Genomic DNA, 72089 nt, shown 5'->3' with positions numbered 1-72089 from the left:
ATGTGGCAGCTACATGCCTTTGAACTGTCTTACAATGAGGCTCGAAGGCCTATTTATTGTTGAGAAATAATGGAAAACCCTAAACATCCAAAAACCTAACTCTAGAAGATGAGACGTCATTATGTGTTGATGCATGTCTTGTGATGTACATTATGTACATATATGTGTTGTGCTATGTTGCACACTGGGTACAGGTGTATGTATTGTGTTGTGTTGCACACTGGGTGTAGGTGTGTGTGTTGTATGTTAGGTGTAGATGCATGTATTGCATGGTGTGGTATGTCGTGTGTGATTAGATGTGTGGGATGTACACTATGTGTGTGTGCACACGGTTGAGGAGAAGGCACTAGATGTTTGTTGGGTGTGAAAACCAATCCAGAGTGCGTACAAAATAAGGACAAAGGTGGAAGCCTAGGATTGATTAAAGGATAAGTATCAATATTTTATTTTAGTTTTATTATGCATGTGATTTATGATTCTGGTCTATGATGATTATATGTGATATATGATTCTAGTTTATGATGGTTACATGTGATTTATGATTTTGATATATGATGGTTCTATTTCGAGCTAACCTGATGTCATATGTTATACATGATGATTTGGTCAAAGATGTTAGTTTGACTTGTTGTGACAGGAAGTGAACATAATTGCTAATGTACCTTATTGACGAGCTACCAATGAGGTATGATTTGAATTTATTTCAATTTATTTTGAATCTAATGGAAATTATGTGCTTGGTACTGGAATGCATGAACATGCCCAGTTGGGTGGTTGAAACCAATTGCAAGTATTAGCAGCAACAACAAAGGAATTGGAAAATGTAGCAGTATGTTGGTAAGGAACTTCAGGAGCATGGCCATTGTGGGACACTAGTACCCAATAGTGTCCGTTGATTTCCATGAGCATGCTATGACCGTATGATGGTTTTGAGGCAATGATATGCCTTGGTTTTTGTATCTTCCGATGCTAGGAAGCCTTGTCAAGGGATGGACTGCCCGAGATGGGGGTGCCAACGGAACTTGGAGGGTGAGTAACCGCACGGAAGGGGTGATCAGATTGCCCGAGGGACTGCGTAGTAGAGAAGGGAAGGTCGAGGATGGATTTGTTTTGGTCATTAGCGTTGCCATATGGAATCATATGCACATTGGGAGTGTTCCCTGGAACAATGAGCCCGCAATTGTTCACTAAGAGGACAAGTGGCGTTGGATTGTAGCGTTGGACATTAGATGCAGATTTGACTTTGTAGTGGATCTTGGACTTCTTGGGAAGGAGTTGAATCATGGTATTAATTTGAGGGTGGAGGTGTGAGCCTCTGGATTCCCTTGTTGTGTATGCAGGCATCATATCCTTTTATTTTCTAGTTGAGAAAATATGCATATGTGTATATGTGTGTATTATTGTAAATAATGTATCCAACTAGATTTATAAAGCTCCATAGATAGTATGGTTATTTTCTGGTTGAAGGAAATGTGTATGTGTATATGTGGTTATTGTAAATACCGTAATGAGCTATGTTATAAAACTCTAGTAAATGGTATGTTTGTCATGTTTCAGGAGTGGTCATTGTAAATATTACAACAAATTGTGTTATAAAGCTCCCTGGGTAGTATGTTTTGTTTTTAGCAATATTTTTGGTTATAGGTGTCATTGAACACCGATGACGGTGTTCCCCTAAGGGGGAGGGCTCTCTAACAACCCTGGTTAAAAATCTATGTAAATATATATATATATATATATATATATATATATATAGGCCACAATGATGAGACATGTATTCCAAGCTGAATGGTGGGGGAAACATCCTAGTGGGTGTTGATTCAGTTTATTATGGCTAAGGAAATTGGCAAAGGCAATGGAAAAGGCTTTGGAAAGGCATGAGGCATTTATTGGCATTTTATTTATGAAAATAATGGAAATTAGGAGATAAGGAAGGGGAAAGGTCACAGGTTGCATGTGAGGAGGAAAATGAAGAAAAAAGATGCCTCATTAATAAAAAGGCTGCTGAGGGTCAATTGGTAAGATTTTGATAGGTTTTGGTGGAGCTCTCTTCTATTCTACTCTCTCTCTAATACTCTTGGATACTTAGATTTTTCTTGGAGAACTCTCGAAGGGAGCCATACTTGGATTCTTGGAGAAAGAAGGCAAAGGAAGAGTAGGAAAGCGCAAGAGGGCATCGAGATCAACAACTACATCAGATTTTCTTGCAGGTACCGAGTTGCATGTATGATTTCCTCACTAGTTTTGGCATGTATGTTGTTTCTTGGTTATGATCTATCACTGGCATGGAGGATTGCCTGGATTGATAGTGGATTTGCCTAGCCTTGCCATTTCCTGGGTAGCCATGGAGTTTGTGGGTTTATTTCCTTGTTTTTTTTTGTTGGTTTTCATGTTTTCTTAGCTTGGGTTGAGATATTAGTTCTCGGAGCCTTGGTTGGACAAACGCTCTAGAAGCCCTATAACGACTTGGGTTGAGTTACTAGTCTTGGAGCCTTGGTTGGACAAATGATATAGAAGCCATGTAACAACTTGCTTTGAGTTACTAGTCCGTAGCCTTAGTTGGAAAAATGCTTTGGAGCCCTTGGTGGGTTGAGTTACTAGTCCTAGAGCCTTGGTTGGACAAATGCGCTCGAGCCCGGTAACAGTTGTGGGTTGAGTTACTAGTCCTAGAGCCTTGGTTGGACAAACTCTCTGGAGCCTAGCAACAGTCGTGGGCTGAGTTACTAGTCTTGGAAGCCAAGTTGAAACAAATGCTTTGGAACCCTAGATGGTTGGGATAGAGATTGATCTGATGTTGGTTTTATGATGTATGGCCGTGAGGTGGAATCATTGTTTGATGGGTTGAGGTGGATTGCCTCTAGAATCCTTGTATGGGTTTTGATTGATGTGTTTTATGAGATCCCACATTCATGCTTCGAATATGGCATCGGGGTGAATGGTTGAAGAGAGATTTGGCTCAGCCATTCTACGGTCAGGTGGGACATGGAAGTCCCATCTCGAGTATGGATTTTGAATCATTAATGAAATGTTATTTATCCTCGTATTTCTATGAGTATTATGGTGGATTCTATGTGGTGTATATGATTATGGTTTCATTAATATTTCTGTCCCTATTATGTTGGTTATGTATATGTTTTATGACAATAGCCATGTGTGGCTCTCATCATGCTTTTACTTGTAATTGAATGATCAATGTATCTATGACCTAATGGATGCAATGGCAATTGATGTGTTGAGGCATCAATGGTTCTTAGCGATTTGCAGCTAAGTATGATACCCCTATGCTCAAAACCATTAATTACGCCTAAGATTACACATTTGCAATATGTTTGATGAAATGCTTGTCTTGGCTAGTAGGGGTCCAATCAAAGTCTTGAACAAGTATTTGCTTTAGTACTACCATTTCCATGTTATTTTATTGATATGAAGAGATGGTTCAACTCTGGGTAGTGATCTAGGCTTTGGGCCTGAAAAAGTGGCTTAAATCCCGGAGTCGTTGGCATAACACTGGAAATTTTGGTCTTTGGTCGTTGGAAGGCAAGTCTGTGAGAGCAACTTTGGGTTTCTAGTCACCCTCATGCCTATAGCATGGGAGCGATTGAGGCTTAAGTTGTCCAAACGTTCAGTGGGACCCCAAGGTAAGCTACCTAAAGTATTGGATTGGTTCATGAGGGTCTTGTAGTTGATTATGAATGTCTATATGGTGTGCTTCCATCTCCACTTCCTTAACATGGCTTAGGAGGTCGAATCATATCATAGTGGCCTCTTGTCGCATGCTTACCCTGGCTGGTCAGTTGCTTGGGTAGATGTGGGAGGAGGGTGTTACAACAACCATAGTTAGATTACGATTAATTTTCCCTGGATTCACTCCCACGTAAGAAGAAATGATCTAAGGCAAATAGAGCCTATAAACTCGTCAGGGATTAGTATTCCAAATGGCTTGGGATATTAAGGAGCCTTGGTCCAGGTTACTTCCTCTTCGTTGACTTAGGTGTACAATGCCTACATCAACAAAATGGAACTAGAAGGAGGGCCCATCTTACTATAAACGGAAATAGGCAGTCACAATTGCCAAAATCTTAGGTCACTTATTGTCACCTAGAGTCGCACCAACCCTCCCTTTATTGATACTTCAGCTAGCTCTCATCCAAAACCCGAGAAAAATAATAGTGACCCTACTGCTCCAACTCGACCATATATATAAGTTGAAATTGACATGGTTCTTCAATGATCTCAAGAAATTATTCTCGAACTCAAGAGAGATTTGAAATGACTTCTCCCCTTCAAATAGTATTATCTAAACACATAGTAACTCCTCTGTTGGCATTATGATTCTGGTTTGGCTCTATGGTACAGGTGTTGTACTTGATGGCAACTCACTCAAGTGGCAAAACTCTATTCAGGCTCTTAAAATAATGGAAAATAAGAGGTTCGCAGGTGCATCGTTCAAAAGGTGCGGACCCGCAGGTTCGTTGTCCAGGGAGTGCGGACATACTCGCAGGTTCACCGTTCATAAGGTGCGGTCCCCCAGTTCACTCACTCCAATGCAGAGAAGCGCGCTCACATGGGGTATCCTATGTTTGGCCCTTGGTATTTAGCCCGTCGTTTACGATCCTATGGTTTTGACTCGTGCTATAGGATCTAATTTATTGAACCCTGGTTTGGATCCCTTGTATTGGTTTTTGATGGTTTTGTCCCATGGTGTGGATAAGGGTTTGACTATAAAAAGGGGAAGGAGATCACTTGGCTAGACACTTGTGAAATTTTGAATATCTTAAGATCTGAAATTTTGGGTGATTGGTTTTACAAAGCTGGATCTAAATCAAGGAGAAAACTTAAGGCAAATCTATTGATAAGTCGTGATCTCTCAGGTGCATGATCAGATATGTGGATCTGACTGTCTTTGACACATTGGAGGACTGTTAATTTGGCCCTAATCAAAGGTTCGCAGGCGATCCACGGCGTAAGTGCGGGGGTTCGCAGCGCAGGAGAAGACGAAGTGCGGGGATACATAGCGCAGCAGAAGGCGCAGTGCGGGGTACGCAGTGCAGAAGAAAACACATTGCGGAGGTACGCAGAGGCACAGAAGGACTAGTGTGGAGGTACATTGTTAGACCGTCAGTGAAGGTGCGGATCTGAGCTGAAGTACGCAATTCAGCAGAAGGAGTAAGTGCGGTGGTACGCAGATCAGCAGAAGGATCCAGTGCGGATCTGCGCAGTTCAGGCACAGAAAGACTGCGGATACCCGCAGGTTTATATTGGTGAAGTTGCGGACCTGTCTTGAAACATTTGTTGGCTGTCTTTTATCTGTTGCTACAGAGTTCTGGGTTTAGATTTCTGGTATTACTTTTCTGTTTATAGCATTCTGAGAAGTTGGGTGATTCATTGGTTGATTGAATAAGGAGATTGGGTGATTTGCATGTACTTGATGATTATTTGATCTTCTTGGATCCAGTCTGAAAATTAATGAAACGTGGTCCTTAAAGAAGTAAAAGAGCAAAGGGGGTTGTAGCTCCCTTCCAGGAGAGACTAGAAAACGAGAGAGAGTTGTAGCTCTCTGCAGGTTGCTGCCTGCGTACTGGTAAAGGACTGCACCAGTACAAAATCCTTGTAAAAGAAGTTTCTAATTGAAAGAAGATAGAGAGATATTGCAGCAGCTGGTTTTCACCCACATTAGGTTTCCACCTTATATATGGTGTTCTTTGGTGTGCTTATCTATTTTTCTTGTTCTTGTTCATTATTATATGGCACTGACATACAAATTATTGATCAATATCTGAAGAATAAATTAAAGTATAAATCTGGAAGGCATATTGAAAATAATTGATAATACTGATTCACCCCCCCCCCCCCCCCTTAGTATTATTTCCAACAATTGGTATCAGAGCAGGTTCTTCAGAAGAAGCTTGATAGCTTGAAGAAAGATCTTTCATGATGAGCAACTATGAGAGGGAAGCATCAATCAGGCCACCGATTTTTGATGGGACAAACTTCGTTTATTGGAAGGTAAGAGTTACTTCCTATCTTCAATCTCTTGGTACAGAAGTCTGGGATATCATAGATACAAGGTATACTTTTCCATCAGCAACTCCTATAGATCCAGCTGAGAAGAAGAAATATGAAACAAATGCAAAGGCGGTTAATACCCTATTAGGATGCCTATCTCAATCAAAATTTGTTAAGGTAATGCAGTTTAAATCCGCAAAAGAGATATGGGACAAAATTGTTCTGAGCTATGAAGGATATGATCAGGTAAAACGAGCAAAACTTCAAACCCTCAGAATTCAGTATGAAAATCTCAGGATGTATAATGATGAAAGTGTGGCTAACTATTTTCTTCGTGTAGATGAGATTGTTAATTGTATGAAAAATTTGGGTGAAGAAATAAAAGAGGCTGTTGTGGTTGAAAAGGTTATAAGATCTTTGTCCCCTAGGTTTGAATCTAAAGTTTCTGCAATAGAAGAAAAGGAGAATCTACAAAGCCTTAAAATGTCACAGCTACACGGAATTCTAACTGCTTATGAAATGAGGAAAGGAGGTCCATCAGACAGGAGAGAAGTTGCCTTCAAGGCTTCAGGCAAAGGAGAGTACTATGAATCAGGACACGTGTCAGAAGAAGAAGAAGAATCAAATTTTGTCAGAAATCTTCAACGGGGTACTGGTCGTTTCTGAGGTAAGTTACCTTTCAAATGCTTTGCTTGTGGAAGAGTCGGTCACTATGCTGCCAAATGTCCTCACAAGGATAAGATTGACAAAGGAAAGGAACCTGTTAGATGGAACAAGAAACAAAATGCAACTAAGAAAAGTTACTACACTCATGAAGATAGTGATGGCCTATCAAATAGTGACGAAGATGAACGAGGTAATGATTATAAACTTTTAATGGCCTTTGAAGATGATGATTACATGGATGCTATAAATGTGGATGACTTTTATGAAGAGATTTCTAGACTCAAGACATGTTTAGAAGAAAAGAATGTGATCATTGATACTCTGCAATTTCAACTTGATGAAAAGGAAAAATCTCTTGAGAAGTTAGAATGTGAAATTGTTGGCCTTAGAAAAGAAATTGAGAAAACAAAGGTTCTTAATCTTAAGTTTGTTAAAGGATCTGAAACTTTGGATGAGATTATCAATGTATAGCGTTCTCCACTAATCAAGACAGGTCTAGGTTATAATGGAGAAACATCTCAAGCATCCACCTCAAAGAGTTGTCTTGATGCAGCAAAGAGGAATGACAAAAAGCCCAATGGAGATCATCAGGTAAAGCAGGGATGAATTACATCAAGAACGAACAGAGACTACCAGGTAAACCAGGGACAATCCATCTTAAGGGTGAACAAAAGCTACAACGAGCCACAGGTAAAAACTTCTCAATTTGCTTCAAGAATGGATGACAATAGAAATTACAATCATTTGGCTAGTAGATTTGATAATCGCAGAAGTTTCTTCAATGGCCAATGTTTCTCTTGCCATAACTTTGGTCACAAAGCAGCTCAATGTGTTGCCTATAAGACAATCATGACTAGGGAAGCTCAAAAACAAAGAAGTATGACCGGGATTACGAAAAGGACCTATAACAATTTTTCGGTCCTTGAAAATGAAATTGAATGTTCTATTTGTAATAACTTCGGTCATGAAGATTCTGAATGCAGGAGCAGGTTTCGGCAGACAAAGGAACAAGCCTCAAGCACCGGAACATGGAGAATAAAGGAACCATAACCAGAAAGATGTGGGATAGCTTTTTATGTAGAAGGATAGGAAAATCTATGGTACATCGACAGTGGATGTTCGAAGCATATGACAGGTGATAAAGAAAAACTTGAATCATATACTGCTTTAGAAAAGGGTAAGAAAGTTTCTTTTGGAAATGATACCCCTGCAGCCATAAAAGGAAAAGGCACTGCTCATTTGAAAGAAAAGGTCAAAGCTGGAAATGTTTTGTATGTTGATGGCTTGAAGCATAATCTACTGAGTGTCGGTCAGATGTGCGATCAAGGAACCGAGGTAATATTTCGATCAAATGGATGTAGCGTTCGTGATCTTGATACAGGAAAAACAACGATCAAAGGTAGAAGAACTCCAAATAATCTATACATATTTGAAGAAGGACAAAAACAATGCTATTTGAGCAAAGATGATGAACATTGGTTATGGCACCGGAGGTTGGGGCATCTAAGATTTTCACAAATAAGGAAAGCATGCAAATACCAGGCAGTTCGTGGTCTTCCAGACATCAAAATTCCAGACAACACCATATGCAAATCATGTCAGTTTGGTAAGAAAACCAGAACTAACTTCCCTGAGAAGGAAGGATCATCTAGCAGGCCTCTTGAACTAGTCCATACAGATGTATGTGGTCCATTTAGGACAAGGTCACCTCGAGGAGAAGAATACTTTATATTATTCATTGACGACTTCTCTAGGATGGTTTGGTTGGGACTTATGAAACACAAGGACGAAGCATTCGAAAAATTCAAATCTTTCAAAGCCTTGGCAGAAAACGAATCAGATCACAAAATTAAGTGCCTCAGGTCCAACAGAGGTGGGGAGTTTACCTCAAATGAATTTTTCGATTTCTGTGAAGAACATGGAATAAGAAGGGAATTTTCTACAGCTAGGACACCTCAGCAAAATGGAGTGGTGGAAAGGATGAATAGAATGGTCCAACAAATGGCTCGTGCTATGCTTGATGAGTCTGGGACTCCCGCAACTTTCTGGGGTGAAGCTGCTTTTGTTGCGGTTGTTATTCTCAACAAAACAAATGTCCGAGTGAACAGCACTCAAACTCCTCATGAGCTCTGGTATGGTGAGACTCCTTCGGTAAAGCATTTCAAAATTTTCGGGAGCAGATGCTATATTAAGAATACTGATGAACAGCTTGGCAAACTTGAACCTAGAGTAGATGAATGCATTCTCCTTGGTTATTCTCCCCACAGCAAAGCATATAAGTGTTACAATAAAAGGATTGGAAGAATTGTTGACATCATTGATGTAGTGGTTGATGAAAAAGGATACATCCCTAGGCAAGTAAATCATGAAAATATCGAAGAGAATGTAGACTACGCTCCAAATCAGACAGATGATGAAAAAGAACCTCAAGAGGCACCAGAGGAACAGATAAGGATAGAAGAGAAAACTCCATCCAGGTACGTTCAGAAGAATCATCCAGAATCTCAGATTTTGGGGCGGAAAGAAGCAGGTGTACAAACAAGAAGAACAATTGCAGAAGCCTCAAGCTATTTAGCATTGCTATCCTCCACTGAACCACAAAATGTAAGAGAGGCATGCAAAGATGAGTGTTGGGTCAAGGCAATGGATGAAGAACTTGAACAGATCGAAAAGAACAACACTTGGGAGTTGGTTCCTAGACCAAAAGATAAGAATGTCATAGGGACAAAATGGATTTTCAAAAATAAGTTGAATGAAAATGGGGAAGTAATTAGAAACAAGGCCAGACTTGTGTGTAAAGGGCATGCTCAACAAGAAGGAATAGACTTTGAAGAAACATTTGCTCCCATTGTTAGACTTGAGGCCATCCGAATGTTTCTTTCTCTCTCAAGCTTTCAGAAGTTCAAAGTATTTCAAATGGACGTAAAATCAGCTTTTTTGAATGGAGACTTAGAAGAAGAAGTGTACATTGAGCAACCAGATGGTTTCGTCCTTGGCAATGATCCAAATCTTGTATGCAGACTAAAAAAGGCTCTCTATGGTCTTAAACAGGCTCCAAGGGCTTGGTACTACCGTTTGGACAAATATCTTCATCAACAAGGTTTCTCAAAGGGATCAACAGATAGCAATCTTTATATAAAAATTGACAATGACAAATTACTAATACTTGTTGTGTATGTAGATGATATTATCTTTGGCAGCAATGAAGAAGCTATGAGTCAAAGCTTTGCCTTGGTGATGCAGAAAGAATTTGAAATGTCTTTTCTTAGAGAACTGACATATTTTCTTGGATTGCAAATCCAACAAAATGAAGGCGGGATCTTCTTGTCTCAAACCAAGTATCTCAAGCAGATTTTGAAGAAATATGGCATGGAAGATGCAAAACCAGTATGTACCCCCATGGTCACAGGATGTAGTCTCAGTGCAAATGATGAATCACCAGCAGTGCATCAAACAACCTACAGATCTATGATTGGAAGTCTACTTTGTTTTACAGGTACCCGACCAGACATCATGCATGCAGTGGGAATAGTTGGAAGATTTCAGGCAAATCCAAAGGAAACTCATCTTCAGGCAGTAAAGAGAATTTTCAAGTACCTTCAAGGAACTCAAAACTATGGCTTATGGTATCCTAGAGATACAAATCTCACACTTCATGCTTATACCGATGTAGATTGGGCCGGAAGCGTGGATGACAGGAAGAGCACAAGTGGTGGTGCATTCTTTATGGGTTCCAGATTAGTATCTTGGTTCAGCAAGAAATAGAGTTCGATTGCTTTATCTACAGCTGAAGCGGAATATGTGGTTGCTGCATCTTGTTGCACTCAACTCCTTTGGATGATGCAAACCTTGCAGGATTTTCAGATCACTTGTACTCCACCTATCTCCATCTTATGTGATAATACAAGTGCAATCAACATTTCAAAGAACCCAGTCATGCATTCAAAGACCAAGCACATACCGATCAAGTATCACTTTCTCAGGGAACAAGTGCTTGAACAAAAGGTCAAGTTGGAGTATGTTCCTTCTAAGGAACAAGTTGCGGATATACTCACCAAACCATTGCCCAGGGAGAACTTTGAATACCTCAGGCAAAAGCTGGGGGTTGTTGATGTATCATCTTGTTGTTGAATCTCATCTGTTTCAGAGATTGTTGGTTGTACGCGAGGTTCATATGGAGTATACGCGTACATTTGCTGGCTTATGGATTGGTCGAAGATCGAATGGCACAGGTTCAGGGGGAGCACATATAATGCATTGTTGGCATTATGGTAGCACAAAAGGAGAACATGGATGCTGATCTAAATATTGCTGCAATATGTCTCTATCTCTTTCTCTTATGGTGTATGGTGGATTATGGTTTGTAGATCTGGTTTACCATCAGGGGGAGCATGATCAAAGATTTAAGCATGGTCTCAGGGGGAGCATAACCCTTTGCCCTTGATGTCAAAGGGGGAGAATGACGATGAGGATCTTGAGGTTGCCATCAAGTCCAAAGGGGGAGATTGTTGACATTATGATTCTGGTTTGGCTCTATGGTACAGGTGTTGTACTTGATGGCAACTCACTCAAGTGGCAAAACTCTATTCAGGCTCTTAAAATAATGGAAAATAAGAGGTTCGCAAGTGCATCGTTCAAAAGGTGTGGACCCGCAGGTTCGCTGTCCAGGGAGTGCGGACATACCCGCAGGTTCACCGTTCATAAGGTGCGGTCCCCCAGTTCACTCACTCCAATGCAGAGAAGCGCGCTCACGTGGGGTATCCTATGTTTGGCCCTTGGTATTTAGCCCGTCTTTTACGATCCTATGGTTTTGACCCGTGGTATAGGATCTAATTTATTGAACCCCGATTTGGATCCCTTGTATTGGTTTTTGATGGTTTTGTCCCATGGTGTGGATAAGGGTTTGACTATAAAAAGGGGAAGGAGATCACTTGGCTAGACACTTGTGAAATTTTGAATATCTTAAGATCTGAAATTTTGGGTGATTGGTTTTACAAAGCTGGATCTAAATCAAGGAGAAAACTTAAGGCAAATCTATTGATAAGTCGTGATCTCTCAGGTGCATGATCAGATATGTGGATCTGACTGTCTTTGACACATTGGAGGACTGTTAATTTGGCCCTAATCAAAGGTTCGCAGGCGATCCACGGCGTAAGTGCGGGGGTTCGCAGCGCAGGAGAAGACGAAGTGTGGGGGTACGCAGTGCAGCAGAAGGCGCAGTGTGGGGTACGCAGCGCAGAAGAAAGCACATTGCGGAGGTACGCAGAGACACAGAAGGACTAGTGCGGAGGTACGCTGTTAGACCGTCAGTGAAGGTGCGGATCTGAGCTGAGGTACGCAGTTCAGCAGAAGGAGTAAGTGCGATGGTACGCAGATCAGCGGAAGGATCCAGTGCGGATCTGCGCAGTTCAGGCACAGAAAGACTGCGGATATCCGCAGGTTTATATTGGTGAAGTTGCGGACCTGTCTTGAAACATTTGTTGACTGTCTTTTATCTGTTGCTACAGAGTTCTGGGTTTAGATTTCTGGTATTACTTTTCTGTTTATAGCATTCTGAGAAGTTGGGTGATTCATTGGTTGATTGAATAAGGAGATTGGGTGATTTGCATGTACTTGATGATTATTTGATCTTCTTGGATCCAGTTTGAAAATTAATGAAACGTGGTCCTTAAAGAAGTAAAAGAGCAAAGGGGGTTGTATCTCCCTTCCAGGAGAGACTGGAAAACGAGAGAGAGTTGTAGCTCTTTGCAGGTTGCTGCCTGCGTACTGGTAAAGGACTACACCAGTACAAAATCCTTGTAAAAGAAGTTTCTAATTGAAAGAAGATAGAGACCTATTGTAGTAGGTGGTTTTCACCCACATTGGGTTTCCACCTTATATCTGGTGTTCTTTGGTCTGCTTATCTATTTTTCTTGTTCTTGTTCATTATTATATGGCACTGACATACAAATTAATGATCAATATCTGAAGAATAAATTAAAGTATAAATCTGGAAGGCATATTGAAAAGAATTTGATAATACTGATTCACCCCCCCCCCCCCCCCTCAGTATTATTTCCAACATCCTCTTGACCTTCACTTACAAGAACCCATGGTACTCAACATACCTTAGAATACTGTTACAATAAACAACAAGTTGCGTGATATTCTTACTGGTACAATTATTGACCTCAACCAACCTACATCTGAGATATTCGTTGGTGAGTCCAGTCAACTGACTTTTCTTGGAGGTTTTAATTCTTTTCCTTCCCCACCTGGTTCACCCTCTTCCTTAGTAAACTCCTCCAGTGAACATGGATCTTCTAAGTCATAATAATATTAATGATCCCTAAGATGGAAGACAGCCAAAGAAATCCAGGAAACAATCAAGACAACCCACAAAATGATCCTACAACTCCTTGGATTAATCAAGATGTTGTTTCCATTTCTAGTGTGCAGCATCCTATCCCAAGGAACACTCACAAGTTACTTTGAAAGATTGACCCAGATTCAAAGCAACCTACTAAAGATCACATCAAAGCATTTGTGTTGATATATCAGGAAAAAGAGAATCCGACTTGAGGGTGTAGTATGCAGACTATTCCCTTATACATTTGAGGGAAAGTCCACTACATGGTATTTCACTGAGCATCCTCGTAGTATTATTTCATGGGTGCAGTTTGAATCTATGTTTCTTGAAAAATTAGAGATGACAAGGCACCAAAGGTTTTAATCAACAAATTGTCAAACATGAAAATACAAAATAAAGAGAAGGTGAAAGACTTCAATGTTAGATATCTTTCATTAAAGAAAAAAATCCATGTTGAATATTTGCTAGCTCAAAATATGATTATCACATATTATGTGAAGGCTTTACCTCATGACATAACCATGTGGGTAAAGAGGACTCAAAAACCTACTTTACAAGCATCCTTTGAAAAATCCTTGTTATTTGAAAAGGAAATTCTTAATCGAAAACCCAACACTGACAAACAATCTGATTCGGCCCCTTCTTTTGGTAAAAAACCAGAAACGTCAAACTAGCCTACAGTCAAGAAAGACCAACCAACTTTAGGTCTAAAGAGCCTTGAAAAGGTTATAAATAAATTAAAGTTTTTTTTGACATTTTCATACAAAAAGAAAAAATAACACTACTAGATGTTACATTGAAGCCAAATTTAGTAACTCCAGAATACATACAAGATATCTCAAAATTATTTTTTTAAGAAGGCAAAAAAATACTACAAAATATGCAAAGAGAAGTTGACAAAATCACCGCCAACAAAAATAAAGAAGTTTCTTGACTTAAAGACCATAGTGAAAAATTACTAACGTAAATTAAAAAGTATAGGAAGGACAAGAAGTCGTTGGAGAACAAGGTACAACAACTTATTGAGAAGGAGGCGTCGAAATCTTCGAATATAGAAATTCAAATTGAAGAAAAAAGATTGAATATCGATCCATTGAATATCACAAATCAAGAAGAAGACAAGCCAGTTTAAGAAAAACACACTCAGATGTTACAATTCAGACGTTGAACATTGCAAGTGAAGGTTTTGTAACTAACTCAACAACATCGACACCTAAAGTAAATAAGGAAATTGTCATACACATGCTAACAAAAAATCAAATCACCAAAACTCCTTTTCGACATCTGAATCACAATAGAAGGCATGTTAATCAATCTACGTATTTGTATCACTCAGAACATAAACAACAAACTTATGTTATGAAGAATACTGAAGTTTGCACAATTCAATCTAGTGATAACAATTAATCACAAGTTTCTAGTAACCAAAAGATTCCACAAAAGATTGATTTATGATGGTCAGATCTCTTCTCAATATGACAATTTTGTTTATCACTCAAAGGATCCTATCATCATGTATCAACGAAGATAACAACTCAAAGAACTCCGAAAGATGCGAAAAGATTAAAAGACAAAGAAACATATGGCACGTCTTGTTAGCAATAAGCTCTGAAGACAAAGCTCTTTGAAGAGAAAGACTTACGAATAAAATATATATAAAAATAATAGAAATGATATAAGTATTAATAATGATGAATAATGATTAATTAACTAATAATTAGTATTGAAGAGACATGTCTCCAAGGACATGGTCATTCACGAAAGGGCACTTACCTAAATATATAAATGGTCCCTTATTTGTAACATTTTCATATCATCATCCCATATCTTCTATATATTTCTTACATAATATATTATTATCCTATCATTTATATTTATATATTTCAGATGTTTTGAATATTCTACTACATTTATAAACTTTGTTTATAACATTAAGATTTTATAATTTTAAGATTTCTTTTCTTACAATTTACTATTTATTAATAAAAATAAATAATTTTACTTTATTCATTGTTAAATAATTTTTATAAAATAGTTAAATTAAATATTAAAAATATATAAATTCTAAGAAAAACTCTTATGTAATATGAAAATGGTGTAATTCAAAATTTAAAATAATCATACATCCTATGGAGTTAAAAAGGCAGGGTTAAACGTGTAATGTGGTATATGTACTCAATTTGAATATGAAGTTGAAAAGAGATTTTTCAAAATTGAGCAATAAAATCAATCAACTTATATGTATAATTAAGTGAGGTACATTTTGATGTGTAAAAATAGAATATAAGAGCTTTATGCATGGAAAAGGAATATATTTTATTTTATTTTAAATATGGCTATGTTGAAAGATATGGTTTATTTTGAATTCAGTTTTTAAAAATTTCATTTATAAAAAATAAAAAATTATCAATGATATAGATTTAACAATGTGAATATATATATGATATATACAAATCAAGTAATAAAATTAAGATATTTCTAAATAATTTACACAATTCAATTAATAAAATTAAAAAGTTTCCAAATAACTTTTAGTTTTTATCTCCACTTTTATAATAGCATTATAAATTTTTAACATTACCAATGATAAATATTTGATAACTATCAATATTTGTCATCTATTTAATTTATATAATCATATTAATTTTAATAATATTCAAAATTATTTTAATTTAAATATAATAAAATTTTATAAATTTAATTGGGAGATAAAGTAAAAAAGGTTTATATACTTATGAAAATCAAAGTTAAAAAGTTTAAATTCACAACCAACTCTATTATGCTAAAAGCTTGTGAGGCTTCTTCATATGAAGTTAAAAATGAACTATCACAATGACAAGAGAGCCCGTTATATCTTATTCATTAAAATATTTAATGAATAAAACACATTTTAGTTTTCAAATCAACCTTCCTCCCATCTTATTTGTGCATGTCCTCTCGAAAGGTATAGTGTCTTTCATTTTAGTAAAATCGATATAAAATTGCAATGTAATAAATTTAGCTATGATTGATTAAACTCAATATATTCTTTGTCTTTTTGCAAAGTGGGCTGTTTCTAAAAGCTCAATATCCTTTCTTTTTTGGGCTGCGTGCACTGCAGTATTTTAGCGTGGCACTATTTAGGTACGGCCATAAAGTTGACAGGTAGAGAGAGGCTCCAATGGCTATTGTATCTTTTTTTTATCTATACGATGTGCGATGATCATGGGAGAGACGAATTGCCATTTTCTTGGGAATTTGAGACAACCTTATCTCTTTACCAAAGGTGGACAAATTGAATTTCCACACAGTTTATAAACATGTTTATCGATTGTACGTTTTTTCAGACTCAACAGTTCTTCTTGGGAATTTGAGACAACCTTATCTCTTTACCAAGGTGGACAAATTGAATTTCCACACAATTTATAAACATGTTTATCGATTGTACGTTTTATCAGACTCAACAGTTCTTCATGTTTATGTTTGAGTATGGGATCTGAGACATGATTCATGTTCTGGAAAGGGAATCAAATGATTAGGCTTGAAATATTGGGTTGATTAAACATACCGGAAAGCGAATGTAATGACTAGGCATCAAATAATTGGACTGATTAAAAATACGGGAATGCTACATTAATTTTCATGGTTATGTTATGGTGGAGGAATTATATCGTTTAGTCTGAGGGAGAGGCAAGAGCCAAGTAGGCAGTTTGAAAGCAGCATGATTGCATGCATATGGGACAATATGAAATGAAGGAGCCACAACAAATTTGAGATGCTTGTGGATTTGCAGGCCCGGTCCAAGCCTCAGCCTTGGAGTTATCCTTACATCAATACGAGTTTTCCATATCCATTTCGGAGTATGGAGGCTCAACAGTGAGCGAGGAAGAAGGATAACCCAAAACTCCATCCTGGAAGTCAGCCTGCGCCAGCTATATCGTCTCCAGGTATGAGTGGAGAGTTAAATCCTCATACTTTTCAGTCTGGTGGGCGTGATATGCCTAAGTTTCAGTTTGTCTAAGTAGAAAAGGCAGGGGCAGAGTGTGGATATTTGATTGCCAAGCTGAAGAGGATCCAGGACAAGTCTTGACTGAAAGTTGGCTAAGAGGATTACCTTTCATGCTGCAGGGCACTACCATAAGGGAATTTGCTGTTGTGGGTCATTGCCAGAATTGCAGTTAGCCTGTTGCGTACATCTGTTCGAGCCTTTTCTTTATTTTGTTTCCTTTGAATTTCGGCATTATGGAAGGAGCCTGTGCTGGAGGGTTATCTTGTCTACCTTCAATCAATAAAATGGCCAGAACCCACATGGCCAGTGGAATAAGAAGTTTGCCATATTTACATGCAATTCCTGGAGTTAGAAATTCCTCAAAAACTGTATTTTGTTGCGCAAGACAGAAGTCGAAAGAACCTTTGTTGCATCATCCGGCTGGTTTGGGTTTTAGCGGGGGGTTTCGTGTTGGGGGTTTAAGGAAGGCAGCTATGGAAACTTCACAGTTCTTGACAACTATGAGAATTCTGAGGCAGAGGAATTTGAAGTGCTCAGAGCGTTTGTCTATCAGAGGGGAAGCAGCTGCAGCAGCAGCCCCTTCCAGTGGGGCAGGAGACCTTACCTCAGTGCCTGTAGCTCCTTCAAAGCAATTCTTAGGTGCAGATGTTAGAACACTGAAGAAAGTGATACCTCTAGGATTTATGTTCTTTTGCATATTATTTAACTACACCATTCTAAGAGATACAAAGGATGTACTGGTTGTGACAGCTGAGGGCAGTAGTGCAGAGATTATACCATTTTTGAAGACTTGGGTTAACCTGCCAATGGCTATTGGCTTCATGATTGTCTACACTAAGCTTTCTAATGTTCTATCCAAAGAAGCGCTTTTCTATTCCTGCATATTCCCCTTCATCGGCTTCTTCGGCGCATTTGGGTTTTTTCTGTATCCTCTCAAAAATGTTTTGCACCCCACAGGGTTGGCAGATAAGCTTCTTCAGATGTTAGGTCCGAGCTTTTTGGGACCGATTGCTATTCTTCGTATATGGACGTTTTGTGTGTTTTATGTCATGGCAGAATTATGGGGAAGTGTGGTTGTTTCGGTGCTGTTTTGGGGTTTTGCCAATCAGGTATGTTTGCTGTCTGAGTTTATTATCATGTGTAACGTCAACAATGCACGTAATCAATTTCAACCATTTTTTGCTGTGGCAAAATTTTGATTTTCTCCATTACAATGAATATTTGGCCATTTGCAATTTTCGATAAAATTGTTCTTCAAATAGAATTCGAGTCGATAGATACCTGAAAACTTTCACCGTTTCATAGAATATTGAGAATAAATGAAATAGATACCTGAAAACTTTCACCGTTTCATAGAATATTGAGAATAAATGGATTATTTCCTTCTCTAACTGTTTCTTTTGCAATCTTTATTGTCGATTCTGATAAGGAATGAGTTCCAGCTTCTTTCTGATTGCTAATAGTTTTTGCCAACAAGCAAATTTTCAAACAGACAAGAAATGGGTTGGTCTTATTCCCATCGGTTTTTGAATGTCGTCTAGAGAGGGGAAGGTTTACCCCCATTATTTGGGTCAGCAATTATGGTCAATCTATCGCGCTTCCACAATTTATGGATCCAGTTCTACAGAATTGGGTTTATCATGGTTGTTTTCATATTTTTTCCAAATAGAGAAGTAATGAGTTTGGTCTTGGGTTCGATAATGCCAGTCCTTAAATGCTTCTAAGAATTCAGCAAGTGGGCTAGCTGTTTAGGCAGTATATTTCAAGACAGATGGGAATTACCATAGTGACATCTTCGCTACACAGTGCTGTATTGATCTGAATTCCATGGGCAATTGTGCATTGTTTGGGCCACCATTATTTCATCATCTTGGGATTTTTTCTTGATAATTTGTTGGGCTTACTCTAAGTAAGTCTATAATAACAGGAACTAGTTAAATTCATCTCAGATAATATGATTAAGACATTTTATCAAAGACAGACAGAACTCAAACGCCATCAGATACACTAGAACTACACAGTAGCTTTGTTACCTATAAAGGAAACATACATTCTTCCAGCTTATACAATATTCAGTTCACGGCATCATCAGTTCTAACTTCTACCTCCATAACTTACTCTGATACCAGAAAGTGTGAGAGACCTTTCCAAGTCCCCACATCACGTTTCACCTATGTTACGAGAAACGAGAAACGAGACGAAAACGACAACGGTACGAGAAACGGAGTTTGGAGGTTTCGCACTCAAGAAACGAGGAGAGAGAAAATGAAAATAAAAGTGAAAAATACAGAGTTAGTTTCAATTTTCAATATAGTTTCAACTAAATTTCCAGCCCAAATTTTATTAAAAAACTAAATAATTTGAATACCAAACTGATGCTTAGCAAATTGACTATTAAATATATACATTCTTATGCTTCCTAGTCAATTAAGTGTATACATTCTTATGCATTTTGGGCCTTCGGCTAATTATTGTTTCCTTAAAAAAAATCCAAATTATATATATATATATATATATATATAACAATAAATAGAATTTGCAATGTGAATTTCTTGATCTTGAGCCAAATATAGAATAGTATTTAAACTATGAATTTGAGCCACATATAGAATAATGTTTAAACTATGAATTTTAACAATATACATGTTAAAGGAAAACAAATCAACTAAAAAAGGGACAATAGTACAAAAATATCAACTTTCTGTATACTTGGCATAGGCCTCTAAGTTATTGAATGAACACATGCATGAAATCTACTATAAAGAGTGAAAATATAGCGCTAAGAACGACCTGCAAAAGAGCCAACTACTACCTGTAAAAGATTTCTCATAAAATATATGCACCTATTAACTCAAACCACCGTAGAAAACGATGTTTCCGTCTGGTCTCGTTTCTTATACGTTTTTTTACGGGGAACGGTGGCAACCGTCCCGTTTCTGGTAACATAGTGTTTCACCACTTCACTTGGTTGTCATGAGCACTTGGTTGTCCTGAGCTCTATATAAGGTCAAGGGGACCTTTTATGCATCTTTGCTCTGAGAGGTGCTTTCTACAGCCCAATATGAAGGAGATATGTAATTCTTTCCATGCGCGACATGGAGTTGAGACATGGCGCGTTCACGCACACACACATATTTTAAAAACCAGCAATGATCAATCTTAACTCCGGATCTATCATATGCAGAGAGGGTTCAAGTCTGTTGAGGTGATTTTTTTCTAATGGAAAAAACTTTGAGAAAAGGTTTGTACCTCAGCGCATGATAGATCTGTGTTTTTTTACCTTTAGCCATACCTTGGACCAAGTTAGCAGAGATTCCTTTGCCACTAAGTTTTCAACTCTTCAAACTTTTTAAGTCCTGCTTCGTGCCATCTCCACTCAACTTGATCAAGTTCACGATTCTCCAGAGATGTCCAAATTCACTGGCAATAAGGAGTTTGGCTAGCTATGTTTTCTTTTTTCTTTTTCGGTTTCCTCTTTTCAGATTTATCATTTAATAAACATTACCTCCTGAGAACATGGTCATGAGTAGTAACAGTGGCAATTATGGACTTATCTTTTTGTTAGTTGAATTTTGCCTAAATAGAACTAATAATATCTATCATTGTCATGACAGATTACAACTGTTGATGAAGCTAAACAGTTTTATCCTCTTTTTGGATTGGGGGCAAATGTAGCCTTGGTCTTCTCTGGCCGTACTGTGAAATATTTTTCACATCTTAGGACAAACCTGGGACCAGGTGTGGATGGCTGGGCTGTATCACTCAGAGGTATGATGAGCCTGGTAGTTGGTTTGGGACTTATAATAGCTGGAATTTACTGGTGGACAAACAAATATGTGGTGAATGATCCAACACTACCAAAGGCAGAAGCAAGGAAAAAGGTATAATTCCCTGCCCTGTAAATTAGTTGGTTGATGAATTGTAGTTAAGTTTTTCCCTCAAATGAAGTGTGTTGTCAACTAATGGTGTTAATATGCACGCAGAAAGAAAAACCCAAGCTGGGGATGGTTGAGAGTGCAAAGTTTTTGCTGAATTCGAGGTATGTGCGAGACCTGGCTACTCTTGTTGTAGCCTACGGAATAAGTATAAATCTGGTTGAAGTGACATGGAAGTCCAAACTGAAGGCTCAGGTATTTCTGGGGTTCATTTCTTATCATATTTAAATTGTACAAGCTGGATTTGTTAAGAAACCATAAGTTAGGCATTTTGTGTTGGATCTGACGTGAACACATCATTTATTTTGAATGTTCCTCTTATGTTAGTTCTAATTGTATTAGGAGGATTATTGTCATTGTCAACACGATAGCGTTCTGTTCTTTGTCTTATTACTTCGTTTTGTTTGCTCTGAGACTTTCCTATTTTAAAATGTTATGGGGAGGATATGCATGCTGTTTTTATGTTTTGCAGATTGAGGTTCTTGTATGCCTTATCATTTTGGTTATTCCTATGCCCTTTCAGATTCTAAGTTTCTAACTATTTTTAATGTGTCTTCTGATACAGTTTCCAAGTCCTAATGAGTACTCGGCATTTATGGGGGATTTCTCTACTTACACTGGAATTGTGACTTTCAGTATGATGCTTCTAAGCAGATATATATTCAGAAAATATGGATGGGGCGTTGCAGCTACCATCACTCCAACCGTGTTGCTTGTGACAGGAGCGGCATTCTTTGCATTGGTGCTAGGTAGTGATTCATTAACTCCATTGATGGCTAAGTTTGGAGTAACGCCATTGTTAGCGGCAGTCTACGTTGGAGCCATGCAGAATATCTTCAGCAAGAGTGCAAAGTACAGTTTGTTTGATCCTTGCAAAGAAATGGCTTACATTCCTCTTGATGAAGATACCAAGGTCCATTTAATTTTCCACTTGTCGAAATCCCTCTGTCCTTGAGATATTCTGTTAGACATATATCATAGTGGGTTATGACATTTAATTTCATCAATCCTGGATTCTTTCCTTTGTCATTGCAAATGCCACGTGCAATACATATCACACACACACAAACTCATTGAACTGTAAAGGGTAACTCTGGGTGATGTTTGAACAGGTAAAGGGTAAAGCTGCAATAGATGTGGTCTGCAATCCACTCGGGAAATCAGGAGGTGCACTCATTCAGCAGGTACTCATATTGGGATTTGGATCGCTTGCCAATTCAACACCATATCTTGGAGTTATCCTACTGGCCACAGTCATATCTTGGTTGTATGCAGCACGCTCTCTTGATCGGCAGTTCACTCCCCTTGTAAAGAAGGATTTGAAGAGCAAGCTCTTGGAAGGAAAATTATCTGCTATGTCCAGAGCTGTGTCAGTAAATTTAAAGAAGAGACCGGAGGTATGGCTTGTTTATGAAGTCCAGTGAGAACTTGTCCCTTCCAATTCATGCCAGCTATTAGAGCTGATTTTTTATTAAAGTTGAAACAGATTTGTTATCTTTTGTATTATGCATTATCAAATTACTGACTTTTTAGTGTACTCAAATTGCAGGTAACATATAGATTCACAAGTAAACTCAATGAACAAGGTTTTATTGAAGGATGTTATGTCCCTGTGATGGTTGGTGGTACTTCCACGACACAATCAGATGGGAACTCTGTTGTGCTTTCAAGCCTTCCAACTGAGAAAATTGAGACTGCTAATCCTAATATACCAGGTAAAGCAGTGGTTCCACGTACTGAATCATCAAATGATGCTGGGTTATATCCATCTGAACCTGATGCTGAGTTACTTTCATCTGAGTCTGCACCAGCAAATTGATCAAACATATTCTTACTTTCTTTCAATAACTTCAAGCTGTCTACTTGACAATGAAAGGTTCACACTGCATTTGTTCTTTGCAATACATTCTCATCCAAATCTGGAGAGCCAATTACCACAACCGCTGGTCGTAAGTGTCCATCATCCTCCATTTGCATGGTAACCATATCAGTCAACTTATTAGGTTTTTGGTTCACAGTATGCTTGATAGGAAGGGAATACTTTTGCTGCTCAAGTTTCCAATGCCCTTACAAATTGCAGATGTTGACGAAAGCAGTAGCTCAAATTATTTTGTTTTCTGGTGCACTTTATCTTGATGTACACTAGGCTTGATGAAGACAGGTTTATTCAAAGCAACTGCAAATATAACTAAGAGTTTTAAGGAGGTACCTATAAAGCCATGCTACGACTTCCTAAGTATATGAGACAATTATTTGCAGAGTTTCGCATAGTTTGCATGTTTATATGCAAATCTCCTTTCCTTTATGTTGCAGAATACTTGATGGCACAAGCAATGGTTTGATGCACCCATTATAAGGTATATAGCATAGCAAAAGGATATGCATTTAGTTTCATATACTTTGCCCATCTTGACGAAAATCCACGTTCTTTTGAAAGCACTTCCATCATAGTCATTCATGAAAATATTGACAATGAAAAACAGCCAAGTAGCTGAATCAGCAGCTAAGGTTTGGCTTAACTCAGCCAAATGTGGATCAGTATTTTGGCTTAAACAAAGATGTTAGTGAGACAAAGCCTATACGCCCCACCTAATTATGACGAGAACATGAATTGTGCTGTTTGAAGATTCTTTCTAACCTTGAAGTGGAAATAGAACAGGGCGAGTAAGCACCTTTTTTTATCCAAATCAGGAAATTTATGCTGCTCATTCATATTTTTTTTTGTAGTTTTGGCATTGCCATGCACGATTTGATATTTTTGTCTTGTGTTCATTTAGCCTTTGAAGATAACTTGCAGTTGGTTGGTGAATAGTTGGAGTGTGAAGAAGAGGCTTAAAAATCAAATTTTAGGTGATCTTAAGGATGACTGAGCATGGTTATATGAAAACAACAAAATTGAATATGGGAGTCGATCTTTCCCCTACGTGGAGCTGGATAGTTTCCTTTTATGTTTTCCAGGGATCAGAATAACAAAGATAAGGAAATGTTACACAAATGTGTCCATGTTAATCACATTTGTGTGTATTAGTATGGACTCCTTCACATTTTATAATTAGTATAGATCCATCTTAAATCTTAATTCTGAAATATTAAGCATTAAGATGAATTAAAAAGAAACTAATACTTCAATTTTTAGGCGCTCAAAAAACTTGAGTTGAAGAGGATCTCTGAATGGGTTGCAATATTTTTCTTTTGCATTATGGACTTGAACTTTTTTAATGACAGTTCCCACACCATATTGATCTGTGTAATGCACTTCCCTTTTCGAGGTGCAATGATACAAAGTCAATATTATATAAATATTACCACATTTATAAAATTGTAAATTTCCCTTAAAATATATTCATATCTCGGGAATGACTATATTCACGTCTATATATACTTGTTCTAACTGGTTTCCCATGTGGATCTTTTATGAGATTAACCTCTATTACATACATATTTACCCTATTAAATATACATTTAACCCCTCATGTTCCTCTCTTGGGATCATATCACTTTTGTTACTCGAACTTTCTACTTTTCACTGCCTTCACTCATCTTGAGACTTTTTCTTGTATTTGAAATAGTTCTATGGTCGAGATGTGATTCAACTTCTCTCCATCAAAACCAATCTTGGATTTTTTTTATTTGTATATGAAAATTTAGAATGGAAAAAGACCATGCATGGTCTGTACATAGATTGATTTTGTTGTTTGTTTAGCTTCACTATTAAATGACAACTCATCCTAGCTTATATTGCACTTGCAACTGCTTGGGTTATTGCACTTTGGGTCGACTTCTTTGTTCATTTGGTAGCTCAACTTCTATATTGCTTTTGGGTATGACGTTTATGGTCACAGGGCTATCATTCAGTTGTGTTTTAGTTCAAACCCTTTTTCGGCAGTTGTGTTTTAGTTCAAACCCTTTTTCGGCTGCCATTCAGTCGTGTTTTAGTTCAAAGCTTTTTTCTTTGGTTTTGAGAAAAATAATAATGGTTGTGGGCCTCTTAGTTTTCTGGTGTGCAAACCTGATTTTTCTCATTTATTTTACCTCCTTGACCCCCCCTCTGCACATGTATTGGCCATGTGGCCTCAAAACCATGGGTTAGCATGTTAATGTGTTACCTCTTGTTGCTGGATTTGAATGGATCTCGTTCCCTATAATTTTTAGCAACAAATTCATGGGCTTAAATAATTTTTTTAATGGCTTTCACTTGTTACAAGGCATAACAAATTTTGGTATGTTCGAAGCCTTCGACAAACCTAAGTATGCAATGTTTGACTCAAGCATTTGTTACCTCTTTACATCTGATATGATTTTGAATATAAATACTTGCTTGAACATAAAAAGCCTACCATGGGCCATGTCTGGGCCTTGCTTTACTTTACTTTGTACAGGGTGGCTTTACCTTGTACATGTTGACAAACATCTTTTTAGTTATGTTCCCATGTTAGTCATATATTAATGATTGTTTGTTGTTGTGGGCACAATACTTCATTTGTTTAAGTTCATGACTCAAATATGTTTGGTTGCATTCATGGATGTTATGTTGCACATTGTGTATGTTTGAGACAACAACAATATCATTCATAATGCATAAGGAAGTAGTAGTACCCTCTATGAAGTAGTCTGATAGCTAAGTTTCTTATAGGATCACATCCAGTGAAGTTAATAAAAACTTGAAGTTATTTGAGTTTTTAATGCAGTTATGGTGCCCTAATGATCCTATAAACAACATGATCATGTAGGTCTTGCTGAGACATTTCCAACGATACATCCTTCTCTTAAAAACTCTTCTTGAATAAGAAGTTATGACCATTTGAAAATCATCATTAGTTGGAGTCTCAAACTATAGGAAAAAACCCAAAATATTAATGTGTTAAAAAGTGTGCACATTTTGGGTGCATCCATGGTCCCTCGACTCTTTCAACAATGGATCTTAGTAGAACATACATGACATTTAACTCTGTTAAAAGTCAAACAACTTTTGTAGATTAGATGAATTTGATAACTAGATGAAAAGATTAAATGATGGATTATGTCAAAGTTGCATGACAGTTAATCAATCCCGTTGAGCCAATAGACAATTGACACATGGCACACATTGGTTGGGAATGTACGTGGTAGATACATGACACATGGCATACGATGATTGGTCAAAAATGATGATGTGGACTCTTACGTGCATGACACGTGGATCTCTTTCCCCCTCAGCACTGACATGGCAACTTGGACATGTGACAATGTTAAAATTGGAAACTAGGGTCAAACTCCATGTGGGCCTCCTTATTTATGGCAGTGGATATTTTTCTTGGATTCCTCTTGTGGAGAGGTGTAAGTTTGATCTAAAGATCATCTGATTCCGACATGGATTCATGGAGATATGAATTTATTTGTGTTATGTGACAATTCGTCAAAGTCGGCCTGCAACCAAATTACCCCCACTTGTCTTCATGGTGAAGATCTCTGATGTTTGATCTCCTAACTTGGCAAGTCAAGTGTTGACTTCAAATGTATATGTACTATCTCTCTCTCACTACTGAACTATTAAAGAATATAAGAAGAATTGATCAAGGGTTCCCCACATTGGGGTTTGTCCCTTGCCTGCGCCGCATCTTGTGTCCTCGTCTTGGCTTGTTTTATGATGTTTATGTTTATATTCTATCTGCACTTTACTATCATGCTGATGTGATTGCTAATTTGGGATTGATATTGAGCTAAAATGAAAAATTGAAGTAAATTACTCTCAGCATAAAACATACCTAAAAATAACATACAACAAAGTACAGGTCGTATGTGTGATGTGGCAACAACGTGGCATGACACGTCAACAAATAATATCAACAAGTTGATGTGGTGCCACTAGGGATTTCCATGTGGCAAGGAGTTTTGGCAGGTTATGATTGGTGGAAAGTCTGAATTTGGGTGGCATGTGGCACCCCTCATGAGCTACCATGTCGCATGAGGGCATCATCATGCGGATGACCAGGGACCCCTAGGGACCTAGTCTTGAGGGATGGTAGTGTGGTCATTGTCATATGGAAAAGAGACAGGTTGAGTATGGGTGGCGTCGTTTGCAAGCTCTAGATCGTATGGATTCCATTGATCAATCGTTAGAGCACGGTCATATGATAAACCTGTTAGCCTTGTTTAAGCCCCGAGTTTCTAGGCATGAATATTGGAGTATAGTTCCCCCTCCCGGCTCTGGATCACATAGTGGGCCCCTCTCTTTCTCTCCCCCCTCTCTCTCTGTGTGTATATATATATATATACACCCATGTTTCTCATCATACATATTGAGAAATCTAGGGGGCACAAGTGTAGGTGATTTCTCTTTGATAATTTCTTGTGATGTATTTTTACTTTACTTGATTAACTTCTTCTTTCCTTTATTATTATTAGTGTTTTCTATCATCAAACAACTACCAAATTATAAAGAACAATGAGACAATAGGACACAAGATATAGGCTATCAACCAGGGCCAAAACCTCTCCAACTGAGAGGAAAACACACCCAAATCATTCTCTTCTTATAGAATTTCAATTGACGAATTCCAAGACCTATATTCCTTGACCAAGACCCTCCAAGACCAAGTCATCCTTCCTTCTTGATGAGCTTTCTTTTTAGCAATAAACTTGACCTTCCAACAAATTCTCCAGTAATTTTGACCCCAACAACAATTTTTACAACTTTGACCTAACAACTTAAACAAATTTGACCTAGAAGCTTCACAACTTCGACCTTGATGCTGCTTCAACAATTTCTACCTACTAGTTTCACAACTTCGTCCTTGTAGCTTCGATGTAGCTTCACAACGTTGATGTAGCTTCACAGCTTCGACCTTGTAGCTTCACAACTTTGATGCAAATTCTGAATTTCATAGCCCAGAAACTGTAGAAACCCTAAAGAAAGAGAGAGAAAGAGAGAGGCCCAAAAAATTCGATCTTGATCTTCTTCATCCTTTTCCAGCTTCTATTTTGAGGAGATCGAGACTTGCTTGAGTGAGTGAGCAAATGAAGTCGAATTCCTTATTTATAGGCTTGGGAGGGGCACAGATTGCTATCTTGAGTCTAACTAGTTCCTTCATGTAGGCTGATTTGATCTTTGTCCCACGACAAGCTCTTGGAGGGTCTTTTGACTCTATTTTGACTCAATAAATTTTTCTTTGCAATATGTAGCATGCCCAAATCGGTCTTCAATATATGATAATGACTCAATTGACTTTATGACAAACCTAGAAGCACTCAATTGGTGCTTGACCTAAAAATAAATTTTCCTTGAGCATGAAACCCATGCCTCAATAACACAAATAATAAATTTATTTTCCTCTTTTCATTAAATACATAAAATCACGGTTACATATACCATTCTGAACACTGAACCTAGTTACATATTTCAACAATACACACATTCGAAAACAAGAATATATGGACTGAGTTCAGAGATGATGCGAAGTATATAATTTTGGTTTTGTTTGGCTTGTTTTGGTTACATTTGCATATTGATGTGAAGCACATAATTTTGATTATGTTCTGATCACATTTGCATATTGATACAATGTATAAGGTTATGGTTTCATTTGCTTTGTTTTGGTTATATTTGTGAACAGTGTGGTTTTGGTTCTGCCTGGCTTAATGGTTCCATTACAATGAAAATCCTCCATATCTAGCGTAGTTTTGGCGGACGTTTGTGTGTGGTATTTTCCATATAAGTAGAGTTTGTAGCTAAGCTTGTTGTCAATCTTCTTGTGGCCAATTGGAACACACCCACTAGCGACACATCGAGTGCTTGGTTAAATGATTGATTGTCCATTAAATTGGCACGTCAGATTGGTAAGGTGGTCCGAAGAACCCATGTGATGTGGATTGACATGGGTGACAATGATTGGTCAGTTTGACTACATGGACAAAATATAAGCCTTGAACTCTATGTTCATGACATGTATGTTGTATAATATGGTAATTTGGGCTTTACACCTTATTCATTTGAACTTTTGTCATTAGACTTTCAACAATTATATACCAAAGGAATTACCCCACAAGCAATATCGAGTAATGCAATTGGTATTGAGTCCCAGTGAGAAACCCGAGGTCATAAGTTCGATCTTTTCCCGGTGACAAGTTGGGTTTGTATTTTTTATTTTTATATATTTTTTATTTTGTTGCACTATTAGCAAGTAAAACGTGTGCATTCTATAGCATTGATGCCAAAAAGTGTTCAATTTGTAGAAGCACATCCAAAAAGAGGCAAATTGTAGATCTCTTTATTAACATATAACTATATATGATGATGGTGGATCTAGTTTGAAAATGATATGAAATAGAGGTCCACAAGTAGTTGAAGGAGGAGGTGTGTGCCTCCACTGAGGTTGGAGCTTAGAGCAACACAGAGCCCTCTCATCATTGAGGTTGGTGCGTCAATCAAGCTGTAGCTTACAATGAGCAACTGCTTACATACTTTCGAGGTTGGTGTCTCAATCTTGTTGTATCCTATGATGAGCATCTGCATGCATACTTTTGAGGTTGGTGCCTCAATTAGGTTACACCTTACCATAAGTGGCATCTTGCATTTCTTGGGGGTGGTTGCCTCAAGCAAGTCAGAGCTTGCAAATATATGTAATGAATTAAAGCATATGAAGAAGAATTTGTGGTTTTCTCTCGTATGGGGTTTCACATAAAAGCTCGCGTCTCTTTGTGATGTGTTGACTTCTTAATGTGTTATTGATGTGATGGTAGATTTATGATGCATTGTTCTATTTGATGATATGATGCTTATGGTTATGATTCATTATTATATGATTGTTTGATTATGAAAAGTTATGAAATGGTAAAATTTATCTCACACTGATTCACCCCCCCTCTCCATGTTGTTGATTTTTAATACGTCTGATAAACTGATAATTACTTACGATTTATTAATTTAATGTTATTTTCATTCGCATTCATCATAAAGTAGTTACATAGAAGACATCAATAGTAGAAACAAAATTCCAGTAGGATCATAAAGAGACAACAAAACAAGAAACATAAGAATTTTACCTTGGGAAATCCCATATGGGGGAAAAACCCAACAACCTTTTCCTTAGAGAAATTAGTCAATTCAACAAGAGATACAACCTTATCTTTCCAATGAAAATGGAAGTCAAATTGAACATAAAAAGACCTAGGTCAAACCTAGTTAAGAAAAATAAGTAGCCTCGTAAGCTTGGTCTGTTGTGCCTCTGTGATTAGGTCTTCTACCCAAGAAATATCTCTAATTATAATTCGACCTTTTGCCTAGTTCAGAAATTGGGTCTTCTGTTGACGGTGTTGGACCCGCCAACATGCCAGGGGATCTCCCCGGTAAGAAGTCCCAACTAAACCTCAGATCATTTGGTGTAGGAGTCCCAACAATGGGTCGTACGGTATCACCTTAACCGTGGTTGCGCGCAGAGGCAAGTAAGATGTCCTTGTTGGTAGCAAGGGTGTGACATATGCAACAAGTCAAGGAAGGTGCATGAACGGTTCTAACACACGGAGGGTGAGGTGAGTGCACCCCTTGGAAACCTGTGAAAGCACGGAGTTAAGAAGGGAACACACGAGCAAAGATGCATCACAAACTGGAAGGCAAGTAAGCTAGCAATCCAAAGTGATGGTTAAACCAACAACACATTTCAGTAAGATTCATACATACTTATATAGGAAAGCCATACATGCATAAGCAAATAGATACATATGTCATTTAGAGTAAACAAGATAACTGAAATATAATACGACATATGCATGAAACATGCTGGCTCTGTTATATTAAGAAGTGAAAGTTCCACTCATACAATACAACTATGACCAACGACTAGTTCCGACAGTGGAACGTTACAGTCATTGCCGCTTGCTCCTCCAAAAAGATATACTAGCTATGCACAGTGGAGAAGCCAAGGCTTGTTACAATACTATCGAAACTTTCTCTAAGATACTCCTATCAGAAGCTTTGCTAACCAAAAGCCTTTACAACGCGTTATGAGGGACTATATATAGCAAAGGGTGGGGTGACCCTTGACATTCCCCTTTGCGATTATTTATCTACCCTTATGACTCTTCATCTACTCTATCACTGTTACAGCCCACTATTGACACTTGAACTTCCACTTGACAAGATGTTACATACAATCTGAACATGTACCCATGTGAGACAAAATATGCTTGAGCAAGCCATGCACGACATCACTATGATTCAGACAACTGTAGGAAGACCAGCTCTTCGACATCCTCACAATGGTCGATGGTGGCGAACTGATGCCAAGCTTGGTAGTTCGTGATGGTGTTCGTGTACTATGTGTTGACATCTTTCTGGGAACGAACTCTTGCTTCCATTGCATCTAGGTATATTGCTCTAGCTCCTCTGCCTAACTCCTCTAATAACATGCACATCATTGTCTTCAGTGTGGCTGGACCAGTGACATATTAATGCATGGTGTCTGCACTGATCACCAAGTCTGCGTTGGTGGCTATGCGCATCAACTCATCAAAGTACGAGTCAAGCTCCAGTTGGACTTGTGCCTTCATCTTTGCCTCGACGAGTGTCCCAATAGATGGAATCACATGTGCGCACACAACAACATCCATACTCCTAAATATCCGTGCATGGGAACCCTGCAAACTACTAATGAGCTATGGGAGATCTTCATAGTTCTGGATCTAACTCCGAATGCGTGCCTTCAACTCGACTGCTCTAGGCTTCATCATCTTGGGCAAGTGTAACGGGGCTCCCTTGTATCTCATTGTCCATGTTTGCATGTAGTCAACAACAGTATGCATGTTTGACAAGATACGTGCTCTCCTAGCACATCGTTGTTGCCAACTGTTGAGATGGACAACTGCCTTATGCATGGTACCAAACTTGGAATACAACGCCCACATGACTGTCTCAAGGGACGATACTTCATCTAGTATCACCTTCTTCAACTCTGCTCAGGTGGATGTTGTAACCATTTCTCCTCCCTGCTTGGCCATCTGTAACTCCTTAGACATTCGCTCGTTCTCTGCTATCAAGAAGCGAACACTTGAGCTAGTGGCTTCGACATATGCTTTGGTAGCATCGACCGAATCTGTTGGATGCTTGCGCACGCCAGACATGATCACTCGTTCTTCAAACTGCGTAGGAGACGTGTTGTCCTCCGGAGTAAATTCTATACATGATCGCACAACTCTATGTTGTGACTCATCGAATGATATGTTGTGCATATCTTCTTTCAGATTGTCTCCAAGGATCTCAGTGTCTCCTTGGTCGCTTGGGACTTGCTCTGCTTCTGGATCTAGTGAAGCTCGTGGGTCGACCTCTTGGTGGTAAGCCACGAGGTCGATGTCTTGCTTTAACTCTTGCTGTGCCATATGTGTATCCATCTCCTCAAGTGCTCGTTCAATCTCTTGAGCGAAGCTCTGCTCCTGCCACTGCTCACCCATCCTTCTTTGTGCCAGTTGTTCAGATGAGTCTACTACTTGTACAAGCACAGTTTCATCTGTGTGTACATGTTGTGCCCCCTATTGTACGTGTTCTTGCTGCGCTTCCTTCTCCTGCTTGCGCAGTGCCTATTCCTTCTGGATTTTTTTTTTCAACTCATGCAACTCCTTCACTATTTCCTCCATCCTCTGTTTTTATCTCTGCCTTTGCATGGTCCTCCTGTCGCGTTTTTGCCTCTTCACCTCTATTGCCAAAGCTTCCTTTTGCACAAGTGGGTCTGCTCTGAACTTGCAACTTTGTTCTGCCTCTGTGCTGTCGACATTCTTCCTCTTGCCTTTGTCATGCGCCAGTATGTTTACCTCTATTGCTGCTGTCGCTGGTGCTCTCCTAGATGCTGCTTCACGCTACTTTGCTAACCATTTCACAATGATGCACACTGGTTCATTGAGCCTGGAGAAGTTGTAACAATATCTCCATGGGTATTCCTCCGCCCAAGGACATGCCCCGTGGATCCATTTCAACTGTACTCTCGTGCAGTGGTCTTTCACAATACAATGCGGGTCATACAGATTGAAGCTTCGGATGTCGAAATGATATTTCTTGATTTCCTCTATTTCGACATCTACATGCTTGAGGTTCCATATCTTGTATAACCCGATCCGCAATGGAAGAGTGGGCCAAGGTGCATTCTTCTTCTAGTACAGTCTAGCTAATAGACCTGCCGAGATGTGGTATGATACTTCTTACATGATGAACTTGTCCATGGCAAACTTCGGGAAAACAATGCGGAGGCTTCTCCGCACTGTACATCTGTATAAAGGTGCCAGGTGGTGAGACACACCAATCCGCTATGTCGATCAGTGCTTCCGTTGCTTCTTTCGACATGAAAGATGGATCCTACTCAAATATCATCTTGTACATCGGGGTGACAAAATGATTTGACAGTTGTGTGATAAATCCTCTGACGCTGCATTCGGACAACATTTTACAATAAGTATTCATAGAGGTCTTCGTTGTTGTCCATTCCCACTTCAAGCCGTGGAACTCCTGATGGGCACAGATTGCATCCAAGATGTAAGGGGACATGTATATTCTGCTCGTTGACCTTTGGGCCGCTGCCGAACTTCTATTACCTGTTCTTTCAGCTTGTGAGCCAACATGTCAGACCAATTGCATGCTTTTCCTTTACTGGCTAGTTGGTCTAACACGGTCACCCAACTCTGCGGGAAGGTCTCCGTGCTTGCTTGGCCATACAAGCGACATGCAAAGATGACCAAGTATTGATATGCCTTCCGCAGTATCTTCGTCTTGTAAATCTGGTTGGGTGTCATCCTGAATTTGGCCGGCTCCTTCCCTCGCTCTTCAAGATATCCTTGGAGTTGGCATTATTGCTGGTCATGCTGAAGGGCGTCTCCATGGTGATCACTGGCTTCGACAAATGGTATATCTACTGAAAATCCTGTTCCCTCAAGGTAGCAATCTCCGTCTTGTTGACACTACTCAATGTCATTGTCTCGGGATCAATGTGTGAGATGATCCAATGTATCATGTCTGGGCATGGGAATGCAAGATACCTGCATGCAATCTGGTACAAGCTGGACTTGTGAATGTTCACATAGACTTGATAGTCTTCGAGATCTTCCCCAAATGTGTCTGAGAATGCGTCATTGACCTCTTTCCATTTCATCTTGATGTCCTTGTTTACGACCAACTTGATGTTTTCATAGATCGGAAAATCCATAGACACTCGCTCAATTGCTGCTCTAGTCGCACTTTTGTTGTTGTCCTTTGATCCTGAATTGCTGAGAGATGGATGAACACCTACTATATCTAGAGACATGGCGACATGCATGGCAAGAAATTTGTCAGCTAAAACCAAAGAAAACTTGGGGAATGACATGCAACATACCTAGGGACTGAATGGCAAGGATTGCACAATTTTCACTAGGATGCCGGGAGACTGACTGTCGGCATTACGAAAAAGGCAACGCGGACTGTCGGGAGGCTGGTTGACTACTAGAATTGTGCAGTGCACAATCCAGACTTGCCCACTGGGTGCTAGAATTGCACAATGCGCAATTTCAGTTGGCAAGTGATGTAGGCTCAGGGATTGCATTGCACAATTTTCTAGGCCAGTAGTCACTGCCTCTCATAATTGTGCAAGGCAAGACTGGAGAACAGTCACTGGCCATAATTGCGCATTTTCTGGGAGGAAGGCAAAGCCTTCCCTCTCATAATTGCGCAATGGTTTCTTGGTGAGGCAGAGTCCAGGCCAAGATTTCCCAGACCCATCGACGGGTAACTGAAAACAAATGAAGATGTGAATGCATGGCGATACTGACTGTAAGCAAGAGTGAATGATCATGCATGCAAACAATGAATGCAAGATTCAGAAAACAAAACAACATGCATGTGTGTGAAATGAGTCGCCGAATCGGTGACTGTTCGTGTAAAACAATGTCATGCATGTGACAACAGTGAGATGCTAACGAAAACTGAAACAATACTTGTACAAGCTAACATGCATGCAAACAACAGCAAGCATTCACCAAAATCAAGCAGACAACACTCACACAAGCCAAAACACAAAAAGCGATATAAATGCTGCAAAAGACAAATAAAGCGGACTTACCCGGAAATACCTAAGCTGGATGTGTCAAAGACTCCTAGATGTGTTGTGGGATGTTAGAGCTCCAAGGTCAATGTGAAGAATGAACTCTAAAGTGTCGAATAAATAAGTTTGAGTCTCATGACGCGCATGCCACAAATCTAAGAAAAACGACACTTGGAGGAAAGCTTCTAAAACAATCTTTGCATGTAACCTCCAACTGCTAAAAATCGCTCCCTAAAATCTAGGGATTCTTTTTGCTATTTCGAGAAAAAACAGTCCATGCATGCAAGTTAATATTTCTCAGCCCCAGGTGGAACCGGTCAACCTGAGGGCACATGCAACAACCTGCTTGACTGAGGGGAATTTTTTTGCAATTTATGGGAGGATATTGCACTGGTTGTCTAGAGGGATTACACAATTTCTGGGAGGAGCAGTTGACTAGTGCCCAGAATTGTGCAATTTCTAGGCTGAGCTGCATTGTTGGGCCAAATTGCACAGTTTTCACTACAAAGCCTGTCTGACTGGATTGCGCAGTTTCTAAGTCCAGCACACTGCTAGTCAGATTTGCACAATTTCTAGAGGGAAGACTTGTTCCCCTCCAAAATTGCGTGATTTCTTGAGGGAGCTGCTTAGCCAGCGACTAGACCAAGTCCAGAGTAGTAGCTTGTGAGGGGAGTGAAACAAGCTACATGCACAGGCTGACAAGCTGTTAGAAAACCAATGAAGCTCATGTATTTGATAGTGCAAGACATGCTGCTGAGGATGGTTGGTAGGAAGGCTCGAAAATAAAGCTAAAACAAAATTTTGGAGGGTGGTTGTAGCCACTACGACACTTGGCAACACACTGGTATAATTCCAGCTCTCTTAATGGGCTTTGTTCATGAAAAGAAAGTCTAACACCTCCGGAAGTATTGTTCAGTTCGCTGTTCGTCTTGGTTTCCACACTTGCTTGATTGTAAGATGTAGCATCTACCAAGCTTTTGGTCAGTTGACACACATTCCAAGCCATGTCAACACATTTGTTTCGAATGGGATGAGGGGTATATTTGTGCATAAGTAGTATAGTCGTTAGAGTTTTAGTTTCATCTCTGGTGTTGCTCCGCTGCTAGCAGACCTGGACAGTACCCCAACGGAGTCATGCAGGGACCGAAGCATCGCTCAGTTGCCAGTGAGCCTGGTCAATACCCTGGCAAAGTCACTTGCATCACCTCTCTGTGCAGGAAGCCTTTCTCTTCTTTCGCCTTATTCATTTTTCATTTTTTTCGAAAATTTTCACTTTTTTAATTTTCATAATTGTGCATAGAACTTATTCATTTTAGAGGCAGAAAAATTTGTTCTTTTAGAGAAGTACTTTATATATACCTCTGACGTGCTTGTTGAGGTTTCCCCCTCAGCTTACTTGTTATATACCTAGGGGGGATAATATGGGGTACCAAGGGAGGTACCCAAGGTAATAATGTAATAATGAGATGGGCCATAGTAATAAATAAGGTGGTTAACCCATGTCATGTAAGGGACCACAAGTAGTTAATAATAATGTAATGGGCCCATGGTATTAGTTGATGGTATGAGGGAACCATGGTAATGATGCATGGTATTGTATGTATGAGGCCTATATAAAGGCTAGAGACTCCACATGGAGAGATATGAAGATGAAGAGAAGTATTCTTGTATGAACAGGGATATGGCTTGTGGAGTGTTCTCCTTCCTTAAGGAGTGAATGTATGGTGTTGCCCTACATTAAGGGTTTGATCAATAAAGAAGCATTTCATCTTATTCTTGGGTTTCTTTGCATTATCTTATATTTTCATATCTGATCTATAATATTTTGGGTTAGATCTACAACAATTGGTATCAGAGCTACAACAATTGGTATCAGAGCACTTTCTTGGGCAAACCGTGGAGAATTTTTTTTATTTTTTTTGCAGGGATTTTTGGGTGGCGAAATTGAAGGAGTGAATGTATGGTGTTGCCCTACCTTAAGGGTTTGATCAATAAAGAAGCATTTCAACTTATTCTTGGGTTTCTTTGCATTATCTTATATTTTCATATCTGATCTATAATATTTTGGGTTAGATCTACAACAATTGGTATCAGAGCTACAACAATTGGTATCAGAGCACTTTCTTGGGCAAACCGTGGAGAATTTTTTTTTATTTTTTTTGCAGGGATTTTTGGGTGGCGAAATTGAAGGAGTGAATGTATGGTGTTGCCCTACCTTAAGGGTTTGATCAATAAAGAAGCATTTCATCTTATTCTTGGGTTTTTTTGCATTATCTTATATTTTCATATCTGATCTATAATATTTTGGTTAGATATACAACAATTGGTATCAGAGCTACAACAATTGGTATCGGAGCACTTTCTTGGGCAAACCGTGGAGAATTTTTTTTTATTTTTTTTGCAGGGATTTTTGGGTGGCGAAATTGCAGATCAGATCTGTACGTTTTGGTACAAGATCTGCAGAATCTAATTATAGATCTGTATTCCTTGTGAAGAAATACCCAAATTCAAAAAAAAAATCAGTTGAATCGGAGTCCGGATGAAGGAGATATCGCTGATTTAAAAAATCAGTGGGGTTGCAGACAATTTTTAGGGCAGCGAGTTTGCGGCGCAGATATAGAAGTCTTGGTGCCAGATCTGCAAGATCTAATTGTAGATCTGGAATCCTTGTGAAAAAACACCTAATTTCAAAAAAAAAATCAGTCGAATCGGAGTCCGGATGAGGGAGATATCGCTGATTTAAAATCAGCTCTTTTTGTAGAAATTTTGGGTGACGGCGGAAGAGTAGCAGCGCAGATCTGGAATTTCAAGTACCTGGATCAAGATTTCTATCACATGGGCAGATGTAGAGTGGTTGTTCCATTTCTAAAAACAGGTTATAATAGAGATTCTGAGCAATATTGACGGATTTGTGACCATTTCAATTTTTTTGTGATGGCGGACCTAGATCGGAGTTCGAGGAACTTGTATAAATTTGACGGTTCTCACACGTCAACATGGCTAGCACAAATGGAGTAGTATTTCAGATTGAATCATATCCTAGATGATTGGACTAAGCTCAGTGTGGTGACCAAGTACCTGGACAATCAACGATGGATATGGGCGGAATGGCATCAGCGTTGCAATGGACCTTTTCAGAATTGGGATGCCTTCAAAAAAGCTCTTATAGAGCGCTTTGGCCGTAAATCTAATCTTGTGGATAAGCTCACACAGACAGACACACAGCCTAGCAAAGATTTTATTTTTACAGAAAAGAAGGAAACTATGGAACCTAAAGGGTTATTTCCTACTGGTATATCCTTATTGCAGATTCATGGATTGATTCAGAAAGAGAAGATCATTGTTTCTATCAATCCTAGTTGTCAACATAATTTTATCAGTGTTAATTTGGCAAAAAAATTGCAAGTCCCAGTAAAACAAATTGAACATACACAGGTTGATAATAAGGATGTTCAAATCTATAAGGATTTGAAGCTTTCTATGGATAAGTATGTGTTTCATGGTGATTTTTATGCTTCAGATATGAATAACATGGATGTTGTTTTAGGATACCCTTGGATGGAATTAGTGGGTACTACCAATATTAATGTGCAGAAGAAATTCCTGAAGCTCTGGTATAAAAAGAAGAAAATTACATTACAGGATATTTCCATTAAGAAGCAGGTAGAGTCCAAGGAGGCTGAAGCAGAAGATGTTCAAGGGACTGACATATCAGATGATGAGCCTTTGATGATCGACAATCAAACACAAACAGAGGCTGCAGAAGCAAAGGTTACAGGTGATGATACATCAGAGGAGGGCTCAGTGGTTGAAGTCATATTGACAAAGAAGACACCACAACAGGCACCACAGCAGGGTGAAGTAAAGAAAAAGCCATCGTGGGTTAAAACTTCAACATATCATCACCCACATCACCCAGCAAGACAACAATCAAGATGGCAACCAATTAGCCACATGGACAACAAACCCCGCAGGACAGATCGAGAGGAACAAAGATCCACCTACTACACATCCACACAGAAGAGCTACCGCAGTCAACTTCCATCGCAAGCGAGCGAGGCACCAGCAAGATCGAGGGTTCACCTTTCTCTTGGATGGCTAGATGCACGTGCATGGTATCAGTGGACTACTCTTTTGAGTAGATCTTATTATTTATGTTCTTCCCATGTTTCGGGGACGAAACATGCTTAGGGGGGTGGAATGTTATATACCTAGGGGGGATAATATGGGGTACCAAGGGAGGTACCCAAGGTAATAATGTAATAATGAGATGGGCCATAGTAATAAATAAGGTGGTTAACCCATGTCATGTAAGGGACCACAAGTAGTTAATAATAATGTAATGGGCCCATGGTATTAGTTGATGGTATGAGGGAACCATGGTAATGATGCATGGTATTGTATGTATGAGGCCTATATAAAGGCTAGAGACTCCACATGGAGAGATATGAAGATGAAGTGAAGGATTATTGTATGAACATGCATATGGCTTGTGGAGTGTTCTCCTTCCTTAAGGAGTGAATGTATGGTGTTGTCCTACCTTAAGGGTTTGATCAATAAAGAAGCATTTCATCTTATTCTTGGGTTTCTTTGCATTATCTTATATTTTCATATCCGATCTATAATATTTTGGGTTAGATCTACAACAATTGGTATTAGAGCTACAACATTACTCTACTTGACTAAGCTGACAAGGATTAACCCAAAAAAAACCGACTAGAGTAGGTGACACTAGTTAGCGCGCAAGCGTTGTGTTTTCACCAAGGTTCATTTTGAACAGTACGTATTTTCCATTGACGTATCATGGACTAAAGATAAAAAGTTCTTCATACAGAGGTAGGATGAAAGATAACCAAGTATTGATAACTGCACAAGTCCTCTTGTACTTCACCCAGCTCGTTTCAAGAGTCGCACACGGTTTCATGCGAAACTAACCTACGAACGTAAACAAGCAAACAAACAAAAAACAAAGTGAAAGCAGAAGTAAATGAAAAAATCAAAGAAAGTAAGAAAACATGAATGCAAGCAAATAGACATGCAAGGTAAGAAGCAAACATACATGCAAGGTAAGAAGCAAACAAACATGCAAGCAAAAAAACAAAAAAAAAACACTACTCCTACTCCTAAGCTAACGGTGCATGGGCCTGATCATGTGAAGTGATACTTCCAATGCAACCACCAACGCATTGGTTGACCCATGTTAGCGAAGGCATGGTTCGCGAACAATGCAATTGTGTGAACCAACGAACATGAAAGATATAACAATGAAGACAAACACACTCCAAGTTTAAATGTGTCCACAGAACATAATTGAGTGCAAGTACATGACATGCATTCCATGGACTTGTCACGGTGTTGTGCGACACTACGTGCAATTGTTAAGCATACACATACTCTTGACTGTGACAGGCAAGAAAATGAAAGAAACAAAGACAACTTGCGTCGCGCACATGTGCTTGCCATGTAAGATTCCTCCAATGCATGAGCGATGGGATCGTGTAGTTCGAGTGGAGGAAGCATGATCTGTGTGTGAAATTGATCTTCATTGTATACAAATGAGTGATGAGGAGCCTTGGGTGTTTCAACAATTCCCTAATCGGAAGTGAAACCAACCTCAGGACAGCGAGGGCCTGACATAACCATCAACTTGGGTTGAAGTGCCTCAACAGTCTATGGGGTTTCGACTTCATCGACATATAGATCATCATAAACAAGTGGCTTTGAAAAATCAACTGCGATAGAATCATCATCGTGATCAAATACGAGAGTAAATAGATCATGACATCTACGATTAACGAAATCAATGATTTCATTGGCATTCTCATGATCTGATGAATCAAACAGAGGGGTAGATGAGAAATGGAAAAATTCACCCTCTGTGTTTCTGAAAAAGGTAGATGAAAAATCAAGTGGATTTTCAATGAATAATTTGTCCTCTGTGTTGTCGAATGCTGGAGTAAAATCTGGTGTGTTTTGCGAATGATCAACAATGGGTGCATTCGTAGACAAAGATACACATGTGAAATCATGGATGGCAGAATAACCGAAGATGTCCGGAAAAAATGGAGGCGGCTCAGAGATAAGGGAGTCATCCTTCGCCGAGGATTGATGTTCAAGTTCCCAGTAATACTCTTCATGAATGACAACACAGGTTGGTTGTGCAACACCAACTCCGTCGATGGCTTGATCCTCGTTCACAACAAGTGTAGAGTTCGGAATGGAAGAACGCAAGACAATGTCATCCAGAGGATCATTCGAGTATGAAGATGGAGGTTGAGGTACAAAATACATGTGATAACCCAATGGACTTGCAACCAAGCTTGCATGAAAATCGGAAGGAGAGATGTCGGGAGGATGTGATGGTTGAAAAGATGTGTGCACATGCTCTCCCACATCACTCTGTGATGGTGGAGCTGTTTGATGAGGGGACGACGAACAGTCACTTGTGATAGTGACTGTGCTCGTTTGTGATTACGCAGCTCCAACACTGAAGTATGCTGAGCAGGCTTGATCTCAAACTCCTCCTTGGGATTGATTGATTTGTCAAGGCAATATTCAAATTTATCCACAATATATGGGAATTTCATCTAACTTTTCGGAGCTTGAAACTGCAACACACGGAAGAATTCCTAAAATTCCATAGGCGATTCATGTGGGGCCTTCCGTTGTATCAGTTTTTGGTCAAGAGGTTCTGGATCAAAATAATGGAAAGTAGATTCAATGAGATCACATAACTACTCAAGTGAGTGCACGCTGCTGGGAGGCAAACTACAACACCACTGTTGTGGGGATTCACGAAGTGTGTATGAAAGAAACATGCTGACCTCTTCTGCATAGAACTCCTCTGCATTATCAAGGAATGCATAGAAGTCTTCTAAGTACTTAGGCTAGGCTACTACACCTTCACCATCATACATGATTTTGGACAAGAGATCAAAAAACTCCCTCGTGATATTGAGAGGTTCGGCATGCGAAGGACATCATGGAGGGATGAGTGTAATGGTATCCATGATAGATGTGCAAAGGTTCAAAACCGGATGAGAGGAAACAATTTGTCATCTAGCCCTCCTTCTAGTGCCAAAAATGTTGACGGTGCTGGACCCACCAACATGTCAGAGGATCTCCTTGGTAAGAAGTCCCAACTAGACCTCAGACCGTTTGGTGTAGGAGTTCCAGCAGTGGGTCGTATGGTATCGCCTTGACCGTAGTTGCGCACAGAGGCAAGTAAGATGTCCTTGTTGGTAGAAAAGGTGTGACATATGCAGAAAGTCAAGGAAGGTGCATGAACGGTTCTAACACATTAAGGGTGAGGTGAGTGTGCCCCTTGGAAACCTATGAAAGCACAGAATTAAGAAGGGAACACACGAGTGAAGATGCATCACAAACTGGAGGGAAAATAAGCTAACAATCCAAAGTGATGGTTAAACCAACAACACATTTAAGTAAGATTCATACATATATAGGAAAGCCATACATGCATGCGTAGGCAAACATATACATATATCATTTAGAGTAAACAAGATAGCTGAAATATAATACAACATATGCATGAAACGTGCTGGCTCTGTTATATTAAGAAGTGAAAGTTTCAGCCATACAAGACAACAATGACCAACCACTAGTTCTGATAGCGGAGCGTTACAGTCACTGCGCTCTGCTCCTCCAAAGAGATATACTAGCTCTGCACAGTGGAGAAGTCAAAGCTCATTACAATACTCTTCAAGATTTCTCTAAGATAATCCCATCGGAAGCTTGGCTGACCAAAAGCCTCTACAATGAGTTATGATGGACTATATATAACAAAGGGTGGGGTGACCCTTGACATTCCCCTTTTTGATTGTTCATCTACCCTCATGATTGTTCATCTACTTTATGACTGTTACATCCAACTGTCGACATTCAAACTTCCACTTGACAAGACGTTACATACAATCTACACATGTGCCCATGTGAGACAAAATAGGATTGAACAAGCCATGGAAGACATCATTATGATTTAGAAAACTGTGGGAAGACCAACTCTTCGACATCCTCACGATGGTCGACGGTGGCAAATTGATGCCAAGCGTAGTAGTCCGCGATGGTGTCCGTGTACTCTATGGTGACATCTTTCTGGAAACGAACTCTTGCTTCTGTTGTATCTGGGTACACTACTCTAGCTCCTCTATCCAAATCGTCTAATAACATGTGCATCATTTTCTTGAGTGCGGCTAGACCAGCGACATACTGATGCATGGTGTTTGCATTAATCACCAAGGCTACATTGGTGGGTATGCGCATCAACTCGTCAAAGCACAAGTCAAGCTCCAGTCGGACTTGTGCCTTCGCCTTTGCTCAGTGAGTGTCCCAATAGATGGAATCACATGTGCGTGCACAACAACATCCATACTCTTGAATACTCATGCATGGGAAACCTGCAAACTAGTGATGAGTTGTGGGAGATATTCATAGTTTTAGATCTAACTCCGGATGCGTGCCTTCAACTTGACCGCTCTTGGCTTCATCATCTTTGGAAAGTGTAACGGGGCTCCCTTGTATCTCATTGTACATGTTTTCATGTAGTCAACAATAGTATGCACGTTTGAAAAGATACGTGCTCTCCTAGCACATCGCTACTTCCAACCATTGCGATGGACAACTGCCTTATGCATGGTACCAAACTTGGAATACAACGCCTGCATGATTGTATCAAGGGACGATACTTCATCCAGTATCACCTTCTTCAAATCTTCTTGGGCGGATGCTGTAACCAGTTCTCCTCCCTGCTTGGCTGTTTGTAACTCCTTAGCCATTCGATCGTTCTTTATTATCAAGAAGCGAACACTCGAGCTAGTGGCTTCGACATATGTTGTGGTATAATTGGCCAATGTTGCTGGATTCTTGTGCACATTAGATACGATCACTCGTTCTTTGGACTGCATAGGAGACATGTTATCATCCGAACTAGAGACTCTACGCGATTGCACAACTCTATGCAACGACTCATCGAATGATATGTTGTGCATCTCTTCTTCCGGATTGTTCCAAGGATCTCAGTGTCTCCTTGGTTGCTTGGGACTTTCTGTGCTTCCGGATCTAGTGAAGCTGTTGGGTTGACTTCTTGGTGGTAAGGCATGAGGTCAATGTCTTGCTCTAACTCTTGCTGCTCCATATCTGTATCCATCTGCTCAATTGCTCGTTCAATCTCTTGAGAAAAGTCCTGCCCCTGCAACTGCTCACCCTGCTTGCTTTGTGTGAATTGTTCCGATGAGTCTACTACCTGTAAGGGCGCAATTTCATCTGTGTGTACATGTTGTTCCCCTTGCTGTACCTGTTCTTGTTGTGCTTCGTTCTCCTTTCTGTGCAGCTCCTGTTCCTTCCGGCGTTGCTCCTTCAACTCATGCAACTCCTTCACTGTTTCCTCCATCCTCTATTTTTCTCTCTGCCTTTTCGCGGTCCTCTTATTGCATTGTTGCCTCTTCGCCTCTATTGCCAAAGCTTCTTTCTGCATAAGTGGGTCTGCTCTGAACTTGCAACTTTGTTCCAACTCTGTGTTGTCAACAATCTTCCTCTTACCTTTTTCGTGCACTGGCATGTTTACCTTTGCTGCTGGTGGTGGTGGTGCTCTCGTGGATGCTGCTTCACACTACTTCATTAACCATTCCACAACGATGCCGACCTATTCATTGGACATGGAGAAGCTGTAACAATATCTCCATGAGCCTTCCTCCGCCCAATGACATGCCCCATGGATCCACGGGAACTGTACTCTCGCATAGTGATCTTTCACAATACAATGCGGGTCATACGGATTGAAGCTTTAGATGTCGAAAGGATATTTCTTGATCTCCTTTGTTTCAACATTTGCATGCTTGAGGTTCCGTATCTCGTATAACCTGATCCACAATGAAAGAGTGGGCCAAGGTGCCTTCTTCTTCTGGCGCAACCTAGCTAACATTGCTGTCGAGATGTGGTATGATACTTCTTACATGACGAGCTTGTCCATGGAAAACTTTGATAAAACATGCAGAGGCTTCTCTGTGGTGTACATCCATATGAAGGTGTCAGACGGTGAAACATATCAATTCGCTATATCGATCAGTGCCTCCATTGCTGCCTTTGACATGCAAGGTGGATCCTGCTCAAATATCATCTTGTACACCGGGGTGACAAAATGATATGACAACTATGTGATAACTCCTTTGAAGCTACGTTCAGACTACATTTTACAATAAGTATTCACAGAGGTATCCATCGATTTCCATGCCCACTTCAAGCCTGGGAACTCCTGACGGGCATAGATTGCATACAATATGTAAGCGAACATGTAGATTTATGCTCGCTGACCTTTGGTGAACTGCTGAGCTTCTGTTACTTGTTCCTTCAGCCTGTGATCCAACATGTCGGACCAGTTGCATGCTTTGCCTTCACTGGCTAGTTGGTCCAACGCGGTCACCCAACTCTACGGGAAGGTCTCCATGCTCTCTTGGCCATACAAGTGACATGAAAATATGACCAAGTATTAATATTACTTCCGCAATATCTTCGTCTTATAAATCTGGTTGGGTGTCATCATGAATTTGTTCGGCGCCTTCACCCAGTTCTTCAAGATATCCCTAGAGTTGGCATTGCTGCTGGGTATGATGAAGGTTGTCTCCATGGTGATCACTGGCTTCAACAAATGGTACATCTACTGATAATCCTATGCCCTGAGGGTAGTAATCTCTGTCCCAATGACACTGCTCAATATTAGTGTCTTGGGGTCAGTGTGTGAGACGATCCAATGTATCATGTATGCGTATCGGAATGTGGGATACTTGCATGCAATCCGGTACAATCCGAACTTGTGAATGTTCACATAAATTTGGTGGTCTTTGAGAACTTCCCCAATGTGTCTGAGAATGCATCATTGACCTCTTTCCATTTTAGCTTGATGTCCTTGTCTACGATCAGCTTGTTGTCTTCATAGATTGACAAACCCATAGACACTCGCTTAACTGTTGCTCTAGTCGTGCTTCCATCGGTGTCCTTTCATCTTGCTCTCTTGGAGGCCATTGATCCTGAATTGCTAAGAAACGGAGGAACATGTGCTATATATGGAGACATGGTGACATGCATGGCAAGAAATATGTCAGCTAAAACCAAAGCAAACTTGGGGAATGACATGCAACATACCTGGGCACTGACTGGCAAGGATTGCGTAATTTTCACAGGGAGGCTTGGAGACTGACTGCCGGAACTGCACAAAAGGCAGCCAGGACTATCAGGAGGCTAGTTGACTGCAGGAATTGCGTATTGCACAATCGAGATTGGCTTGTTGGGTGTTGGGATTGCGCAATGCGCAATTTCAGTTGGCAAATGATGCAGGCTCAGGGATTGCATTACGCAATTTTCTGGGCCAGCAGTCACTGCCTCTCAGAATTGTGCAAAGAAATACTAGAGGATAGTCACTGGCCAAAATTACGCATTTTCTTTGTGTAATGTTGTCTTGGTGAGGCAAAGTCCGGGCCAAGGTTGCCTAGAACCGTTGACGGGAAACTGAAAGCAAATGAAGATGTGAATGCATGGCGATACTGAGTGTAAGAAACAATGAATGATCACACATGCAAACAATGAATGCAAGATTCAGAAAATGAAACAACATGCATGTGTGTGAAACGAGTCGCCAAATCAGTGATCGTTCGTGCAAAACAACATCGTGCATGCGACATCAGTGAGATGATAACTAAAACTAAAAGGATTCTTGTACAAGTTAACATGCATGCAAACGACAACGAGCGTTCACAGAAATCAAGCAGACAACGCTCACACAAGCCAAAACACAAAAAGAGACATAAATACTACAAAAGAAAGGTAAAGCGGACTTACCCTAAAATAACTGAGCTGGATGTGTCGAAGACTCCTCGATGTGCTGTGGGATGTCAGAGCTCCAATATCGATGTGAAGAATGAGCTTTGAAGTGTAGAATAAATAAGTTTGAGGCTCATGATGCACATGCCATAAATCTAGGAAAAAGTGACACTTGGATGAAAGCTTCTAAAACAGCCTTTGCATGTAACCTCTAGCTGCTAAAAATCACTCCCTAAAATCTAGGGATGCTTTTTGCTATTTTGGGTAAAAGAAGTCCATTCATGCAAGTCAAGTTTTCTCGGTCCCGGGTGGAACCGGTCAACCTGAGGGCACATGAAACAACCTGCTTGACTGAGGGGAAAATTTGTGCAATTTCTGGGAGGAATTTGCGCTGGCTATCTAGAGGGATTGATCAATTTCTGGGAGGAGCCGCTGACTGTTGCTGATAATTGCGCAATTTCTGGGTGAGCTACATTGCTGGGCCAGATTGCGTAGTTTTCACTAGAAAGATTGTCTGACAGGATTGTGCATTTTCTGGGGCCAGCAAGGCTGCCAGTCAGATTTGTGCAATTTCTGGAGGGAAGACTAGTTCCCCTCGAGAATTGCACAATTTCCTGAGGGAGCTGCTCAGCCAATAACTAGAGTAGAAGCTTGTGAGGGGAGTGATGCAGGCTATCATGCATAGGCTCACAAGCTACTAGAAAACCAATTAAATTCATGTACTTGATAGTGCAAGACATGTTGCTGAGGATGGTTGGTAGGGAGGCTCCAAAACGAAGCTAAGGAAAAGTTTTGGAGGTTGGTTATAGCGGCTACAATATATTCTTATAGAGATTAGTTATGTACAAAAACTCGACTTGCTTCCTCACTTCAATCTACCCTTGCTTTCTTCTTTCACTTGATCAAAAGTAATGAGAATTTCCTTGAATAGGAGATGATTTGAATTTCCCTGTGAAGGGGACTGTCTTTATATAGAAGTTGAATGAGCTCGAATAGACACTACTCTAGGGTTGGATTGACTTGAAGCCGACCTTACTTTTGGAGGCAAAAAATACATAATTTGAAAATTCAAATTTCCCTCTTTTTGAGGACTACATGAAGAACATGTCTTGAATATAATATTACATTTATTTGGATGGCTAAAATAACAATTATGAAGACCGACCATAACTACAAAATTCAACTTTCTTTCTTAGCTAGGGAGGTATTCATACCGACTGTCTAGATGTTCTCTTGTTGACAAATTTATCTAAGAAAAAGTTATAAAAATTCATCTTAGAATTAACATCATTTGATTACCATGATTCTAGGCAGCGACTCTGACACATGGTAATTCAACAACATCAATCAGTTACCATAATTTCGGTCAATACCTTTGACTTATGGTGCACCATAATCCTATTCGTTACTCCTGATACTTGGTACATCATTAGCATCAACTAGTCACCATAATTCAGATCTCTCTGACACATGGTACACTAATTAGCCTTGGTTCACCATCATTTCGGTCAATATCTTTGTATTAAGGTGAATCTCTAAAGGCCTCACTCTTCATGAGTAATTTTGGGCCTACTACTAAATGTGCTCACTCAACCTGTCTGGAGAGTCTTGAGCCTAATGATGAAAGGCACTCACTCAATTGAGTGTCTGAGCCTCTAAAACCATTCTTCCTAATTCTAGTCAACATACTTGTCATAGGAAGAATGCTTGTCCTCTGTCGTACCATTCTTCCCAATTCTGGTCAACATAACTGACACAAGGAGAATGTTTATCCTTGATGCTATCATATCAACACTATGGACCATTTTCCTTAATCCTGGTCAACTTGACCTAGGGATAATGATTGTCCTTGATGTTTCAATTTCATCACTCCCTCTTGTTGAGAGAGACTTTCTCAATCACTCCAAACGTGTCCTTGAAGTATATAAATTTCATCATGGGATAATCTGCTTGATTGTAGAGTATTGGAGCCAAAATACTCCCTTTTGTACCACGTCTTTGTACTATATCACATTGTGCTTTGACCTGTCATCATGGTCATCACCTACACTTGATCAAACAATCCTGCAAGTATTTTTTGAACCCATATTGCTTCTCAACTTGAAAACCAAGATAAAATATATTCCGCCTCTATAATACTAAGCACGATAGATGTCTGATTCCTTCTCAACCAAGAAATCATAACAGAGATCAAACTGAAGAAATATCTCGATGAACTCTTTATGTCTTCAACACTCTCTGCCCAATCTGAATTTGTGTATCCTTGCAACTGTACTTCATTGCTTGAGACATATCTCAAATCATAACTGACTGTGCCATAACCAACTGTATCATGTTGGTACTTCAACGCATGTTGAGCCACATGCTTGGGCTCAACCATAGGATGATTGGCTACTTTAGGTTACCGTAACCGGGTGCTGTTTTTGAAACAGTTTTTGCTATGGAAATCTTGGCTGCTCCCTCTACCATTGTTGTTTTCTAGCATATGAACTATCTAGATCGACAATCTCAATGACAGTCAATCATCTCGAACTTTATTAGGGGAAATTTGAGGTCTAAAATGGGCCTCCTAAGGAAATTATAAAATAATGGTGGAAATAATAAAATAAGATTAGATTACATCATCAAATTTTAAAGGGAAAAAAGAAAAAACTATTTTTTCAACTCATCTCCTTATGAGTTTACTCACATTTCGAGCAGAAACACTTGTTGGATGGAAAATTTGATTCCCCATCCAAGAAGTACCCATGTTGCTTACTTTCGATGAACCCTACTACATGAAAAATGAGAAATACGTGAAAAACGTGATTGCAATCAAATTTTTTGATGTATTTCTCATTTTTAGTGGAGCAAATTCCATAAAAAATATGCAATATGGGTACTCCTTGGATTAGGAATTGAATTTTGCATCCAACGAGTACTCCCACTCGAAATTTGAGTAAACTATTAGGGAGATAAGTTGAAAAAATGAGTTGAAAAAGCAGTTTTATTATTTTATTATGTTTTAATAGTTTTTACTCTTTTACTCCAAAAATGGTGAATCATCTTCCATGGTTTACATCATCATCTTCAATCCTATTGGTTCTTATACATTTTATTTTGGTTATATATTTTTCTTATGAGGCCCATTTTAGACCTCAAAATTCCCCTAATGAGAGGTCAACTCCCTTTGAAGATAAATAAAGGATCCTTGACTACTCGTTCTATTACAGAAGCAAACCTTTTTGCTTCTGTTAGAAACAAATCATATAGGATCAACCTTTATCCATCAATCCAAATCTTAGGTACAGTATTCTATGACCCTCAAGCCTTGAGTTGATTCCATGTACACTTGTTCCTGAAATTCTTCATGGAGAAAAACGACCTCTACATCCATCTGATGTAATTCAAAAGCAACAATAATTTTAATAGAAGTGTACTTGGAGAATTGGAGCAAATGTATTTTTATGATTCTCTCCCTCTTTCTGGGAGAACCTTCAAATCTCGCTTTGTGCTTGTCTATGCTACCATCTACTGCACACTAGATCTTGTAAATCCATTTGGAAGTCACCACTGACTTCTCTTTGACACAATCAAGGGATACTCCAAGCTTTTTAATCTTCCTACTCCCTCCTATCTTGGATCTCATCTAGTACAATATCTCTCATCACACATCAACAATTCTGGGAAAGTCCTCTTATCACAAGATTTTCTTCGTTCTTCCACTATTTCCATCCGCTGCTAGAGCCTTGACAATCTTTACTGTGTACTTGCAATCCTCACTTAGGAGGCCATGGAAGATTGATTACAACCCAACAAAAGAAACAAATACAAGAGGCTAATAGTAAAACAATAACAACAATAATAATCAAGGAAGAGAGATATAAAGTACTCACCTTTTTGAGGATTATAAGGAAATGTTAGCTCCCTCTTGATCTTGGCCTTCTTGCATCCATCTTGTAAATTCATTAACCTCTTCCTCCTCATCAACATGGTGTCATTCCTTCTTTACACAAGTTAGGGTTTCTTCTTCTAGTGGAATCATCCTCTGCAATATTTTGGGTCTAGTGTTTTTAACCACAAACCCTAGGTCTCTAGGTCCCATGGAACAATAGTTGTGGCTCTTATTTTTAGGTCCTCCTTTCTTGAAGCAAATCACATTGATCGAAACTATGCCATATGCTTTTCTCAAATATTTCCACATTAGTACAATATCTGGTATTAGTTTCCTAAAGACTTTAGATCTTTTCTCCTTCAATGCATACTAAGAAGTATCCTTCTTGAAATTCGGCTCACATGTTACTATATCTTCATGATTGAGATGTACTAACCTTGTAGCGTTTTTCCATAGTACACAAGTACTTCAATACATACAAATCCATCAAATAATCTTTAAAATGTCCTTCACAGAGATAAAAGATACTTCACCCTTATGAAATTTGTTATACTAATTAGAAACGATTTGTTTTGTTGGCTGTTAATAGACTTCATATGAAGTCTTTTAAACTATGATTTTATTAAGATCCTAAATATTGAATCAATACTGCATATTCCTTAATGAGATTAGACTCTTCAAAAATCATATCTTGAGGTCATATGCCAAAACACTATACTATTCTTGGAATAACATTGTACAATATCAAACCCAGGTATCTTCTTTCCTGTGAGTACACTAAGGAATTCCTTGCATCAATTTTCATCATAGTCAAGCATTTTTTATCCATTCACATTTTTTTTGTAAACCAAACAAAATATTTGATACCCTATTGTTTTGCTTTCTTTACACTGATTCATAGTTCACTAGCTTATTATTGTACTAAGGTTAACTATCATATGTACTCTTCACTTGCTTCAACAACGCATACATACTATGCATTGAGTTTGACAACATATTTTAAGGTTTCTCCATCGAACTGACGGATTCAATATTCATTTTGACTCATCATGTTAGGTCATTACATACTTGCTACCATTCCACATGTTACACATCTTGCCATCATCATTCAAACTTAATATTCCTTGCTTGTGTTATTTCTCACATTGACTATTGCATACCATTGCACTAATTACACAATGTACACTATTGATTGGATCTGCTTTACAACCATATCATCGAACCAAATATCAACTTTTGTGTTGTCATTGTGCCACATTGGAGGTCATATTCAACTTATTTCCCTTTTGTAATTACATAGACCACACAAGACATCACTCAATTCCTTTATCAACTTGATAAGCTTCAACAAAAAACAAATCCATGGTTCACTATGAACTTGAGACTTCTCGAGCTTAGTCACAGAGGCTTAGATTTCTACAATAAGACATTATCTTTTGAATTTATATCAAAGGAAGTATTCTTCTTGAGATAGATAAATTACTTACCACATCCATCGTGATGGCCTTGAGAAGTGTTCATTCATGCTTACTATATATATTTTTTTTTATCGCAGTAACATATAACATTTATTATGTAATAACTCGTGACTTTTTGCCTGTGATGTTCTTATATTACACAAATCAACTCCTTTACTAATATAATGTATATCTTAGTAAGGAAATGGTTCTAAATCTTTGACCTAGTCCTTTCTAAACTTGATTTGATGAAACAACTTATTCAATGATCCATAATAAAATCTTTGTCCATTGCAATAATCCATTTGTATTGAAATTCAACCAATCAACATCATTCAAGTCTCTTTTGGATGTATAATGACCTCAACAATCTAAGCATTATAAGCGAGCTATAAGAAACAACTTTACATTGGCTTTTCTATTGACTGAGGTATTTTAGGCCTCTTAGATTCTCTTGATCACCATGCTTGAGGTCTCTTGGCTTCCTAATGCTTGCAACCTTGATTTGAGGTTTTTTGGCTTGCAAAAGATAGTCTGAAGCCAACCTTGAGGTCACTCGATCTTCTGCATCTTTCATTTAAGGTTTACGATCTTACAGGGATATATCTGAGGCCCTTTCAAACCTCGTAAATAATCTCGATCCCCTTCTTATAGGAGTTTGGACTAGGGCATCTTGTGACCAAGACTGAGATAGGTAACTTGGATTACTTCTAGGGCATATTCCTTAAACATATAGATTAGATCACGAAGGATTCCTTTTCCATTAGGATGACTTGTCAAGGCTTCTCTTTCACCCACACTCTAATACCATGTTGATTTTCATAGGTATTCTAAACTAATAATTACTTCTTATGATTTCGTAATTTAATATTTCTTTCATTCACATTCATCATACAATAATTACACATAAGACATCGATAGTAGGAACAAAATTCCAGTAGGATCATAAAGAGATAACCAAACAAGAAACACAAAAATTTTATCCCGGGAAATTCCACATGGGGGAAAACCCAACAACCTAAGAGAAATTAGCCAATTCAACAAGAGATACAACCATATATTTCCAATAAAATAGAGGCCAAACTAACCATAAATAGACCTAGGTCAAACTTGGTCAAGCAAAATAAGTAGCATCATAAACTTGGTATGTTGTGTCTCAACCATTAGGTCTTCTACCCAAGAAATATCTATGATAAGAATTCGACCTTCTGTCTGGTTCGAAAATTTGGTCTTCTTGCAAGATTCGTTATGTCCAGAAACTCGACTTGCTTCCTCACTTCAATCTACCCTTGTATTTCTTCTTTCGCTTGATCATAAGTAATGCGAATTTCCTTGAAAAGGATATGATTCATATTTCCCTTTTAAGGATGTCGAATGGTCTTCATATATAAGTTAAATGAACCCGAATAGGCATGAATCTAGGGCTGGGCCGAATTGAAGTCGACCTTACTTTTGGAGGAAAAAAAATACATAATTTGAAAATTCAAATTTCCTTATTTTTGAAGCTGGAATGAAGAACATGTCTTGAATATATTATTACATTTATTTGGGGGGCTAAAATAAAAATTATGAAGACTAACCATAGCAAAAATTCAATAAGTGTGACCTTTGGGCCAACAAGCTGTATCAGAGCTGGTTACCTTCAGAAACAATTAACTATTGGAAGGTTAAATTCAAGGGAAAATAACCATGACTAGAGAAATGGGTAAGCCCCCCATGTATGATGGATCCAATTATGCATAATGGAAGATAAGGATGGAGACCTATCTCATATACTTGGGAGAAAACTTTTGGGCAATTATGGAGACCAATTATAAAGTTCCTAATACTATTCCAACAGATGCAGTAGAAACGGTAGTCTACACATTTAATGCACAAGCTAAACATGTTATCTTAAGTGGCTAGGAAGAATCATAATTCATCAAATCAATGTAGTGCAGGTAAGATCATGAGGTATGGAATAAGCTCAAAACTTATTATGAAGGGGATGTGAAATTTAAAGGAGTCAGGTTGCAAGCTCTCAGGGGACAATTCGAAATCTTGAAGATGGAAGAAAATGAGAATATTTCTTCGTATTTTATTTGGGTAGACAATATTGGAAACTCCATTTCAAGTCTCGGTGAAGAAGTCAATTATAGCTCTGTTCTCTAAGACGTTTTGAGATCCCTTTCATCAATATTCAATCCCAAAGTGTCATCCCTTGAAGAACTGTCATAAGTAGGCAAGATGACTATGGATATGCTTCATGGAAATCTCTTAGTATATGAGCTTAGAATAAAAGAGGAAAAATTAGGGCTCAAGGAAGTAGTGTTCAAATTAGCCAAAGAAAAGAAAAAACAAGAAAATAAAATAGACTTTAACTTTGATGAAGAAGAAGCCATTTTTGTTTGGAAGCTCAGAAGAGGAACCAACAAGTTTATAGGTAAGCTTCCTTTCAAGTGCTTTGAATGTGGAAGGATAGGTCATTCTGCATCTAAATGTTTTTATGCTAAGATGAATGCTGATGAGTCAAGATTCAAATCTAAGCATCAAAATAAGAAGAAAGTGAGTAAGAAACAAATTTCTACTCAACAAGAACAAAGGGTCAGTGAAAGCAATGAGAGTATGATCAATGAAGAAATGGGTGAAATATTATTCATAGTTGAGACTAAAGAACCTGAAGCAGGAATATACTATGTAGGAGACTTTAGAAGCACATTAAAGGAAATATAAATGCTCATAAAGAAGGAAGATCAACTGATGCAACAACTTCAAGACAAAAATCTAATTGAAGGCACTATCCATGCTCTCAAAGTTGAATTGGAAGGAGAAAAAATTATAAAGGAATTTATGTCTGAACAACTAAATGAGAAGGAACAAATATGTGAACAACTAGAAGAGGAAGTTTCCCTCTCGAGAGAAGAATTAGAGCAACTAAAATCAAAGTTTCACAAAGGGACTTGTTGTAGCGGCTGCAACACCCTCCAAAATTTTGGCATACACTCAAATTTTGGAGCCTACTATGGATTCTGTGATCTGTGATTCCTTGGTCACTTATTGGTTAGCTGATGATTTGTTTCATGGGGAAATCTTTGTGAAAATGAGTTGTTTTCATCATATAGACAATTTTTGCACTTATTTCCAAATTTTCACGCACCATTACACAAGTGTCATCATTATCATCAAAATTATATCTTCGGTGCCACACTTGTCATAATTTTCCATAAAGGTTGTTGCATTAAGGGAAGTATATTTTCATATGTTATGGATGATCTAAATTGTGTGATCAAGTGTCCAAGTATGTGGTCACAGTCAAGTTCTATCACTATTCACATCGATTCCACTAATCACACACACAGCCAAATTTCGGAGGATAAAAAGCAACCTAGTCTCATCCAGCCTTCCTAAACTGCACACTTGACATCTTCAACCCTCAAGCCTTTCCCTTGTCTGCTGGAATTGTGCAATGTGCAGTAGTCCAACCTCCCTTGACATCCAAAACTGCGCATATGCTTCTCCCAGTCTCATTTCCCTCAGCCGGACCTCATTGCCTCCATAAATTGTGTGGTTTTGTCCTTCAACCCTCCTTGGGCTGTGCATTGCGCAATCTTGGTTGTCTAGTCCCCCTTGCTTCCTAAAACTACACAGTTTGTCCTCCTAAGGCTCCATCCTGCGACGTCCACTACCTGGTCGAACTGCACAAAACTTTCCCTTAGTGGGCACTATGCAATCTTATCCCTTAGTCCAACCCAGTCACTGAGCCTACCCCCTTTACCTACTACCAGTTCCGGCTAAGTCAATGGATTATCATGAAACATATTAGACTAGGGGTTTATCATATTGATTTCGTCTTGTCATGAGTGGATTGAAAATATAGGAATTCTACCATGCTATAGCAAGATGATGAAAAAGGATATGAAGAAGGAGGACATGATAGATGACACTTAAGGAGCCAAGTAGAGAAGATAATCATCATATAAGTAGACCAAGGAACTTTGGGGTATGATAGAAGATTAGAGATCAAGACCGCATGAAGACTCCATCTGATTCAGAACCCTTTGGAGGGTAGGTACAAAGAAAAAAGTACATCTTTCATGAAGTTTAAATGTAGCTCTTAGTGTCGTATGAAAGATAGCTTATCACTGTCATATAATTACGTCTTCAATGACATGCATGGTCACAAACACTAACAGTCATTCCATGCATTTTCTCTAATTTTTTTCTCCCTTTTAGAAGATAGGGAAGATGTTGTCTTTTTGCATGCTGGCTATCACACTTTATGCATAAACTAATTCTGGTGGTTTCAAGGACTCATATTTGTGTTTATGAGTTTTCCTAACCATATAAACACCTATTGCACTCATTCACAAAGTTTTGTGCGATGTCGCACAAGTTTCGTCAGGATCATCATAAAGTCTATCTTAGGTGTCACACTTGTCGTGATTGGTCATGAAGCAAGCACATATAAGCGAAAGTGTTGTTCATGTGTCATGGTGATCAATGTTGTTGAGTCGTCAAGTATTCTAAGTGTTAGGACATAGTCAAAGCTTCATCACTTCATATGTCATTCTTACTCGTCCAACATGTTAGGGTCCTATATTTCATAGAAGGAGTTGTTTTTACCGGATGATTTTATATTTGAAAAATGTAAGTAATGTTTCATGTTTGAAATTTATTTCCAAAAAATAATATATATATATATATATATATATATATATATATATATATATATATATATATCTAAAAGAAAAAGAAAATAAATTGTAGGGGACAAAAAAAATAGAATAAAGAAATGAAAGGAAAAGAAAAGAAAAAAGAAAAAATATGTTTGAAAATGTCCCCCTAGGTGAGAAAATCTAAATGCCACCAAGAAAAATCAGTATTGCATCAGTTTACATTTAGAAATTTTGAATAAAGTGTGCAACTTGTTTAAATGCCACTTGGTAAATAGGAAAATTAGAAATAATTTGGGCTAATCACACTATTTAATCGTGATTAGGCTAGGAATACAATAGGTTAGGTTAGTGAATAAATTAATCACTTGGTTTAATCATGATTAATTGATAGGAAAAATCAGTAAAAGTGTGCTCTGCTAGTTCAAATGCAACATGGAATTGTTTCTAAATAATTTTTAGGGAAAGTTAGTTTTTGATTAACCTTACCTTAAGTAAGGGTTAATCATGCTTTAATGCACTTGTAATAAAGTTGGAAATATGTATTTTAGCCCAAGATAGCACTTTAGAAGAAAACGAATGGTTGAGATTGTCCCCTGCCCGGATCAACGACAGGGGAATGTTTTCGGGCCTCCCCCACTCAACTCTGCTTTTTCCATTGGTGGGGGGGGGGGGGGTTCAAAACTCCTACTATGTGGCACCCTCCTGACGTTTCACACCACCCCTTATTTTCCTCTCATCGTGCCCCCCCCCGGGAAATTCTTCTGTTGTAGAATTTTCGTCATCTCCGCTTCCACTCACCGCCTACCACGTTGATCTCCTATCCCCACTGTCCATCAACCCTACAAGCTACGACATATCCCTGACCCCACCATAATTACCACCTCAACCTACCTTTCCCGCCACGTGATTTCTGTCACCACACCCTCGCAGACCCCACTCCTGCGACTACTCCTGACCATTAAAACTCATTCCGGCGACTTATTTTCTCCCAATCCTATGCTACCATCTAGAGCTCCTCTCACTATGTCAGAAAGCCATTACAACATTAACTATCTTCCACTCCTATGCAACAGACCCGCTCCCCATTAATGATAGTAGGATTAACGGTAATTAGATAAATCACTCTATTTAAACAAGCAAAAACCATAAAATTCCTTTCCTTCACCTTTTCATATGATCAACAACCTGTTACAGATTCTTAAGCCACACAGTGACCGTTTGAATTGCCCAACCATTACTGTTTCAGATTGTCATCAGGGACCCAGTTCAACATTTTTCCGTCGTTTTCCTATTCCAGGTAACCCATCACCTTTCCTCATCTTAGAAAATTCATCATGTTGCCTAAAATAAAACTCCCCAAAGAAAAAGGAAAGAAGTCAGAAGAGAACCCTATGCTGCCCCCACCTGTAGACTTATATCATGTACCCTTGTTAGACCTGTAGTATGAAATTGCTGAAACCAACTGTGAATTCGACTTTTTCGAACTTCACAGTTGGTTAAAATAAAAATTCCTTGACCAAAGTGATGAAATTAATCTGTGGGATTCTACCCTACCTCAGTTTATGTTCCCACAGACCCATTTCTTCCCTAAGTTTGTTTCCTGGTGCCAATTGAGTTATGTCCCCTCTCAGAGAGCTATCATAAGTCACAATGGTGAAGTTTTGATCAGTATCATAGCTGAAGCCATCACTCAAATGCTCCTGGTAACTATCCTAGAGTCAGCTAAGCCATTGTCAGTAGACTCTCTCATAGAGCTCTACAAGAATTTAACTTTTCTCCAGAGAGCCAAGATCTTTGAAATTTTTCTGCCTGAAGATGCCCAATTACCAAAAACCAATCCTCCATATTCATCTTCCATGTTCCTTGAGGGAACTAAGAAGATTATTTCCATCATCTCTTACATTCTTAGTTATCATTCTGACCAGTGGGTTGATGAGGCCATTGTTGGCTTCCTGTCAATTTTCACCACTAGTGAGAAACTAATTATTTTTAATTACAGTCAGTTTATTGCAGAGGCTATGCATGATCAGTTTGTCATATTTTCCACAGAGGGAGCTTTCAAATACTCCTCTGTTTTAGTGTACATGTTTATTCATCAACAAGTAGATAGATTCCCTTTCACCTTGCAGAAGATGGATGAGCAGGGTAATGCTCAGTCAATCATACAATGGACATCCTTAGTGAGAAGGAATTCCACAGAATTCTCTTTCACAAACTTTGTGGACCAGTTCTTATATACAGTGGTATGTCTCCTACATAGTGATGTGGAGCCCAGGATAGGTGAATACATTCAAAAGATTTTACATCTCAATGATCAAGTAAAGACATGGGACTGGTATCTTTACCAGACATACACAAAAATTCAGATATATGGGTGTGAGCTGCCACCTTACAAACTACCCAAATTTGTGCCTATGAGACTTTTCTCATTAGAGTACATTCAACAGATAATTCAAATGGATGAAATACATTTTGTGGCAGCCAGGAATAAGGCCCAGTTCAAGATTAAAGCCAAAGTGGGACCTTTTGTCTGCAATACCAGATCAGCTAGTAAGGAAGTTGATTTGCTGCTGAAGCAAATGAATTTTAAATTGAGTTTCACTTGGTCTTATGACCCTTTTGGCTTGATCTCAAAGCTAAGGGTGGAGAAAAAGACCACACCTTATTCACATACTCCTCGACCAGAAATCAAGCAGTACATGAACCAGACTCAATGGGTGGAAAACACACTGCAGGAGGCAGAGGAGCAGGTTCTCTCTACTACAACCACTCAAACACCCATACCTAAAGAGAAACAAGAGAAGAGAGCAAGAGAAGAAGAATCTTCCCCAGTGATGGAAATAGGAGCAAAGGATTTCCTAGTTTATACTAAGAAGCAAAAAACCAACTCTGCAAATGTTTTTCAGCAGGACACAGAAGAACAACAGACTATTGTAAAGATAGGTCCTCATGTGTCTAGTAGAGAGGAGGATATATTCATAGGATCACCATCTTCATCTACTTCCAGAGATCCTCCAGAGACACCAAAGACAATCGATTTGGCTCAAGACACTGTTGAGCCCAACATTTTTTCCAAATACAAGGAAATTAAGCAAAGGAATGAAATGCTAAAAGCCTCCACTTATACACAGTTCTAGAAACAAACAACTGTCTCTCAGGACATATTACTATCAACATTCGACTCAGAGAAGGGAAAAATGCAGATAGCATTTCTCAAAGCCAAAGTACCAGCTCCTAGGTCATCTGCAGATTACAAGGAATCTGTGTTCACTTTTGATGCACAACATATTCATCCCATAGACCAGATGGACCTGCACAAACAAACAAGTGAGATGATGTATTCCACACTCACTAACACTATTATGTTTGCTTCTAAATTACAGGTATCACTAAATAATGTACAATCCCAACTCAAATTAGAAAAGATTTCATCCTTAGCCAAGGATATTAGAATCAAGTAACTGGAGGACTTGGTGATAAAGTTGGGATATAATCCCAAAGATATCAAGGCAGTTGAAGAAATTCTAAAGAAAAATGACGCTGATATAACATCTTCAAAAACAATTAAAGCTGTCTACTATGAGGATCCACATGCCAAGGAGATAGGAGAGAGTGAGAAGCATAAAGAGGATATGTTCAGGATAGTCATTGAGCTAAATAGCCAAATCAAAGACATGGAGATAGAGTTAGAGAAACTGCTCAAAGAAAAAGAGCAGGCGCAACAGCTGGCCATAGTTCCTCTTACTGCAGTTCCAATTGCAGTGGCCACAACTACAGGAGCTTCTACATCTACATCAACAACTATAACAGATTCAACAAGTGAATTGGTCAGAGCCATGGACAATCTAACTATCCAGGAGCAGGAAATTGCAAAGCTAAAAGCTCAAATTAAGACACTGTCAGAACATAAGTTAAATATTGATAATTTTTATGTGGCAGAGTTATAGAAAACCCATCAGTTAAATCTAAAAATTGAGCAGTTACATAGTGAATCAGTGATGGGTCATAGTCTGTCCCAAGCCAGAGAACATATATGGACTGAAATTGGTGAAGCCATCACAAAGATATGGCCTTCTATACAGATCATTTTTTAACAACACGAGTTATTGTAGAAATCCAAAGAAGTAATCAGGAAGAGTAGGAAGAAACCTGGGGAAGCTACAATCCTCATTAATTTTCTGAATTCCAAGAACAAACAAGAACTATAGGAGTTGGGAATTCAGGATAGAACATACCATCTTGGAGGTGAAAAGGATGCAGACCAAAAGGACACTTATGAATTAACTGGATCAAAAATTCCAGAATTTAGAGATCAGCATAGACAGATTCCACAAGAAATGCAGGTGCTGAATAGGAAAAGTCTGCCAAATTTGACAAATACATAAAATGAGCTCATGAGCCTAATAGAGTACGGGGATAGATTAATCAAGATTGCCCAAGATAAATCAAAGTTTTGAGAGATCAAAGGGCATATCATAGGCAAAGCATTCATTGAGGCATTATATTTTGATTTATTTATCAGTCATGAGGCCATGTACCTATTTGTCATCAAGCCAACCTTTAAAAAAATACATAGATGTGGATGAAAGCTACAGGAAGTTGATTAAGTTTCAATCCCAAGTGAAGATAGGTGTGGGAAATTGTGCGAACTACTAGAGTAATTTGTAATTGGACAACAAGGAAAATAGTGCAACAGATTTTGAGGCTTAGTCACCAATAATCTTCCTAAAAAATAGGGCCAACATTCAATAGTTTGAAGATTCCTATTATTTTGATCTAATTTTGTAATAAGTTTAGATATTAATAGGATTCCATCTTGATCTTTTGAATCAATATATTTTGTAAATATTTTTGTATAAATACTTCAAAAATCGAAGTATTAGTGTTGGGATTAGTTTTGAAGAAAGGATTTATGATGTAAAGAAGCTCACAGAGCTACCTTTGGTTATATTTCAGTAATACAACTCAAGCATTACAGGATTCTTGTGTCAATTTCATTGGTGAAGTGCATCTTTCTCTATTAAATGTTTTTGTTGTTTTTGATATATGTTTATGAAATCTAAATTATTCTAAGAAGAGTACGAACATAATTTGTTTAAAAGTACACTTTATATCTGACTTGTGAATAATTTCTATGTTTTCTACTCAAATTTAAAACAAAATTCTTAATTGGTCTTCTTTTAATTGGATTGCTAAATCCTTTTCTTGTCCTCCACACCATAGATTTTAAAAAGGATGTAATGAACTTGCCTACCTCGCTCTATAAGTTTAGCCTGTAAACTCTATATTTGATCAACATAAACCTTTGACTCCATTTCCTAATGCCTAATTCCACTATCTCAACCCAATAATACAAAAACCCAAACCTGAACAAGATAACTAGCCTAATATCATCAATAAAACAAAGCTAAATCATAAAGAGCGATCCCTTTGTGAAACTAGAAGGGTTGGATTCCCAGTTTCCAAAGTGGTTCTAAGGTTACCTCTGTGATTTACTCTGCAACCTCAAAAATTACGGAATGATAACATCCTCATGACCATACTGGGGAAGAACATATCTTTGTTTGAAATTTCATTTCCCTGGTTCAAAAACCTTTTTTCAGCACATTTCAGAGTTATTTTTCAGAAATAAATGTTTTTGATGTTGTAATTTTTGTACGTATTGGAATTGTGTGTTAAATACTATATGGATCTGGCTCCTAAAAGAATTCATACCAACACTCATCTAGATTTGAATCCCCCCAATATCCTATATAATCTTGAGAAATTGATAAGGAATAAAAGCTTGGCCGAAAGTCAATGGAGTAATAGTCCTCTTCCAAGAGCCAATTCTTTTCCAGAGCATTTTGTTACCATACAAGACATTCAATTTGATCTACCCTTTGAACTTAGTCTATTTAGAACCAAGGCTTGAACTTAGTCTGTTTAGAACCAAGTCTGTAAGCTTTGCATTTGAAACTTCCATTGATGAGTTTGTGTTAAATCCATACATATCTGAACATCAGTCTCTAGACGAGGATCTTGACAAACAAGCTCTCCACCAGTTTGAAAAATTAGAAGACCTAGTGAAAGACCTAGATCAAGCTATCTACAAAGCCTACATCCAAAAATTAGTTGAACTTTCATCCCTATCATTCTCTATTTCTTCTTCCATCACACAATATTTACATCCTGTTTCCATTAGTTCTGCCTCCTCAATAATTTCCACTACCCCTCCATTGATATCACCAAGTATAATACAAATTGTCTTAATCCCTCCCACATCTACACCTCACACAGTTTCATATGTTGTTCCCCATATACCAGTTATGGAAACCCGATATTCTACCCTGGTTTTACTTGCCCAATTACATAACATGCCCCCAGACTATCAAAGTAGGACTCATCAGTTTGATGGCACAGGGGGTCCTCTCTGCACAACAACATGTAGATAAAATGAATGACTACTTTGACCTTCAGGAGGTTGATGAAGATGATGTGAAGATGAGGTTCTTTTCCCAAACCCTTAATGGAGAGGTAAGAAAATGGCTTAAATCTTTACTAGAAGCTACCATTATTGATCTTGCTGCCTTTCATCAGTGTTTCCTCAAGAGATGGGAAATTTAAAAGAATCCCCTCCAAGTTTTAAATGAATATAAAAATATAAAAAGATGGCCTAATGAAACTGTTGAAGAATACTGTGATAGATTTAATCGAGTTTATAATGCCATTCCAGCTACTATAAATCCCCCACCAGGTTTAGTTCTTATTCATTTCCTTGAAGGATTTGATGTTGACATGGCCTTCCAATTAAGAGAAAGAGACCCTACCACACTTGAAGAAATGAAAAGTAACGCCGTTAAGGTAGAGGCCAATTTATTAGCCAAAAAAGCCAAGCTTAAAACTGAAAGAAAGGTTACCATCAAGGAAGAACCTTCCTCCTCTTCATCAGAATTAAAAATAGACAATCTAGTTAAAACCATGGAAAGAATGATGGAGAGGATGACAGTGGCTGATAGAACCCCTCCTAGGGATAACCAAGCAAATTCTCAAAACATAAATCAGAATTTCAAAAGAAAGCTGCCTCTGATAAAACAAAGGGAACAGAGGGGCCTTCATGATCAACAACTTGGGCCTCCTTTTCAGGAAAACTATGTCAAAGAAGAAGTGGAAATAGAATTGATCATATATTTTTGACTAAAAAAGAGAAAGATCAATTTCTACTTTCACAACCATAAAAAATTCCTTTAGAGTTTGAAGAATACAAACAGGGATATCAGAATGCCATAATGGAAGTGCATAAGAAATATAACCTCAGGAGTAGAAAAAATGTTGATGCTCCTCTTGAGAAAATCTCTAATACTCCTTCCAAAAATACCGCTGATAATCAACCAAAGAAAACTCATACTAATATCCCTTCTTCTAGTAAAACTAAATATGTTAATTACTCTAGTCAATCTAAAGAAGTTACTCAAAGAGAAAACCTTAAAAAACATGATTAGAACCTCAAGGAAATAGAGAAGCCAAAACCTCTTTCAACATAGAAAATGAATTGGCTAAATTTAAAATTTCAATCTTCCTCACTGAACTGATGAATAAGAATGCATACATGACACACGTAATGAAAGCCTTAAAGGTAGGAGAAGGAACAAATATTGTAAACCTCACTGATGACAAGCCTAAACCACTATTTGGTCCAGGGGTAGAAGGTAAACCCCAAGATGGAAATATTCCCCCTTTCTATGTTAGTCTCAATATCCTTGACCACATTCTTCATATTGCCATGCTCAACTCTAGTGCCTCACACAATTTAATACCTTGAGCCATAATGGATAAATTGAATCTTGACATTACTAGGCCATATAAAGACTTGTATTCTTTTGATTCCAGCAAGGTAAGGTGCCTTGGTCTCATTAAATACCTTTGTGTCACCCTAGCTCAAATTATTTCTAGAAGCATAGTCATGGATATTGTAGTGGCAGACATACCCCCAAAGTATGGAATGCTACTTTCTAGATCATGGGGGGAAAAGCTACAAAGCACCCTGCAAATGGATATGAGTTATGCTACCATACCTGTTTTGGTCATCCTAGGATACTTTACAGAGAAACCCTAATGAAATACATGGTTAGCAGTTAGGATAGACCAAAAAACCATCCCTTGTATTCAGTCCATTCAGACCTAGACTCTTTTATCTTGTATAATGATGGAGGTATAGAAGGAAAAATCCCTAACCTAGAAACCAATTTGTATGAAATGGAAGAAAAGAGAACAAAGATTGTAAAACGAGATAATTAAAACGAGCCTTTGCAGAACATGGATTTTGATGGGGTTGTAAGCAAAGAAGGATCAAGAGCAGGTGTGTGGGTTTTCAATTCACAAACTAGAAAAGATGAAGGACATTCATATACACTGAACTTCCAATGTATCAATAATATAACTAAGTATTAAGCCTTAATCCTAGGATTGCAGCTTTTGAAAAATTAAGGCACTAAAATAATTTCAGTTCATGGAGATTATGAACTCATAATTAAACAAATCAAAGGGGAATATTCAGCTAAACATCCAAGGTTAAGGGCTTATAGGAATGTTGTTCTATATTTCCTTGAACTTTTTGTTGAGTATGAGTTATATGTAGTTCTAAGAGGTCAAAATATCATCGCTGATGGTATGGCTACTTCAGCTAGTACTTGCAAAATTCCTTATCTCCCAAGTCATCATTACACAGTTGAAGTTAAAAATAGACCAGCTATCCCAGATAACATCAGGTACTGGAAAGTTTTTGGTAATGATGAACATATTGAAATTTTTTTGCAGTCAATGGATGAATTCGAGTGTGCCAATATAGACATAGATTGTGATGTAGATAATAATGTACATCAATTAATAAATAAAGTATAATTGAATGAATTGGATAAAGATTAAGAAGAGTCAGAAATTTTTCAGTTGAAGGATAATGTTTTTCCTAGAGGGTTAGTTCCCTTGGAAGAGTTTAAAAAACCTCAAATATAACCTACTGGAGCCGATGTGGAAGAATGTAACATAGGAACCAAACAAAATCCTAAAATAGTTAAATTGTCCAAATCTTTGCCTTCAGCTGAAAAGCGGAAGTATATAGAGCTTTTCAAAGAATTCATAGATATATTTGCCTGGATTTATGAGGATTTAAAGTCCTATGGAACCAACGTTATACAACATAAAATTCCTATGAAATATGACCACAAAATTTTTAAATAGAAACTCAGAAGGATCAACCCAATACTTTTGCCCCTAGTTGAGAAAGAAGTTAAGAAACTGTATGATTCCAAAATCATTTCACCCCCACAGTTTTAAAAATGGGTATCAAACTTAGTTCCTACTAGGAAAAAGGCTGGGGATATTAGACTATGTGTTGATTTTAGAAATCTCAATAAAGATTGTCTGAAAGACAACTATCCTTTGCCCAAAATGGACCACATCTTGTAGAAGGTAGTTGGATCAACAATAATTTATTTATTAGATGGATTTTCTGGTTATAACCAGGTTCTAGTACATCCAGATGACCAAGAGAAAACAACATTTACAACACCCTGGGGCACTTTCATGTATGTGAAAATGCCTTTTGGTCTGATGAATGTTGGTGCTACATTCGAAAGAGCAATGGATTTTGCCTTTGCAGATGAATTAGGTAGGTTTATAGTCATTTATTTATATGATATCACTGTCTTCTCAAAGACAGATGAGGAACATTTGCTCCATTTAAGGAGAGTTTTCGAAAAATGTAGAAAATTTGGTATCTCTCTTAACCCTAAGAAAACACTATTTGGCTTAGAAGAGGGAAAACTACTAGGGCATCATTTCAAGGGATGGTACAAAAATCGACCCTAGCAGAGTGGAAGCAATATTGACAATAGATCCCCCTGGGAGCAAGAAAGAGGTCCAATCCTCTATTGGAAAGGTAAACTTCCTTCAGAGATATATACCAAATTTGGCTGAAATCCTAAAAGCAATAACATACATGTTAAAGAAGGATAATGAAATTAAATGACATAATGATGCAAATGATTTTTTCACTAAGGTTAATAAAGCTTTAACAACTGCACCCATTTTAATAAGCCCTAATTTTACAAAAGATTTCCTGATATTCTCTTTTGCATCTAATCATACAATAGAAGCTATGTTGTTGCAGAAGAATGCTGAAGGTCATGAACAACCAATTTCATATTTCAGTAGAGCATTGAGAGATGCATTGCTGAAATAATATATCATGGAAAAACATGCATTTTCATTGGTAAAGGTAATTAAAGATTTCAGAGTTTATATTTTGCACTCACATATTATTGCTTTTATCCCTAGTGTAGTTGTCAAGGACATACTCACTCAAACAGATCCAGATGGAAGAAGGGGAAAATGGATTGCCATCATTTTGGAGTAAAATATTGAATCAGACCAACAAAGGTTATCAGGGTCAAGGGTTAGCAAATATCATGATAGAGTCCAATTGTAATGTATTAGACATAAATTTTATTGAAGAATTAGATGAACAGGAAGAGTAGGAAATTCCACCGATCTCAGAAGTTTTCAGCACATCACCATGGTATGTAGACATAATTTCTGTCTTATAGAACTTATATGCTCCTCCTATTTAAACTAAAACCAAGGCACGTTTCCTTAAAATGAAATGTTTGAAATTATGCATTATTCACAATAATTTATAATGGAAAGATGCTAGAGGAATGTTACTAAAGCATTTGTTGAAAGATGAATCAGGCAGGGTCCTGGAGGAATTTCATTAGGGAGACTATGGTGGCCATCTATATTGGAAATCTACAACCAATAAAATCCTTAGAGCTGGTTTTTATTGGTCAACCCTGTTCTTTGATGTACACAAAAAGGTCACCTCCTTCCATCAATGCCAACTATTTGAAGGTAAAAGAAAGCTACTACATCTACCTTTGAAACCAATTTTAGTAGAATTCCCTTTTCAACAATGGGGTTTAGACTTCATTGGTGAAATTCACCCCAGTTCCTCAGGCCAACACAAATGGATTTTGACTATAACATACTTCTTTACTAAATGGATAGAAGCCATTCCGAGTTGGGTTTTCCACCTAATATTCGATGTTGCTATGTGTGATGATGTGTAAGTTGAATTATTGATTTGTTGAACTCTTATGGCTCACATGGCCTTTATCATTTTATGTTGCTGATAGTTAACTACTTATGCTTATATCTACTATACTAATGTGCCACTAGTTGAACAATGGTTCAATTAACATTGCAAATAAAAGTATAATATGAGTAAAACTTGATTCAAAATGAAACACTGATTCATCCCCTCCCCCTCCCTCTCTCAATATTTCTAACAATTTGTATCATAAAATGTCCTTTAAGAAATAACTTGATCGCTAAAAGGAAGATCCAACAAAATGAGAAGTTAGAACAAAGTCTTCTCAGCCAAATGACATCTAATCAATTGAACAAATTTCACATTTTAGAAGATTAGAATGAGTTATTACTTGCAATATTTTGGAATTGATGTTTTGGGAGTAGTAGAAAGTGGGTACCAATACCTTGGATCCATCCCAACAAATGATGAAGACAAGAAACAATACGAAAACAATGCCAAAGTAGTCAAATCTATTCTAGGAGGTCTTGCAATAGAACACCATAAAAAATGTGGGGTAAATTGGTAAATAACTATGAATGGGATATAAAGGTAAAAGGTGCTAAGTTAAAATCATATAGAATTCAATATGAAACTCTTAAGATGCATGAAGATTAAAGTGTTGCTAAATTTTTCCTCAAAGTAAATGAAATAATAAATACTATGAATATATTGCTGACAAATTTGAAGGTTCTGCAGTTATTCATAATATACTAAGATCATTGACACCCAATTTCGATGCCAAAGTTTCAAAAGTTGAAGAAATGCAAGACATGAGCAAACTATCCCGGGAAAGACTTCATGGAATACTAACAACTTATGAATTGAGGACAAAAGGGAAACAATATGAAATCATAGAAGTTGCTTTCAAGGCTAGAAGGAAAGACAAACAAAAACAAGAATCAGAGAACACCAAATCTATATTGGATAATGAGGAAGAGAACTTTGTTAGAAAGTTATAGAAGGGAACCAGAAAGTATAGATGTAATATTCCATTTATATTTTTTTATTATGGAAGGATAGGCCATTTTGCAGCTAAATTCCTTTACAAAGATAATGTTGATAAGGAAGAGAAGGGAAAGAACCTCTATAAGAAAAATTTCAAAATGAATTTCTCTAGGAAGAAAAACTTTTATTCTCATGAATATAGTAAATCTGATGATAAGCTAGTGAAAACTGAGAATCTAAGTCTAACTACAAAATTCTCATGGCTCTTGATTATCAATTGGCTATTGAATCAGATAATTGTGAAACATATGATTTGGTGAATGCATTGAAAGAAATTGTCAGACCCATAAACATAAACAAATACCACGAAATCGAAGAGAATAGTATTGTTGATGAAATAACCCTACTAAAATCTCACCCATAGGAAGCTAAAAGAATAGAATAAGGTCTAATGAAGTAGCTTCAAGAGAAATAAAGGAACATCAAGAAGTTGCAATTATAAATTTTGACCCTAAGGAAATATTATGAGAAATAAAAGTATCATCTAGATTGGAATCTCAAATGGGTAAAGGAATATGAATCATTGGAAAAGATTATTAATGATCAATGGTCTCCTCTGATTAAGACAAGTCTTGGATACAATACATCTTAGAATCAAAACAACAAAGATTCATACCTCATAGGCACAAATCCAAAATCTCAACTTAATATAAGTAGCAATAAGACTCAACAAAATCAGTATGGATCAAACCACACACAAGTAATGAAGAAACTAAGATCAGGGATAAGACCAATGTTTATGTATACATGTTTCTTTAATGGTTATTCTTTTTCTTGTAACCTGTTTGGCCATAAGGTCACTAATTGCAAATCTAGATAATGGAGTAAAGAGAAAAGGTATCCAAGACTGAGACCTGACATGAGTAACAAACAAGATTTTTATTTTTTTCCATATGAGGTGTTATCTATGTCACAACCTTGGGTACATTTCCAAATATTGCAGGAAGTCTAGAATTTTCAGGTGATACAGTTTGAAGGAGCAACAAATTCCAAGTAGGAAAAGTAGAAAGACAAAAGGTATTGCCCAAGAAAAGAAGAAATCTGTTAAAATTTGGAGGAAGGAGCAGTTGCCCAAAAATAAGGGATGATAGTCCCCAATGCAGTCTACTGTACCTAAAGCATACCTATAAAAAGGATTGCAAAAGTGATGAGAGGTACATAGAATTAGGGGGACCATATGGAAATAGTTGGTAGTTTGAAAAATGAAGATCAAAATTATACTAGTAGTAGTATGTTGTGATTCAGATCTTATTCAAACATTTAGGTTTGTAGGATTAGGATGTCTATTGGGGGTATGATTAGCTCAAGGGGATCCTTGCATGCTACTAGGGTCTCAAGATTGAACCTGCATGATCACCACTTGGTAGTAGTTGTAGTATGAGAGTCATCTTGTTTCAACCTAGTAAAACATTCTTGTGTACCTTTAGCTGCCATGTAGCATTGGTGTTCCATGATTTGGAGAGAGTTTTGGTTCAGTAAGATGTATGTTACTCTTGGCATCTTGGTATGTTGGCTAAATATTATTTGTTCATGACGTACTATAGTAAATCATCTTATTTTAGTCATGTAAAAAACATGTATGTCCAATATTATATCCTTGTAACATGTTATTATCATTATTTATTTTGTTAGTTGGTTGGTCTTGGTGTCTAGGAGAAATGTTGGAGTCTCATGTGGACTAATGGATGTCATGTTGTAGTTGTGGTAGAGAGAGTGAGTCATGATGATAGTAATTCTTACAAGATATTTTTATATCAGTCATATGTGCTTGCTACAACCATGTATCACATTGTGCATCTTTAGTCATGGGTCATCATGAAGTCATTGATCCATTGGATGAACAACACTTGATGTAGGCATGCATGGAAAAGAGTCAATCAATTTTTTCCTTGTAAAATTGTGAGTGAAATGATGTAACAACCATGTACTTTTATTGTATCATTTATAAAAATTGTTATCTGCAACAATTTTGATATATTTGCAACTATTTTACAAGCTTAGGGGAGCATGATAAACAAAGCGACAGAGAAGAAATGAACAGTGTTGACTAGAGGCTTGAAGTGTTGAAGCATGGTGTTTCACTAGAAATTGGATCACCCTTTTCCATTCATGTCAAAGGGGGAGAGTGACAAAATCACTAGCAAAGAATTAAGATTAGTCAACTTGTAGAAAAGAAGACCAATTTGGTGTTTATGGTGATTGGTTGACATCAATACCAAAGGGGGAGAATGCTAACAACATGGTGCCAGTCAATTTGGCATTGATGTCAATATGTTGATGAACTTGTGCATGATGATTAGGTCGTTGTAAAGGTTGTTGAGGCTTGTAAAAGTGTTGGAGAAGCGTTCAAGAATATTTGAAGACAAGTGGTAGAGTTTTGGGCATTATAGGACTATGCTACCAGAATTCCATACTCCAGTACTATCATAATTTCATAATTTGGTAATACCCAAATTTCATACTCCAGTACTACCAGAATTCCATACTATGCTAATTCACCAATGTTGGAACATGTGAATGCATGGTTATCATGGATCTATGAAAATTCTAATGGATTGATTTGACTATGGAATGTAATGAATGCACTAATTTGGTAAAGAGAAAGTACACTGGAGATTATTGTTAAATGTCAAATTAAATATGGTCCAAGCTCTTCGATGTTTTAATAAATCATTGTGTTAAGAATACATTAGTCACATGTGCCGATCCAAAATGTGTGGAGGAGGTAAATGAATTCGTCATCGATGATTTGTGGTTATGATCCATGGATTGGGTGTTATAGTTAAATGTTATTTTATCATTAATCTAGTCAAAAATTAATTTGGTATAAAGGGTCATTTGGAAAATCAATCAAAGTTTATAGCTAATTGTTCCCATGGTAAATCTCGTCCATAAGCCTATAAATGATTAGAAAAAAGCATATTTGAGTTATCAATTATTGTTGGAAATGTTGGCCACCAGGATACCGAGAGTGTGATATGAAGTACAGTGTGAAGTGTGATCTCTAGAGAGTGATATGAACAAGTCTACAATTGGTTTTTTTTCTTTTTTCTTTTGGTTATGTCCTGGCATAGGAAATTTGGTGTATGCATGGAGCCAATAGATGAAGGTTTAATGAGATCTGAAGTGGATGCAACATGGTAGCAAGAAGGCCGATTCCTGGC

At 38.1% G+C, this 72089-nt stretch overlaps 1 protein-coding gene across 2 annotated transcripts; it reads left to right on the top strand.

The window, feature by feature from the left end:
• Nucleotides 1-16648: 16648 nt before the first annotated feature.
• Nucleotides 16649-23328, top strand: LOC149238616 (ADP,ATP carrier protein 2, chloroplastic-like). 2 transcript variants are annotated; one of them, XM_089373111.1, is made up of 7 exons: nt 16649-16947; nt 17129-18118; nt 20624-20890; nt 20993-21139; nt 21510-21857; nt 22057-22341; nt 22494-23328. In XM_089373111.1, exons 2-7 carry the CDS (start codon nt 17243-17245, stop codon nt 22761-22763), a joined length of 2193 nt encoding a protein of 730 aa, XP_089229237.1. In that variant the 5' UTR covers nt 16649-16947; nt 17129-17242; the 3' UTR covers nt 22764-23328. The 2 variants fall into 2 exon arrangements, with proteins under 2 accessions (XP_089229237.1, XP_089229236.1); XM_089373110.1 differs by lacking the exon at nt 16649-16947 and having other exon boundaries at nt 16960-18118.
• The last annotated feature ends 48761 nt before the right edge of the window (nt 23329-72089 follow it).

This window comes from Pinus tabuliformis, chromosome 8 (genome assembly GCF_031772625.1).
Source record: "Pinus tabuliformis cultivar Carrire ecotype Pingquan chromosome 8, CPIR1, whole genome shotgun sequence".
Taxonomy (NCBI): Eukaryota; Viridiplantae; Streptophyta; class Pinopsida; order Pinales; family Pinaceae; genus Pinus; species Pinus tabuliformis.
This window is presented reverse-complemented; position numbering and strand designations above follow the sequence as displayed.

Bases quoted from the DNA above. Each gene is read 5' to 3' on its own strand.
- LOC149238616 (XM_089373111.1), top strand. From the start codon at position 17,243: ATGGAAGGAGCCTGTGCTGGAGGGTTATCTTGTCTACCTTCAATCAAT. The intron at 18,119-20,623 runs GTATGTTTGCTG...TTGTCATGACAG, and splicing joins TTTGGGGTTTTGCCAATCAG to ATTACAACTGTTGATGAAGC. The intron at 22,342-22,493 runs GTATGGCTTGTT...CTCAAATTGCAG, and splicing joins ATTTAAAGAAGAGACCGGAG to GTAACATATAGATTCACAAG.